This window comes from Phaethon aethereus (assembly GCF_964289735.1).
Source record: "Phaethon aethereus genome assembly, chromosome: 16".
Taxonomy (NCBI): domain Eukaryota; kingdom Metazoa; phylum Chordata; class Aves; order Phaethontiformes; family Phaethontidae; genus Phaethon; species Phaethon aethereus.
Window position 1 is genome coordinate 3,634,949 of NC_138592.1, and position 62,709 is coordinate 3,697,657.

A 62,709-nucleotide genomic window follows, 5' to 3' on the forward strand; every position below is an offset into this window, starting at 1 on the left:
TATGTGCAGCTGGTTTTACCCAGAGCTATTGCCCAAAGCTCACTGCACCACGTCCCCCAGTACTCCCAGTGCCAATGCTCAACTGGTCCAGGCTGGCAGCCCTTGTTCACCTGCCAGTCTCACCCACAGAATGTTGTGTCTCCTGTCTGGGTGGGGAGCATTGCCCTGGGGCTGAGCCCCCAGCACTCAGCTGCTCCCATGTGCTACCCCAGCTAACGGGGACTGTGGCACGCCACAGCCCACCTCGGCACCCCAGAGATGGGCACCCACCGGGCTTCCCTCAAGCAGGCACTGGAGATCCCCTGCTGAGCAGTAACAACAGGCACCCTGCTCATAACCCACTCCCAAAAGGCACTTTATTCGGTCCCATCTCGCTGAAGGATGCTTTACCCGCCGTCGTACCCTCCTCAGCAGCTGCCTCCTGCCCCGGCAGCAGCCCCAGCCGGCGTGCGCAGAGCAGCGAGCACCCAGTCACACTTACATCGTTTCAACACATTTACTTAATTAGTTTATCAAGAAATGTGTTTGGCCTGGTCTGATACTCGGGAAATGCTGCCTGTCATTTGCAGGCATCCTGTGGGGCCCCGGGGAGCTGACAGACACTGGCTCCTTCCTATCTCTCCTTAACTCCATTTGCTGGGCCTATTTCCCATTATTTTTTTTTTCCCCATGTAGCAGTCCCTCACCATTTTGGGATTAAACTAATAGATAAGGAAATTATGGCTAAAACAAGACCATCAGAGGTAGAGGAACAACGTGAGTAAGGACTGGGAAGAAAAAATGTTAAATCAATGAAAGTGTAGGAACTTGAAATATGCCCCTCCAGCTAAATTCTCTGCAGATTAGAGCCACTTCATAGAAGTGACAATGAATGAAAAATTACTAATTATGTGTAAAATATTCATTCTGCACTTCCTTATGCAGAGCAGAGGATGCTCTGTCAATGCTGCATGGCCCAAATGAGGGGTGGGCACTGCCCACATCCACCCCTGGCCGTAGCACATAGTCCAATGGCCACTCCCCAAAGCTTTCCTTTGCAATCATCTTCCTCCAACAAAGCCTGTTTCAACGAGGGTGGGCTGGATCCAGAGGGCACCTCTTTAAGAGCCAGCAGGAAGCCCCCCAGCGCCGGCTGGAGGGGCTGGGCTGTATAAGGGGGGTTATTTGGGTACTTGGGCATTGGTGGAGAGCGGTGGTGAAGGCACTGCTGGTCCCAGGTGGGCTCAGGTAAGCAGCAGCTCAGTGATGAGGCATCTACCCCCATGTGAGTACTTGCTACTCTCCTGGCATGCAGCAAACAAGGCTCAAAGTCCAAGCAAGCCCAGGACAAGTGAGAGCCACGGACCCGCTCCTGCCTGGGGCTCCTGCAGATGCCATCTGTGTTATATTCTATGTGGTCTCAGGGCTGTGGCTCCAGGGTCTGAAGTAATCTTGGCTTCTGCCAGAGGTGCTTTATTCATGAGTGGGGAAGCTTGAAATCTTCTCCCTTCCCTCATGGGCCTTGGGTCTGAGTCCTCTCTGTTCCTGTTCCCAAACTGCTGATGAGGACATGCCACTTACAGGACTTCTGTGCTCAAGTTTGGCAGGACATGGCTCTGGGGAGCCCACCTGTTCAGCTTCACCTGCAGCTATTTATCTGTATGTGGTATTACTGGGGTAATGCAGGCAGTCCTGGCTGCTTTGTGAGCTAAAAAAACAGCTAAGTGTTTTCAAGATATTATTATTATTCTAACACTTCCCATGGCTCCTGATGACAGTCTTGGCTATCTCATTGTTTTTCCTCTTGCTTCATAATCATCTTCCATTAAATTAAGTTCATGATGTGGGGGTTTTTTGATGGGTAAAACATAATTACAGGGCGCTCATTCTTTCTCTTCTCAAAGCCGTATTAGCTAGCAGACAGTGAGGAAGCCAGCACTTGTGGGTACTAGCCTACTGCGTCTGGTCTTCTGGTCTCTAACAGCCAGTTAATCACTGGTTGGCGAAGTCCCATGGTGTCCTAGCTGATGTTTCATGGGCTTCATGTCTCTTATTCAGCTCCATTCATGTCTCAGACCCAACGAGCTGGAGTCAGACTTGCGATGCTTACACAGCAGCCAGCTTGTTACTTGGCATTGGTACCATGAGAACAACTAACTGCTCTGGGCAAAGCTAAGGCAAAAGGGGTCTGAAGAGGGTGGCTCAACCAGTTTTCAATTTGGTGGGCTTGGTGCAGATACGTCTATTCTGAAATGAAAGCCTAAGGATGAGATTTAACTTATGCAAGCTGCAGGAAAACAAACAAAAAACCAAAACCACCGAACAGTACTATGGATTTTTCCTCCTGATAGTCAACCTTCTTAAGTTCAACAAAAATAGCTCAGGTGGGGAAAAATACTTACTCTGTTCAATGTCTGGGAGAGGAACACAGGAGGCATTTTCAGACTAGTCCTCTCTGCCTAAATATTTCTCTTAGAGGAGTCAAATCTTACCTGTGTAGGCATGCCGTGCCACAACAACAGAGACCCGTCAGCCATCACATAACCAGTAACGTTTTGGTCTCCATGCAGGCAGGCTGCTCCAGCAGCGCCAGCTCCAGGGAAGGGCAGGAGAGCTTGGCATAGACCTACGGCTTCGGCAGAAATCCCGTGAGTACTTCTGATGATCCCAAAAGGGTTTTCCTTATCTTTACACCATTACTTGGAGCTCAGATGTGTGGCTGAATCATGTCACCTAAATAAGCCACTGCAGCATCCGCTGAACAGCAGCAGAGGTCTGGGTGTGCTGTCAGCCCAATGCCAATGCTAAATGTCTGCCCATCGCTGGTGGGGTGGAGGTAAAAAACCATCTGTAACTGCTGCTGTTAAATTCTTGTTTGCACTGATGGGGCCACTGCGTGATAACTCAATGTATAATGGCAGCTCCGTTGTCTTCAGTGTGTCTAATCCCCCCGCTCGTGTTGAAACTTGTGCATCGCAGTTGTGCAACCCTGCTTAGACTGGTGAGCTAGAACTGTGGTTTATCCCCTCTGTACTAAATCAGGCAGGAGACACTGTAACTCATCCATCTGGAAAGTGATGTCTTTGTCTTCCCTTAAGATTGATGTAATTCCACTTTTCCTTGTTGGGATTAGGAGAAGCATGCTTGCAGGCTCCCATTATCGTAGTGGAGGCAATGTGGGATGGAGCGAGGGCAGGCGGTGTTGAGTGATCTTTGCCAGGTACCCAGCTGGCGCTGCCAAAGCACGCGGGGCTTTCCTCCGAACGCTTCCACCGCAGGAGAAACATGTCTTCTGCTGCCAAGGGTATGGGAATGTCACTTAGCGTGGGGAAAGCACGCCATTGCGGTATGACAGCCACTTCACCAGTCAGTCCAGCAACGCTCTATAAAAACAAAAGGTTGCGTGCTCCATGCCAGAAGGACTATCTTCACTTACAGTGAAATACATCAGATGTCTGGCAATTTCAGGAAGCCTTTCTCAATAAAAACATGAGGAAATGGGAGTCATGAGTTACACAGCAGTGTCCTTTTATAGTTCAAGGCATGTTGGCTAAATATATGTCACATTCCTATAGCTCTTCTTAGAATAAATGTTGTACAAGCTACATCCAAAGTCTGCTTTTCTTCCCCATCAAAAGCCCCTTCTAGATCCTAAGCTATCATCTGAGCCACTTACATACTGGATTTCTTTTGTTTTGGTTTTTTGAGCAAATGAATAAAGGTGGGTTCTTGTTTCTCAGATGTCACTTAAAATATAACACCATTCCTTTGACCTACTTGTATGTGCTTCTCTCCCTATCACAATATTCTTTAAAAACAGTGACATAAGACAAGGAAATCTTGTCTCCATTTTATCAGTAGAAAGTTTGTGCATTCCTTGTCGAATTAGCTCTCCGAGTAGCTGCATAGCTCTGAAAAGAGCCACTCTTTATGTAGAGGGACTTAGTTCTCACTAGAAAAAGTTCAATGCATATTGTCCGATCTAACTCTCACTGCAGTCTTTTCATTCTCGGTGAAACTTAGACTGGTCTAAGTACTATTTAAGCACTTGCTTAAATTCAGGATAATCTAACTCCATCCAGGGCTCTGCTGTGCTGTAAGCAATGTTTGAAGAGTAAATGCTGGTGCCCTTGAGAAGGTGACCAGAGTGCTCTGCTTGTGCACTCCCGAGTCCTGAAGACCTCTGCACACTCTGCCCATGTTGCTGATTTCCTACTGCCTGGCCATGGTCCCCTGTCCTAGAGGGATGACCTTTAGGTATCTAAACTCAATTCTGCTCTGGAGCGGCCAGTAACATCACCCTTGTTCCTCTCTTGTTCCAACGGGCTGGGAGAATGCAGGTTTCACAGATGCATCCTAAGCTATATTTGAAGGAGTCCCTTCCTTTACTGAAGGTCCATGCCTGCATCTCAGTAACAATGGTGTGGTGTCCACAAGGCCTGCCTAACGTCACACAAATACAGCATGAGTCACTTGCCAGCGCTAACACTCAATATAAATACTCGTTGCTAAAGAATAAATAGCCCCTCTCCTTAGAAAGGGTCCTAATATTTGTTAGGTGGCATGTGTTAAGAACACAAGAACCGGTCCCCAGGGCTCTGAATATGTGCTTAATTAAGTATGTAGCTAAGTGACAGTGCAGATATAACATATATGTGACTTAGAAACATAAAGTTTTTACTTATCTTTTCCTATATTCCCCCCAAATGACTTAGGGAGACCACCTAGATAGCGTTACTTGCTGCAGTACTAGGAAGCACATAAGCGTCTATCAACCTCATTTCCAACTCTGCTAAGCGAGTACATGAAGGACAGTTAATTAAAACACTTCAGAGAATCTAGTAATCCGGACTGGGATTAAGAAAGGAGCATCGGTCTGCCACCGCCGCTGGGCTGGAAGGGCTGTTTGTTGCTAACTATATTCCAGATTTCCCAAGGCTGTCATACCATCAAACACTGCCATGATCTGTGAGTCTTTATTCCTAGATAAAGATGTGAACTCCCGGCTCTTGTCACAGATAACAGCACAAAGCATTACAACGACAATACAAAGACTTAAAACTCTGCTTCAAATACTCTGCCATTTGTTACTGTCCTCAGTGCAGCTGCTGCAGGCTCTTCGCAACTGGGAGAATGGAGCTGTGAGAGCTCATATCTATGTCCGCTGCTTCCTTACGGGTTTTTTATCCTTCTGTGTTGCTGGGCCAGTGGCTCTGGACCTGCCATCAGCTGCTGTGGGGCTACTAAAGGCTTGTTATGAAGTGAGGATGTGTAGCCTTGAGGTTCTTCAGGCCACAAATGCCAAAATTTCTCAGCTGTGGCCCCATGGGCAGCAGGTACCTGACGGCTGCCATTCGACTCCAAGTGCTGGCACAGCAGGAGTGGGTGCACATCAGGGGCTTTGTGCTGCTGGGACCAGGATCTGGCCCGTGGCTTTCTCTCCAGTTGCACTGAAGGTTGAGAGTTGAGATCTCATTTTCCTGTTGCAAGTGTCTGACCTATCTCCACCGGAAACCTGTAACTCTGGTTCACTTGCTACACCATAGAAAAGTTCTCCAAAAAAGCCTGCTTTTGTCAGAAAACCTGTCCTGAAATGATAAGTTGTTCAATGAAGACACATCCAGAGTCTACCACTTACAGTGGCAATGAGCGTAGAGTAATTCAAAATTATCTTTAGAGTGGTACACAGCAAGAGCTTCATCTTCTGAAGGCGGTGTCATTCCTTCAGGTAGAGTTGCACCAATTCTGGGCTGATGTAACTGATTTTGAGGAACTATTTGAATTACTGATGATGCATTTCATTGTGTGTTTAGAGCTAGAAAAGCTCCTTGTACATCTGTCCCTAGTAGAAAACACTTAGAAGAATAATTGTCTACTGTGTTGCAAGTGACCTTTTCCATGGAGGTGGAGGCTGGTACTACGGTGGTCTCCAGTGTCTCCCTTTCGCTCAGCCCACCGCCGGTGCCTGTGACCAGGCAGGGACCAGCAGCGCCTGCCCGAAGCAGGGCTGGAGTTGGGATCCCCAGTGCGGGGCCGTGGCCGGGCTCCCATTGTTCCCGGCCTGCCAGACAAAGGGTTAAGTAAATGTTTGGAGAAGATAAGGTGCCCTGTTGACAAGCAGCAGGCTCCAGCGGTCTCAGCAGGATCTCTCCCAGCAGTGATAAATGGGGAGGTTTTCAAAGTGGGATCAGCAGACGCCATGGAGAGGGCGGTTGCTGATGCCGTGATTGGCAGCGGGGAAGGAATCTGAAGGTGTTTAATGATCCCACACTCTGCCGCAGCTTTTTTAAAGACTCTTGTCTAGCCAGAGGAAAATCCTCTATCAGCCGCAGAGGCTCGCACTCCTGGGTCTTTTTTGTTGTTGTTGCTTTTTTTTTTTCCCCACTAAAACATGGGAACATCCACTGAAACGGATCCTGATAAGGACCCTCTGGGATTCCTCATGCTCTCATATCGGTTATGTCCCTTTTAATTTTCTCTTTGAAGTGTCTTGTGTATAGTAGGTGGACTGTTTTGTTTGGCTTACTTTAGTCAGGAGCTGTGTTTTGGGGGAAATAGTGTGTATTAAACTAATAAGGTGGTTTTTTCTTGTCTGCATAGCTGTATTATTCCAATTACTGACCTGCCATTCCTTTCCTATAGTAAATATATAATCAAATGACATCAAGGGTAAAACCCTCGGAAGGATTTGAACCCCTGATGTGACGTTATTGGGTATGCAGACAATTAAAGGGTTTTCCTCCTCCTGTAAGTAGACCCCAAAAGCTGTTTGAAGGGCTCAACACCAACTACTTTTTTTTCCAGACAGGTGAAATATTTTCTGTCCTCATCTCTGGCCAAAAGCTGCCCTGGGCAGTAGGAAAAGCTGCGGCGGTGGTGTGGGAAATAGGGTAGAGCAGTTGGGTCTGGGAGCGTGAAGATTTGCCATGTGTGTTCATGGGCTGCATCCCAAATCAGGATTTTAGACAGTTATGTTCCCTGCAGAGTGAGAACTGGGTATAAAACGCTGCCTGGTCCAATATCCTCCTGATTTACACCAAAAGGAGTGAGCTGGCTGGGAAAGCTGCTGGGTAACGGGGATCCAGGCACAGGGAACGAGCTTATCCTTTGGGCCAACCTCATCCTGGAAGGACTGGGATGGGTGGATGAGCCTTGTTTTGGGGAGAAAGCAACCCGGCCGGTGCTGCTGCTGCTGAGCTGGGCGGGCTGGAGGGAGCGAGGGATGGGAGGCTGCTCCGCCGGGCAAAGATGAAAGGAGCCGGGTATAACCCAGCAAAGGGCCAAATGAGTCGGGACATGAAAAGCAGCGGAAAGTATCTGAAGAATGTAAACACCAAGGTGGAAGAGGAATTATTTAGCATGTTACGGGCTTGGAACTAGGTGCGAGGGGATGAAACAACACGGAAAACTCACCCTTGCTAATGGGGAAGCCTTGCTAGTGGCGAAGTCTGAAGGTGAAAAGGAAAGAAATGGTTTCAGCAGAGCAACTCTAGAATTCTCCTTGTCTGGAGGTGGGGGGTTGCTGGGGCAGGGGGCAATTGGAGCCGCTTGCTTGTGGCACGCATCCACGCTCTCTGCCGTGCCGCCTCCTCCGGCCACGCCGGGGCCGAGCCCGGGCTGCGAGCCAAGGGGGGATCACGCCGGCCACAAACAGGATTTAGTGATCGTAAGAGGGGAATGTGAAATGCCCGAAGGAATTTTGATTGAAATTTTATAACTTAAAGAAAAATCTTTTGCAGATAAATCAGGCGGTGGTTTAATAAACAGTTTGAGAGATTAGTATTGAAACAAATCCCAGTTAAGTCTCAGCAGAGGAGCGGGTAAGGGAAGACCACTGCAGCTAAAGGATGTCGGGGTATTACATGCACTAAACAGAAGGCTTTCCAAAAATATAAACAACCTGGGGAGGGGGCAGATTAGGCAACCTGTAAAAATAAGCAGAACCATATTAAAAGGCTAAACAGTGGAGCAAAACCAAATACTGAGCGTGGGGTTGTGCGGGAGCTTTCAGCTCACAGCACTGGCCAGACCTGTCCTGCCCGGGTGGGAGCCAAGGCCAGGTCCCCGGGGTTGCGCAGGGCTTGGGGGGCACAGCCCGTGCCACGGTGGGGTCCCGGCGAGGCACAGCAGCCTGCGGCGGCAGTGACCAGCGTCCTCCTCCAGAGATCAGACGTAGGATGGCAGGGGGAAATACCCCTTTAATAAGTGTCCTAAGTGCATTAGACACTAAGCAGATGTCTTCCACCCAAGATTTACTAATATCTGAAGCAATAAAAGGGCCCTGTAGCTAAAGGACCACATAGAAAAGCCCTGAAGATCTGCAGGATGCAGGGATCCAAGAATAGCCAAAAAATCTGGCAGAGGGTGTGTGCAGGAGATTTAGATGGAGTAAAAGTTGGGCCAGCAAAGTCTCACTGTAAGTAACAAGCTACAAGACCAGGAACGGGTCTGCAGCAATCTTACCCATCGGGGCGAAAATCAAACCCATTTCTACTGCAGGAATCTGTGTGTCAGTCAATAATGTTGGAAGAAAAGGGGAGGGGATGGAGGCAGGGATCTTTCATCTGGGAAATAATTTGAAGCCGGAATCTAAAATGAGCATGTAATACACCTCCAGCCCTGCATCCCACTTTGTCCAGAGCACGGGTGGAAGAGCATGCACACTGCTCCCCGTCCAGGCTCCGGGCCTCTCTCCTGCCTGCAATGAGGACACAGTGATTCCCAGGTCCTCCCCCAGGTAGACGCACCAGGAGCTTCAGCTCAGAGCCCTCCATCGGGCACGTTTGACTCCCCAGATACCCATTATGGGCATCTCTGTACCACGTCACTTGCGTCAGTGTGAGCAGCCGCCGTAATGACAGCTGCCATGCAAGAAGGTCCATAAGGAGCAGGAGCCCCTCAGGGCCAGGATGGACGAGGGAGCTGGGCACCGATGCTGAAGGCACAGGCAGGTTTCCATGGATGGGTGATGCAGAGGAGTGCGGTGTCCAGCTGGAGCTGGTGGCATCCTCAGGTATTGCTCTTACATCTGCCAGGACCCATCCAGATGACGCAGTGCTGGTCCCTCCAGCTCATCTTTTGAAAATCAACTTTGCAACCGTGCCACCTGGACTTGAGCAACCAGCTCTGGTCCAAAACACTCAGTTCTGAAGGAGGGTGACCCGTGGTCCTTTGAAGGCAAGATGTACTTTGGCCACCAGCAGAAATAAAAGGAGATCTCCTGCCCTTGGGTGGTGTGATCCCTGCTGAGGGGAAACTGAGGCACGGGCAGGAGGGGACTGCAGAGAGCGACAGAGTGACAGAGCTGAAACCAGGAGGAGGTGGTGCCTCCATCCTGGTCCTCTGGCCGACGCAACCCATCGGCGGCGCAGTGACAGACCCCGTGCTGTTCATTGAGGGCCTATTTTTAATCACCTTTCCACTGGCTTTTTGCAACGCCCCGTTCACACTTGCTCTGTGAAAAAGGATGTCAGAGCAGATTAACAGCTGGTTCCTGCCTGCTCCGACAGCTCTGACAATGCATCCCTTCTTCTCAAGGTGACAGGAACATGCAGCTGCCTAATGGGTACAGAAGTGTCTATTCTTTCCCAGTGACATTTATTGTGAAATATCTGAGTGGGACTGAGAGACATGCAAGGCTTTCCCTCCCTTATCAGGCGACCCTGGTCAGTGTCCTGCTGTCAAGGACTAAAGTAATTTATGTCAGAGCTGCAAGTGTTTACTTATCTGCCCCAGCACCCGACTCGGCCGCAAGCAGCCAGACTGGCTCCGGTGCGGCTCACCAGCCTTTTCCTGCCGGTGGGAAAAACTGGGTGCCGGCCCCGTCCCAGCGAGCCGGGGCAGCGCCGCGGGGAAAGAGGGCGGAGGGGCAAAGCGGGGCAGCCGAAAGCCTTCCCGCAGCTCCGGCGCAGGGGGACGGCGGCAGCACGGGTGCTAGAGGCAGGGCTGTGCCAACATCCCAGGGCAGAAGGGACTCGGGCAAAGCCCGAGCGGCAGCACGGGGCATCTGCGCAGGCGGCACGGGCTGTGGTGTGAATTTAGGGAGGGTTTTGCTGGGCAGAGGGGAGCAGCGTCCAGCCGGTGGAGGCTGCGGCGGGTGCTGCCACAGTTTCCCCAGGCATCGCACCTGGGAGCGCTGGGGAAGGGTGGGAGATCTGCTCGACAGCTTCGTACCCTCCGGAACGAAGGATCTTACGGACCTCTGGGGTTTGGCTGAGCGGGGCTTTGCAAGGGCAGAGAGGCTCCAGCAGAGCTGTTCAGGGCACAGGAGCAGCCCAATACTGGGCACCCACGGCTCTGGCAAGAGCATCCCAAACCCTATGAGCCTCGCGGGTGGCTTTAAAGGACTTGTCCAGTGCTTCTGTCTTGTGTCATGTCAAAACCCGGAGCTTTTAGTGCATCTGGCCCTGAGACTCTACAACTTTCCCTTAGATTCCGTTCCAAAACTCTCTGGTTTTATAAAGCGGCGTGATTATCCCAGCGGTCCTCCCCCCACATCGGCCACCATCCATCATCCCAAACAGGGGGACAACTTTCATCTCATCTGGAATCACACATCCTTCGTGGCACGGGAGAGATGAGCATGGGCCTGATAGCTCCGCTCCCGCGGGTGACTCCTTCCTGATGTATGTGCCCAGAGATAAATATTAAGCGATGGTAGTTTCCTCTCTGAAGCTCACGAGCTCTTGCCGTCAGGCGGGGAAATGTTTCACTAGTTGGGATGTCGTGAACAATAGATTAAAGGAGACGGACTATCTCTTGCTAAATGAGCTGTTATTCTAAATTAGCTGCTTTTTTTTTTTCCCCCCCCAATCCAGGATACTCCTTAGAAAAAAATACTCCGTTGACATTGTATTTCTCTTAACAAATATTTTTCTGCACTGTCTCCTCTCCCCAGCCAGCGGGGCATGATCAAAGGGTCAGTCCTGCGCCGGGGAGGAGCTGTGGGTGCTTGGGGTGGCCGCGGAGCCGCGGTGCCGTGCCTCCATCCCTGCCCGGTGGCACTGGCCCCAGCGCTAAGGGACCCCGCCTGTGCCCCCGTGCTCTGGTGCAACGCAAAAGTCCTCTGGAGGTGCTTTTTGGGGAGGGGGCTGTGTGGCCATCGCAGTGCCGTTGGTCCCCTACCCCGCTCCCACGCACAGACGCGAAGCGGCTTGGGAGAGACGGGTGCAGGAAGGGGGTCGTGCCCTTTGGTGGTCGCTTCCCGCTCATCACGCGGCTCCCCCGTCACCCGCGTCCCGAAGGCAGCTCCTCAGCCCCAGGCTGCCTGGTTTCGTGCCAGCGCGGGGAGCGGGCTGAGGGGCGTGCTGGCCCCGGGAGCCGTGCCGGAGGGACGGCAGAGCGAGCGAGGCTGCGAGCAGCTTCGCAAGGTGCCTTTCACCTGGGAGAAAAAAAGTGCATGTGCAGCAGGCAGGGCGGGAGCCTGACGTCTGCTCGGCTTTCCCCCCCCCAAATACCAGCAGATTTCTTAAGTGCAGCCTGATCCTACGAAGTGCAACACCTCCTATTCCTCGCTCGAAACCCGAAGCGCGGCAGACAGTAACACGCAGCCTCAACGCCCGTCCCTCCCCTCTCTGACAGAGGCTCGTATGCAAAAGTACAAAAGCCTTGCTTAAAAAAAATCAGGTATTTATTATGCCTTTGATGTTCCATAAGAACAGTTGTGGCTTCTGCTTAGTCTCCGACATCCGATTGACAATTGTTTATTAGTTTTAAAATAGCTGAAATTCATGTCAAACATTCCGCATGTTAGGAAAATGTTTATGAAGTGTTATCATAGTTTATTTAACTGTGAATGTTTAGGAAACCGGCATAAAATATAATGGACCACACAAGGCTCCGAGCAGCCTAACGATGGTAGGCACGTTTTATGGACCGCGGGGAAGAGAAATGCCACCTCCAGCCTTGTGGAGAGTCCAGTTGCGTAAAACGGTCTCTGGGTACGCTGTTACGGCATCAGGAGACCAACAGAACAGGGGTTTGGTTTATTTTAAGGACGTTCCTCCTAGAAAGTTTACTAGAGCGATGCTTGCAATTGCAATTTTTGCACAACGGGATTGAGCACAGGTTTTAAGCCAAGGGAGGGAAGGATCTCTTCTTGTGAGCCACGAAGGTTTGCTGATGGGCACTGAGTGCCCTGAGAGAGATTTCAGATGCAGGGTGTTAATATTCACGCATCATGAGTAGTTATGCTACACCAGCATAATATATTCTGCATTCATATTTATGGTGTCCAAGATACTACAGATGTGGCTTTATTTTTGGGAAAATGATGCCTTTCTAACAGGTCTGGATGAAATTTTAGTCCTCTTTTCTCCAGAGCTGTAATTTCCAGCCTGGGGGTGTGCTGGCAGCTGACCATGCAGCCGAACTCTCTTTACGTGGTCCTTGGCGTTCGGCTGGAACCGGGCAGGCAACATCCTCCAAATGTGGGATACCAAGCGCAACCTGCGCAAGCAATGGACATCCTTTTCAGATCCTGCTGCTCTGCAGCAAAATCTCTTCACCTTTAAGGGAGAGGTGCAGCTAAATATCTAGAGGACAAGTATTAATACGGCCAGTGATTGCAAACTGCCTCCGGAGCATCCCAGTGCTCTGATTCCGTTCAGGACCCCTGGATGTTAATGATGGTAAAACATGTAGTAGAACCATAGAACCATGGAATCATTAAGGCTGGACAAGACCTTTAAGATCATCAAGTCCAACGAACACCACCACACCCAATAAACCATGTCCCGAAGTGCCATGTCTACGTGTTTTTCGAACACTTCCAGGGATGGTGACTCCTCCACCTCCCTGGGCAGCCTGTTCCAGTGCTTGACCACTCTTTCAGTAAAGAAATTTTTTCTAATATCCAATCTAAACCTCCCCTGGCACAACTCGAGGCCATTTCCTCTCCCTACAAGCTGCTTGGCATTGATGGTTCCATACAGGAGACCAGATTTGAGAAATTCCCTATTTTTGTGAGTTTTCCCTTGAAACCTGCAGTTTTAGCAGCAGGACAGGGGAAGGAAATGCCAGGTTATTCTTCCCAGCAACTGACAGAGAAGTGAAACAATAGGAAGGGATATTTTAGTCATTGGGTTAAAATGCTTTTTTCCCCTGATAAAAATGAACTCGTGGGTCTCTCGATTATTCCTGAGCCCAGGTGGATGCAGGAAGACTGGCCACAGGCTGCGAGTTCTTTATTCTGTGGCTCTAAGTCATCAGCTCTGCAAAGATGCTCGGATGCTGTGAGCTCTTCGTAGGACATTTCTCCAAGCCCAGAATCAAAAAGGAACAATCCGCACCTGGATTAATTGCTTTTGCCTCTAACATTTGAGTTTGACAACAAAGCATTTTTTTTTTAATTGATTGTATTTTTGTCCATTGGCATGCAATTGGATCTGGTTTAAGTAGCTTTTCTTGCCTGTTGTTTTACAATAAGAAATTACTTTGTGCCTGTATCTGTGGCCTCTAGGGCCTGATTCTGTTCCCATCTGATAACAAATCCCACTGGTTTCTGTGGATGCAGAACGGGTAGAGGGAAGGGTTGACATGCCGGGTTGTTGGGGACCCCGGCTCAGCACGGCAGGGTCGCTGCCCTCGGTCACTGCCGGCACCACCAAAGGTACCAGCGCTTTACTTCTGCACTCTTGCCGTTCCCGTCACCTTTGTCTGAACATTTTTTTTCCCCTCCAATCATAAAATTTCCACTTTTAATATTTTAGACTCTTATTTCTCATAAAACCCCTAAGTATGAAAATTTCTTTTAAAGAAATATACCATTAATGTATCTTTATGATGTGCAGCTGATGCTCACAGCATGGGCTATGACTTTTTTATGTTCCCTACTTGTCCTTGAGACATTTTATTTTGACACCATATCCTTGCATTCTAAATTAAACCATATTTTTATTATCTGTTATATGCCAGTAGACAGAAGTGCCTTAAAGCTGTTGTACAGCTCCTCACGTCCATCTCAGGGCACCTTCCCCCTCTTCCTCCCCACTCCCCCCGTCCTTCCACCTCTCCAAAAAAACACGGATCGAGTTATCCCCACTGACAGCAATTTACAGTCCCCATTAATGGTCATATAAATTCCAGTGGATCAAGAAAGCTTGGAGTATATGATATTCAGGCACAGCTAATAGCTCTGGGCTAATTGCCGTCTCGTGTTTCTGCTCTCTGAGCCCCACTGTTTATAACTTCGGTACAAGCAAGCGGTAAAACAAGTTTCCAGGTTGCCCAAGTCACCCAAGGAGGGCCGGGAGCTGCTGGCTCCAGTAGCAGGAGCGGGGCTGGAGGTGGCAGTCATTTCCCATATTTAATGCGAGCGCTTCGGCGGGGCTCTCCTGCTCCCATCGGGAGACGGGGTCAGTCCGATGGTCCTTCCGCAAGAGTTGTACGGGAAAAAATAGAGTCGGCTTGGTGCTACTAGAGTTATCGTCATGGCTTGGGGGAATGGCAAGGGGCTGGGGGCTTTGGTTCACGCTGGGGAAGTGCTGCAACGGTCTATTAAATAACCTGTATGTGATCTATAATGGTTTTTTAATTGGCAGCTTGAAAGCTTGATTAATAAGGATATTTATTGTAGAATATTATCGTGGAATCCATCTTGGCTTGCAAAGCTGGATTAATAGGGATATTTAGCATGAAATCTTTGCTGATAAATTAACGCTCACGTGTTAACGGTCACAAGCGTTTGGAAACTGGGACATTGCTCATGCTGCAGTCGATCGGCGTGGTGGTAGCAGCAAGGACGCTGTCCCCCTTCGGCAGAGGGGTCGCTTGTGTAGGACCTAGAGTATATTTGCTCTGAGCACCGCAGAGCCAAAAGAAGCACGGCTGTGTGCATCCCATCACCGCGGCAGTGCTGGCGCCGGAGCCCCAGGTCCTGCCCAGGGAACCTGCATCAGCATCCGCGGGAGAAGAGTCCAAGTGGTGCTGGGTCAGGATCAGCATCGCCGCTCGGACTGCGTCAGCAATTTGCGAAGAGGTGGAGAGTGGTCACACGGGAGCGTCAGCGTTCGGTTTTGAATAGAGGGAAACATTCGGCGGGAGGATCCTGAACCTCTCCGAGGAAAACAGTCGCAGTTTGGGGGCAATTTCAGGTTATTTCTCATGTGCGTTTTTTCTCTTCCCAGTGTTGCCAACCAAAGGTTATTCGAGGGGTGCAAAACTCAGCACTTTTATGACTTAAATCCTGCTCATGTGTGCCATTTCAATGGGGTTGTTTTTTGAGGGGGGAGTCTGCTTTGTTAGAAAATAAATCCAGCACAGGGGAAAATCGAAGGGGTTCTGCATTTTCCTAGGCAAGACCAGCGCTGCTCTAACAGCCGACTTCCAACCATCGCCCCGCAGTGATGGTTTGCAACGGCTTTACGGGCGGTTTGTGTCTCTGCGCCAGTGTACGCGGTTCTGGGCAGCCAAGGGAAGCGCGTCGGGTGTAGTGACAGGTTTCCGTCGCCGATCCGTGTTGGAGGTGGTGGGGACAGCTCTTCTTGGGAGAAACGCAATCAGGCGAGCGGTTTTGTGATGTACAACAAATCCCCTCCATCCCACAAATTTTTAATAAATTATTTGTGAGCTCACGCCTTTCATGTCGGCGGGGTCCGTCAGCGCGGTTTGCTTGTGACTCAGCCCGCCCCGTGCTGGGGGGGCTGATTACGGCACAATTAAGCCTGACAGGGTTATCAGATGACCTCTGGAAAAACTGAAAAGCACTTTCCATCTTTTGCAAGATAGATAGCTAAATCTTGAGGGGCTGCTTTCGTGCAACAGCTGAATATTTTGGCTGGGGTGGGACTGCGGGAGGGGTGTCAAGGCATAAGGGAAGGGGCAGAAGTCCCGTCTGCATCTGGAGCGGGTCGTGCTCACGCCGCTGGAGCGTGCCGGGGAACAGCATCCCCTTCGCAGCCGTTCAGGCCGTCTCCTGCTTATCGTGCTCTTAGCAAGGACGGAAGCAACACTGTACTAAGCTTCAAAAAGCGCGACGCAAAGGCTGTTCGCACTGCGTGGCCCTGAAAGGCTGAGGGATGCAGCTGGCCACGGGATGGGGGTGTCACCGCGGGGGCAAAACGGGGCTCAAAAATCTAACCGATCGTCAGCAACGTTTTCCTAGAGCCGCTCCTGCACTGCGTGTCCAAACCTCCTCAGGCGCCTTCCAGCCCACCTGCTCCCAAGGAGGGGATGGACCCGGTGGTCCCTGTTTTTATTTTGGGGATGCCTGACCGCGGCCGGAGCCGCGGCTGCTCACACCGCCCTCCCCACGGCTCCCCCACCCGCGGCGCCGGCAAGCGGCTCTCTGCGGGGAGACGCCGAGGCTCGCTCCAGGAGCACCGCATTCATACACGGCCCCCCCAAACGCAGAGCCAGGGACCGTGCTGGGGGCTGCTGACCAGCCACCTTGACAGACACACCCCTACACCCCAAAATCTCGAACCTCACTCTCTTTTGGGTGACTAAAGTGGAAATGCGTGTGTGCTGGCTTCCAGGTCTCCTGCACCCAAAGAGAAACTCCCCCCCGCAAACGCCGGGGCGGCAGTGCCAGCCCCCAGCCCCGTTATCGTGGGGTGCAGGGACCCAGCTGGCGTGGCACCCCGGCACCCGGCCCGGCTGGCACCCCAGGCTTGGCAGCCCCTCATTCCCACGCACCTTGTTTTCATGTGTTTCTGACGGCATTTCAGCGTGGAGAGCCGGCCAGATCTATTAATACCGGGTAGGAGTTTCACCCTCCCACCCCAAACACGCTCTCCCGAGCTGCGCCTCTCCTTCCCGGAATTCGCTGTTATCCCCAGCTATTTGCTGACTCGCTCGGTTCGGCGACTTTCATCCTCCTCATTGCTCCCGAAAAGTTTGCTTTGACTATTTGTAGAGCTGACCTAACCCTCTTTCAATATTTTTCTTTTTTTTTTTTTTTTTAATTTTGGGGAGAAAAAAAAAAATCACTACAATTTTTCCAGAAATTATCAGTGGGGCTAAGATCCTCTTTATGTGAAATATTTACATACACTGAGGAATGGGACCCTGGGGGAGGAATGTGCCGGACTGTATAGGATTTGCAAAATGTTACCGTCGTGGCGACCTGGCCGTGGGTCTCTTCTGAGCCGCTGCTAAGGGATGGCAAGCCTGAAGCACTTTTGCCAAACTCTTTGCACCCTCTTTCCACTCGCTCGGTTAAAACACGTGTTGATTTTAGCCTTAAAGACTCCAGAAATGGAAATAGAGAATCGGCTATGCGGGATTCATCGGTGGGTTTGCCGTGATACCCAGCCACAGTGATCTGACTCCTCTGCGCCTGCTTCTCCGCTTTTTTACTGTTTTGACCATTGGAATCACCATTACAGACCTTATATTCTTTTGAACACGCAGATTTGCACTTTCCAGCAAATCAACCCGTTCCAGTACAACGAAGTTCACGTGAGGGTTTTCACACTCGGCCCCTCTTCTCGGCCGTGTCCCGCATCCCCATCCCGAACCGCGGCTCATGGTGGGGCCATAAACACAACCAAAAATCCCGGCAGAGGGAACGGGCCGTTTCCTCTTTTTTTCAGGATTTGTTTTTTCAGGTTGGGTTCTTGGTCTCCCTCTCAGAGAGGTGCGGCGAGAGGGACCGCGGGGAGGCTGCCGGCCGCGGAGGCCGCGTGGCTGCCGTTGGGAGAGGAGCCGTGGCGGGGACGAGGCAGGGAGCAGGGCTGCGCGGGACACGGCTATCCCGGGCGCGGGAAGGGAGCAGCAGCGAAGCCGCAGGTGCTGAATGAATTCAGGTTTTCACTTTTGTGATTTTGCAGTAAACCCAAGTTCAGTAAATTGATTTTTGTAGTAATAAAAGCTGAACACTCATAACCCCCAAAGCGATAAATATTTTACTGCTGTTTAGAATTTATATTTTATTTCTAGTCTTTTCCTTGGGTATGCCCTGAGGGGGAGCATTTTATGTGCAGCTCTAGAAATGAACTGAGTGCAAATATTTTTATTTTCTGCTAAGCATCAAAATTTTGATGCATTCTCAGGAGACCAAATGCAATTCTTAAAAGTACAGTGAGCCAGCAGAGCAATTTGGCTGGGTTTTTTTCTGAAGAAAGAGCATTATTGATAAAAAAAGCTGGGCACTAGGCACTGGGGAAAACAGGCTGGACACAATAAGTCCAATCTCTGATCTTGACCCTCTCATTTCTTGATGTTCATATAGAATTAATCTGGTTATTTTCTGTGTTTATGAGTCCCTGTAATTGCTACACTAAGAGTCAGAGGAGAAGATATTGAAGTGCCTCAGGAAGGGTCATTCCTGTCCCTTTGGTCTTGGATTAGCATTTTCTAGTCTGGAGCTTTGTAGGGACATGTCTTCTGCTGGTGTACGATAGCAAGGCTCGGTGGCTTGGACTGGTGCTGGGCTGATTCCCACCCATGGAGAAGCTGGTCCACCTTCTTAATTGCCATTATTAATTTCTACGTGGGCATGGAGAGAGGACATGCAATGCTCTCTTGGAGGCTTAGGAAGTCCCAGGATGTTGAAGCTTAACATGATGGATGAGGAAACTATTGCACGTGCATTTTAGACATTTCTGAAATGTTTGAGCTATAACTCTTCCCTCCTTCCAAGTCCCGGGTGGCCGGATTCACAACAAAAAAATACACCTGGCTTTTTATGCAAAGGGATAAAAGAAGCAATACATATAAATTATATTAATGCTCTCTAAAATATCCTGGAAATGTTCTTTCTGTAGAATATATATGACAAGTATAGATGACATCTCTTAAGGTGACCCAGCTGATTCAGCACTTGGCTGCACATGAGTAATGTGTCCATCCCTATCTCTGTAGCAGTAACCTCTTTATGCCATGTAATGCCATTCAGGAGAAGATGTACAGTGGTTTCTGCATATATAAATGAAGGCTGAGGGATCCGGACGCTGGATTTCGGCAAGCTCTCTTAACCATTGCAATGCCCCAGAAAACTTGACGTGGGCAGGAACCCTTGTTCATGCATTCGCTCTGGCCAGTCAATGGGCTGCCAGGGCCCCCAAACATGCTTCCGTTTGGGCTCTCTTTTAATTTGTATTTAAGATTAAGAGCCAATTCTGTCCTACAACGGCAAAACAAGGGCAGGATGGGACCTGGAAAATCTTCCTTCTGTTTGACACCAGCTCTGAAATAGCCTTCTCATCAATGAAGCCATACAATGAGCCATGCTTAAGGAATCAAAACATTAATTAACACTCATAAATGCAGATGCCCTGCCTGGATGGTAGCTGGCCCCCTCTGCTACTGTGAATTCCTCCCCCTCATCATCATCACATCTTCTGGCTCTCTCCTTCATTAGTTTTTATTTGATGATTTAATACCACCGTTAGCCAAAAAATGATCGGTGCTAGCGTGCATGCACAGCAGACTGCAAGTGAGCGTTGTAAAACATGAGGCAATTCAGGCTGCAAAGATGTCACACAAATAAATATCTCCCTCATTTCCACTGAGGACTGAATGGACACAGAGACCTGGGAACCTGGGCGGCACCGGTGGAGGGCAGTTGACTCTTGTAGGAAGAAAAGCATAACAGCCAGGTAAAGTGAAAGAAAAAATAGCTTCTTAGCAATAAATCTGGGTGTCCTGGCCAGAAGGAAGAGGAGCATCACCTCCTGGGACTGACATTTTGAAGAAGATTTTCTTCTCGCTGCACCTCATCCCAAATGCAATGAGTCCTGTACAAGCCATGTTACGTTTGAAGCACGAAAAGCCTAAATCTGGCTCCAGACAGCCTGTGACCAGCCCTGCCAGCTTCCCCCTTCGGCTCTGCCTCCGAGAGCAGCCTGTGTGCCTTGGCACACGGCAGGTATCGTGTTTTCCTTGTCAGCGTGGGTTTCAGGAAAGCCGTGTTCATTTCTTCTCTGGTCTAACGGTTTCCATCCATCCCACCACAGACCCCCCGGTTCAACGGTCTGAGTCAAACGCAGTGGGAAGAGAAGGGGTCAGAGCCCTGAGCACCAAACCGCACGGGGACCTTTGCCCGAGCTCTGCCCGCAGGGCTGCCAGCACCCCGAGGGGAGCGAAGCGCGGCCAGCTGGCGCGGGCAGGGGCCGTTTGCCGGCAGCTTGGCTGTTCGGCAGCGGGGCTGGGGCGGTGTTAGGAGGGGCTTTCCGGGAGCGGAGCCACATCCAGCCCTTCCAGATACCTTGAGTACATCTCAGGCATCTCTCTGCCCCACAGCTCGGCCAAAAGGGGTCATTAATTCCGAGTTAGTTAACCCTTCGTGGTAGTCCTTTGCATTCCTGATGTCGCATTGTAAGAGCAGCTGTTGATGCAGTCACTTAATCCGTGGGGGAACCCCCGTGTCCCCCAATCCCCCCGTGGGATCTCTGGCTAGCCAGAGCGTCCCGTGGGCACTGCCAGACTTGGGGCAAAGGCCAGTGTGCCTTAGAGATGCACCTAGCCCCTTCCCCCAAAGCTGCACCCAAAAGCAGGTCACCCACAGCCACAGATAGCCTTGTTGTACGTGCAAAAATGATAGTAGTGGTATTTTAACGTGTTTTCTTCTCATGAGTGGGGAGTCCCAGCAAGCATGATTGACTGCCCTGGTAGACACAGTTCACAGCCATGGGCTGAAGAGCTCTGGGCTGAAAATAAAACCCCGGGTTGACATGTACCCTCCAGGGAGCCTTCTCCTGCCCAACAGTATTTATTCAACACGCTCCTATCAGTTTTAATTTTGGGGACCCAGCATCAATCACCACGGGGAGAAGTGTTTGACACCGGAGCCTCTGGGTGGGCTCAGAGTAGTTGCTTTTCTTTGATAATTAGGAAAGATTACACAAATGATTAAGCCTTTATTTACCATTAGTGACCGGGGTTTACCAAGCTGGTGTGCTGACCTGTCAGCCCCACACGCTGTGGGGACTCATCCTGAGCACAGGAGCCAGAGGAGCCCTTGGGCAAATGAAGAATTTGGCTTCAAAAGGGACTTCTGGAGAAGGATGGGGGCTTACTACCCTGGCTCTCTAAAGCTCTCGAGCTGCTGGTGGTGCTGCTGCAGCCATTGCCTTTGCTGGGTTTGCCCTCGGATGCTGAGCAGAAGGGAATATGTTAAGCATCCCAAGCACCGACAGCTAAACCTACAGACAGCCTAGATAGCTTGCGCGCTAGATAAAGGAGAGAAAACATCTCTTTGAGAGAAAACACAGGATTTCTCCCTCTGCCATTCTTCAACTTTGTTGACTCCTGATTTCAATCTCGCAGCCCACCGGGCGGGCGGCTCCCGGCTGCCTTCCCCAGCCGCGGGGCTCGCAGAGCCACTTGCAGCAAGGTAGAGTCTCCTTCCCTGCAAACTGTGTCATCACTGCGGTTCCCTGTAGACTGGGCAGGTTTTACGGGGGAAAACTGGTTCCCTTTGGTCTTTTGCTGGAGTGGTTGTGTGCCAGTGGTGGCTCCAACAGGACAAGGTCCAGGCAACATGGCACACCCTGGACCACCGCTCGCTCCCCTTGGTGTAAGCATCTTTCTGTGCTGTGCAGTACAAAAAAATTGCAAATGCCTTTTCTTTGGCTTAGAGCGAGGGAAACATTTCTGGATCTAAACCAAATATTCAAACTCTTGCTTTCTGGCATCCAAAGAAATCCAGAGGGTTTTGTTTTGGGAGAAAGAAAGTGTTAGAGATTGAAAAGCTGTCTCCACAGGTTAAATGCAGAGAAAGGTGCATGTGGGGTTTAAAGAAGAAAGTACCTTAAGAATAATGTTAATTATTTAAGGTTTTCAGTGCACTGAAAAATACGCTGGGAATTTTTCGTTCGTCAGACGGGCGTTTGGATCAATTCGTGCTGCCTTTGCACCACCATTGATTTCCGCTCCTGGACCATCAGTGCTGCCAGGGGGACCTGCCCGTGGGTGGGGGCTGCACGCTCCGCCGGAAAACTTCTGGCCTCACCTCTGCTCTTCACGTAGGAAAAAACTCAGAGGCTGTGCAGCCCCTCAGAGACCAGTCCCTTTGCCCGGCTCGTACGTGTCACCTCTCACTGGTGATGGGCGTTGGGACCCCCGGGCAGATCCCCCATTCTGAGCTTCAGAAAAGCTGCTGAGTGTAAGTCAAGGATGGATTTGGTTACTAGGCATGAAATCTTCCACTAATGGCCAAATCCCGCTCCCATCCCAGACGGCTGGAGGGCTGCACATATGCCAGTATGGGCAGACTCGCTTCCTAAAATAGCTTTTTGGGGTTGGTACTCACAAGGTTTAACATCTCCAAAGGTGTCAGTGTGATGCTTTGTTATGATGTGCCACATCGGCCCGTTAAACAGCGTGCCGTCTCCCCTGATAAGCATCACAGGGACTAAACAAGCTGCAGGGAAATTAATTAGAAAACTGCATCCGTCTCCCCCCAGACTCACAACCCTGCATAAACACGTACCCACCTTAAGGTCACCAGCTGCCCAGAGTGACAGCAGAGCAGAGCTGATAGAAAAGCAGAGATTTCAGGGATTTTCTTCACTCCTGCTCCAGGCAGGGCGAAGTCTCACATGTGGACACGTGTTAGTGTGAGTCGTTTTCATTTGACCAGAGTGCTGTGAAGGATTTAAATTCGGGATTTTCCGCAGACTGCTTAAGTTCTGCCTTTTTTTATTTTCTCTATTTCTTTAATACCCACAGAAGACAAAACGGAAATGGGATATCTGTACCCCACAGCTCTGCAATCCTCAGATTCCACAAATCTCTCCTAGCATTTTTGTAATGATGAAATATGGCCACGGCAGCCCATCCTTTGGGACAGGGAGACATCATGGTCCCGATCCACCAATGGCAGAGAAAAAAGGGGTCAACCACTTCCAAACCAATGGGACCAGCATCACCGGTTAAGCGAGAATTGGCTTTAATTATTTCTCTGCAACCTTGCTTTCCAGTTAATCTTCAGGAGCGGGGCAAAGCTGTGGAGACGGGGTCTCTGCACCAAACTGGAGCCCACGCAGCCGCCGTGCTCCTGCTGGGATCTGCACCCGCACTCGGGTCCTGCCGAGGTGGCAAAGCAGCCGGCACAGAGAGATGGAGGGAAAAAGATTATTGAGAAAGGAAGGGGCTCTGCTGTATCCAGGTATAGGTTAATAAGTGAACCATTCATCTGATAGGGACACGGAGGAAGTTTGCAAGTATTCGGCCCCACTACAATTCAGTAATACCGCTTGGCTTTATCTCTTGCCCGAGTAACACAAACATTTATGGAATTACATTTTAAGGCTTTTAAAGGTGTATTTAGAACGTGTTTTCTTTGAAGTGTTATCTTTGCAAGCTCTCATACACCGATAAAACCCGTGTTTAGCTGCCTCACAAGTAGCGCTCGAAAACTGTTGGTTTGGAGATATTTCACTCTCTTTGGCCAGGGACGGGGCAGCCTCTGCGGGGGCCGCTCTTCGCCCCGTGCCGCCAGCGTTTGCCACGGCCCCTTCCCAGCAGGGCTGTGGTGTTTGCAAGCAAGCAGTGGTGGGATGTCTGCTGTTGTGGGACTGTGGTGGGTTGATCTTTGGAGGTGGGTAACATCCTCGGGGACTGAGCAGCTCTTCTAGGTCTGAGGATGAATGTGAAGCTTTAACACAATGAAACAAGAGCCTTGGGGTTTTGCAGGCATGTGCGAGCTCTGCTTCCCTCACTGGGAGCCTTCAGGAGGAGGGAAACAGCACGGCGAAACAAATGACTTCACTCCAGGCTGGTTCCAGTTAGCATCCCCGTCCCTCCTCCCAGCCCTGCCCAGAGATGAAGACATTGTTCAACAGCTCATCACTCACCGGCAGGCTCCGAGCAGGCAGCCAACGCGCATACCCCGAGCCTCATCCCGCAGGCAGAAGACTTGACCCAAAGCTCCCTGAGATCCGTGGAAAGGCTCCAGTGGATTTCTATGGGTCTTGGATCTCAGCAAATGTTGGCAAACTCCGCCAAAGCTAATGGGAACGTTGCTGGCAGCACAGGCTGACGGGTCAAGCAAAGGGAGAAAATTAATTCATCAACCAAGAGGATTTGTCTTCCCTTGAAGTTTCCAAGACGTTTCTTAATGGGGTACTCATTAACGTACCTTCGAGGGAGGAACAACGCCTTTCTACGTGCCATTTTAAATACCAACAGCTCCAGATTGGCAGCGGTGGTATTGCAAATAGCTGGAGGGGGTGCAAATCTCTCTCCCCATCCCCTTTGCCCCTTTTCTGGTCCTCCCCGGCTCTGCGCAGGCTGTCTCACTCCTGACCTCCACCCTCGCCTGGAGCCGAAATCTCGGTGCTGGAGCCCGGCCACGCTCGTTCCAGCCCTGCTCGGCCGCCCTTTTGGAGTTGCTTTCATTCATTTTCTTCCCCTCAAACATACCCCCCCACCTCCAAAATCACCAGGCACGACTTGTCTGAACACATGCCCAGCCTGATAAGCCTTTGGCAACCGCAAGAATAAATTGCTTTAATAAAAATGAAAACCATTTCAAGGGGGGGGCGGGGAGGGAAGGGAAGCAAAAGCAAATGCGAAAATAATGTGCAGGCGAGGGCCCATGTGATCACCTGGCAGGAAGAGGCATTCGCAAATCAAAGCATAAATCACGGGGCTGGGAGCAGCCGGGCCAGGCGTGGGGGCAGGCGGCGAAACCCTTCACCTTCAGGTTTTATTTGCACGTTTGTTTCTGCAAAGAGCACGGAACGGGTGTTGCCTTCACCGGGCGATGGAGGGCAACTTGCTAAAATACTTCCCCGAAGGAGCTGCACGAGGACTGGGCTCCCATGGGAGACCCAGCAGCGGGTTTGCTGGGGTGGGTGTGCGTGGGCCCCTCCAGGCGGATGTAGGAGAGAGGGAGGGTTTGCAGGAGCCATCCCCTTGCTCATCCGAGCACGCTTGCTCAACATCTTCCCATGCCAAGGCGAAGGGGCAAGTTGGGCAAGGGGACCCTGCAAAGCCCGTGGCTGCAAAGTCGTGATTCGGACGCAGCGTTTGGTGCGCATCGGGGCAGAAGTTGGCCCAAGTAAACCGCGTTCCCCAAAGGAGCTTTCACACTCGGAGAAGGGAATTTCGCAGAGATCCCTGCAAATACATCGGACGGTGTCGTCCTTTATTTGTGCTCCTGAGGAAAGGACATAAATCACGGGCTCGCACAGCTCAAGCTGCAGCGTTGCACAACTGCGTATGCCACTCCGCGAGTGTTACACCACACAAACGGCCGAGCAGCAATGAGGCCCTAGGGCAAGTCTTACATTTCCAAAGGTTTTGGCCCCAGAAGGAGAACTTATCATCAGCAGCACCAGCTTAGTGATTTGTCTGTGTAAGTGCAGTGCTCGTTTCAGTCCTTTCATTCACCTTTTGGGTTTGGAGGCTATGGGAAACATCTTCTAGGGGTTTGTGCAGCCTAACTCAGTGGAAAGCTACTTTTGCCCAACAAAGAGTTGACCAGCCACCACTGCAAACTGGGGAATTAGGTTTTCCATGTTTTTTCTAAAGAACATCATTAGGTAACAGGACACTGGTGAGAAACCAGAGACGGGCTAGTGGCACTGGATGTTCCACAGCTGATTTGATATTCACTCTTTACACTTCAGATGGAGTCAGGCAAATCGTCTCTTCCTGCCTTTTATTGTGGTGTGACCGCTTTGCTTCTGGTTTTCCATCATAAGGAAGAGAAGATAGACACAGAGTAAGAAAAAACCCAACTTTGGCACTTCCAGGGTTCGTACTCTGGGTATTCAGGTGCTGCCCCACTGAAGATAACACATCGAGGAGAGCAGACAAGAGGAGAGCAGTGAAGCATCTTTCTTTCCAAGGATCTGTGCCAGAAATGAAGTTCAAAATAAGTTTTCTTGTCTTTTAAGACTGAGATATTATTGATGAATTAATTACAGAGGGATAAATGACACAGTTGTGTGTTACAGGTAAACCATTTAAAGCCTACCAAAAAACAGAGAGCTGTCATCCTTTCCCAGCTCTCAAGAGCAGGAGCCTTTCCAACGAAAAGCTTTGCTAATAAAGCAGTTGTGAAAAATACTTACTGTCAGAGTTTCTTAGATTGACATTTGCATCTTCTGTAATTTGCCAAACTCTTTGTGCAGTTGGAGCCATTTTCATCAGGTTATAATTTACGGGAAGGGTTTTTCCTTCACTTCTTGTTGTCTGCTTAAAAAAACCCAAACGCATCTTTGGCTCGGAAATTCACACTTAATTTTTTATTTCTTTTTGGCCAGGGGAGGAGGGAGGGGCAAGGGAAAATGGATATTGTAGGAGACAGAGCTGAGATGGAGGAGTAGGAGATAGGAAGAACTGTTAAGTGCAGAGTTTCTCAAACTATGGGTCATGACCGCTTAAAAGGCAGCCAAGACGTGTCAGAGGACAGCGGGGTCCTCCCCAGTTCAGCTGAGCGGGAGCCAGCTGAAAACGGACCCAGCTTCTCTCTCCCTATGGAAAAAAAGATTAATTTTGGGCAGGATCAGCATCCTGGTCCAGCTCGGATGGGAGCGCAGGCTGGAAAAGGGGCTGCCCAGCCATACTCCATTGCCGGAGCACAGGAGCCAGCTGCAGTCACTGCCTGCACATTTTCATCTTAGTGAGGAAATGGTTAAAATTACCCTAATTGCATTAATCTCCTTGCAGAAGGAGGGAAAGGCAGAGGTGGTGGGGAGGTGAATCCCAGCACGTGCAGCCCATTCTTGTTTCCCCAGCCTGGACCGAGCTGCTGCCAGCTGAGGGGTCGCATGAAGGTGGATGAGCCAAAAAAAGGGCATTTTCGTAAAGTTAAAGAAATGCTCATTTCAACAGGCTGATTTGCTGGGAGAGAGGGGGTGACTTCTGGCACAGCCTGGTCCTTGGCATCGGGCACCAGTGCACCCCGCAAACCACCCCATCCACAGCAATAGGAGGAGAGGAAATGGCCTCAAGTTGTGCCAGGGAAGGTTTAGATTGGATATTAGGAAAAATTTATTTACTGAGAGAGTGGTCAGGAACAGGCTGCCCAGGGAGGTGGGAGTCACTATCTCTGGAAGTGTTCGAAAAACACGTAGATGTGGCACTTCGGGACATGGTTTAGTAGGCATGGTGGTGTTGGGTTGATGGTTGGACTTGATGATCTTAGGGGTCCTTTCCAACCTTAGTGATTCTATGATTCTGTATTTTTTAGGATATTAAATATTCATGCATTGAGCTATTGGGAAAATCTGAGCAACAGCAATAGGAACAGGTGAATTTAGGTGGGATCACGAAGACTTACAATGTGTTTCCTGACTAGACAAGTTGTGCCAAAGCCTGACATCGACAGCTATGTTTCCATCATCCTTTTGCGCTTCATTGAGAACAGCTGTCACCCAGTTTGCTGATGTCTTTGTACTCTCCTGCACATTTGCAGCACCTTGGAAGGCAAGAGCTGCTCGTCCGGAGTGTTTGCAACCCAGATGGTGCAGGTTCAAGAAGGTGAAGGAAAACTGAGCCAGAGTGGAAAGGACTCATCTGCTTCTCCTTCCAGTCAAGAGAAAAATTACAGCTAAAGGGCAAAGCAGCACCAGTGGGAGGAGGTCTGGGGCGTGGGTGCATCTCACCGGCGTATGGCCAGGGTCAGAGCTGGCAGCGCTAGTCAAAAGAGAAGGAAAAGAGGGTTTTTTTGCAGGAAATTTCCCCATTTTTTGCGTGAGTCTGGACAATATACTGCCACTTTGAAGAGGCAAAAGGGTAAAAACTGGCTGGCTGCTTGATTCCTGAGTGACTCAGAGTTGTTCTGCTGGTGTTGCATAGCATGTTTGCTCATGCTGGCATCACTGGAGCAATGCGAGTCATGGGCTGGATCCGTCCCCGCTGCACGAAGCACCTGCAGCACCACAGCCGCCCTCCCACCAGGCATCAGGTACCCTTTCCAGGGCCATGAGCAAGCTCCATTACTTTGAACAAACTGCTCTGATCTCTCAAACTGGCAGCTTCTGCACCTGCAAGGGGGTATGATGATATTTCCCCACTTCAGAGTAAAGAGCTGAGCAATCTGTCTGTGAGCGGGGCTGTGTGAGCACCACACGTTTATCTGCTATCACCACTTACCTGGAGTCTCCATCGCCACATCTCATGCAGGTAGGTCCTTTGATTCAGGAAAGACCTTCCCAAAAAGCGCTGATATCCTTACACCAAACATCCCTTCCAGAAATAGCCTTTCCCTGCCCACAGTGCTGCTGTGTCAGTCTGATGCTCTTAGATCTGGGAAGTGATACCTTTTGCTGTGCCTCTAAATCTTTAGAGGTTTCCCAAAGTTCACCCTCTGCCTTGATCTGCATTTTGCTCCAGTTTGTTAATTATGATAGGAGGTTTGCGAACAGGTAGCTCCTGGCTTTGAAATCAGTGAGATGACTCAGAGAAGGTGAGTTAGGCTCTCCAGGAGCAGACGGCAGGAGGAAAACCAGTGTAAAAATTGAACTTACTCTGTCCATGCCATCAGTACACTTGCAACGGCTGCCCTTCACCCAGCTGATCTGGTTTTATATCTTCTAGTAATGGAAATTTAAGGTAGGTAATGCCTTAAAACAAAGTTTTTCCAAGCAGATTTATGAGGAGATCTGTGGGTGTTCTCCAGGGTTAAAGCAGGTCCCTCTTGCCAGCATCCTGTGTCACCCAGTGCCACCCCATGCAAACCCAGGGTGAAACGGTGTGACCACAGCGCAAAAAGTGGGATGCCTTTCTCATTTAGTGTTATTTAAATGCTTGTAGCACCTGAAAACGACTGAATATAGCTTGTTCTCTCCTTATCTCACTTTTGCAGGGCCTTTCCACCTTTGCAAGGCAAGAAAAGCAACCAGCAAGCTCCTCGCCTTGACGAGGCGATGACGCGCCCATCGCTCTGGTCCAGCACCCGGCGCTGCCCGGTCTGCCGGGACACCCTGCAGGCCCGCGGGCACACGGATGCTGCCCCAGGCAAGCCCCGGAGCCGTGTCCCGTGCAGGCAGGACGTTTGCGAAGCCGGCGAGCAGCCTCTGGTGGATGCTGCCTGCTATACGTGCTGCTCTGCCTGCGGGCTGCCCGCCGAGGGGGCGCAGGGCTGTCGGCACGCCGTGGTTTTAGCCAGGGAAAATGTCGTTATCTCATCGCGACACCTGCCTTTGTAGAGCTCTGAAGTGCCTTCGGGCTTGTATCGAATGTCCGGTGCCGGCATCGGTCAGACAGGGCCAGAAACGGGGACACATCAGCCTCAGGCTCGTCCTTATCAACACAAACCCCGCTGACGCCCTGAGCAAAGGGGACGTTTCACGCCTCGCCTGCACGTTCGGCTTATCGGCAGGGACCCATGGGTGGGGGTCTGCTGTTGGACCAAGTTGAGAAGTCCTGCATAGCCCATGGGAAGGTTTTATTCCCCTGTTAGTATGGATTTGTATGTGGCACGGACAACTGTGTTCAACTCGCTTTGCTTCCCAGGAAACCCACACCGATGGAGCAGTCGCTTTCCAGCCGGGTTTCTGCGTGCAGAGCCCACATCATGTGCCTTCAAATGAGGGAGAGGATGCATTTCCAAAAATTTCCTGTTCATGTGACACACGCTGATGATTCCTTCAGAGAAACTGTGCTCGGCGTGGCTGCAAAAATGCAAGAGCCCTGCTGACAAGGCAACGAGGATTGCAAACCTGGAAAAACGTTTCTTAAATCTGCACTGAGATGGTGGCTAACAAGAGCGAAACAGAGGAGGTGGTAAGAAACCGTACATGGACATTTTTTATGCTGGATGTCCAACCTGAGATCACCAAAGACATCTGGGGCTCTGGTCCTTAATTGCAGTGCCTGCCTCGCTGAAGGTGCACTGTAGGTCCTGATTTCAGCCCAATCCCTATTTATTATTTACTTATGCTGTAACAGGGATGAGGACCGTGCTTCTTGCAAAAAGGCAGCCGTTGGCAAGGGGGGTGGAGGATAGAGACTGTGACCTTGCCTAGTACCTAAATAGAAGTAAGGATGAGCAGGAACGCTTTGTGCTGGATGACCATGCCATGGAGTGGGAAGGTCAGAGCCATGCAGCCAAGAACTGCAACGCCTGCTCCTGCTGCTCGTCCTGCCCTGGAGGTGGCAGACACTTCTGGCTCCTCAGCCTGGATTTCGATTTCCTTTTATTTGGCCTCAAAATACTCATCAGAATGGCAATGGGGTCCCATGAAGTTACATTAGCAAGCAGGGGGTGCACACTGCAGGACCACCAGCTCCCAGGCTGCTGCGGATGAAGTTGGCTCCAGTATCACTGACACATGCTGCAGTTGGCACTATGGATGTACTTGGGCATTGGGTTCTGCTCCCCATTCACCTGATTCCTTCTATCTATAAGTGATTGCTAATCATGTAGGGACGATCTTGTCAGGGACCTGAGGGCACTAACGGGCTTTAACAGCCCTAAGCATCCTCACCTGGGGTTTCCACCCACATCCATGGCCCAGGAGCCCATTTCAGCCCAATATGGGGCTGACAGTCCTTGTCCTGGCAATGCTGCAGGATGCTGGTCTTCAGCTCTGGCCATGTCACCATGCACTCACCTGGTGACCTGAGCTCTTGGATGAACATGCTTGTGATCTCCAGCTCTGCCCTGCTCCTTGCTCAGGTACTACAGCCCAGCCCATGGGGAGGACCCCCCCCTCCTTGTACTCACTGGATGTCTTTAGCCCCCTGTGGTGGCCCCTTCAGTGGGAATAAGTATGTGCTTTCATGGAGTTCTCCCATGAAATAGAAACTTTTCACATTCTTTTGAAATCTATGGAATGAAGGATAACCTACATCTATAATAAATGTTATTTGTGGCACCCATTTTTCCCTGAAAACCTAACTCACGTTTGTCCTCCGATTTTGGGTGGAGGTCAGTATGAATCAACTCAGGGAATGGGCTTTATCACTCTTAAAACAGTTTCCCTATTAAACATATTGAGCTAATGCTCTCGGACCAATCACCTTGTTTTTCTCTAACATGTTATCAAGCACTCTGGTTGTGGGAAAACTGAGAGCTGCTTGCTTTGGTAGCAGGAGAGGGGTTTTTTCCCCCCAATTTCGTTCCTATTTAGGTAGTCTTCAAAGCTATGGGCAAGCAACAACCAACGTTCAGTCTACTGCCTGGAGTCTGCTCTGGACACCCACCCTGGCAAATACCCTCCTCCAGGTTTCTTACAGGTTCATGGCACTTTCCCGGCAGCACGTGCCCGTGGTGACTACGGAGGGATTTCTTCCCTGACTCCAGCTAGTGATCATCCTCTTCAACAGCTGATACATTTTGGCAGCAGCCTCTGACAGCTCTGGCTCTGAACCAGATTGCTTTTTCCCAGATGCAATTATCTGATGGCCCCTTCTTCCATGCCGCCCGTCGCAGCCCTGGTGCTGCAGATCCTCCCCGCCTGCCCATGCAGCGACGCCCTCCTGTCTCACTGGTTTTCCAGTTGCAACCATCTGTCTCAGTCTTGATCAGATACCTCCAGGTTGTACTAGTGGTTTTGTGTTTCTTTGCTTAGAAGATTTTTTTTTCCTTCTAGAAAAAGGGCTTGAAATGTTTTATTTTATTTTTATTTAAATTCCCAGCTGTAAAGCAACTGATGTCCTGCCCAGATCTCCTGGCTTTTCAGCCAGGAAGCAGACCAAACTTTGGTGTAACTGTGGTTCCTGTGAGCAGTCCGCGCGATCTCCAATAGACACCTGCAAGACAAGGTGGAGATTATTTCGAAGTGCATCACTTCTCGCTCCCCCAAAACGTCCTTTCTGCCTCCTCCTGCACCAGCACAACCCTTCCAGGCAGCTACTGCTGCCTCCAGTCTCCTCACTCCCCACAAGCAGCCGCTACCACTAAGCCCTCCTTTTCGTGTTTCCCTTCCCAGTGCCCCTGTGGGAGATGCTGCAGATAGATAGAGCAGTCGTGAGATGGTGGCGGTACCCCCACGGCTCGTGCCACATGTCCCACCGCCGCTGCTCGGAGGTCTGGCCGCTGCAGGCTACCTCCCCAAGCTCCGCACCTCCCTGTTACCCCACTGCCGCTGCCATGGTATCACCAGGCTGGTCTGAGCGAGGATCTCTCTGCCATGTGGTTGCCATTAATTCCACCACCACAAATATCAGCCTGAGGTACTGGACCATATCGAGCAATCAATCTCTAATTGCCATATCCCTCAGTAAAACAAAAAGCCCAAAAGGAAAGAGAAAGGGAATAAAGAGGCCAAGAGCTCCCCTCTTCCCGTTGCAGATGGCTCGTGAGAAGCCTTGGTCGGAAAATAACCCCCCTTAGCCCCGCGCTATTTCCCTCTTGCAGAGGAACGAGCCAGGAATTTCATGCACGTAGAGCAACCACCAAACAGTCCCTACAGGTCTGCCGAGGACCACTGCTCGCCAAGCGGCTGCTTGTTTACCTGCCGCCCATTTCCATAGCGTGGGTGTGCGGCGGCATTCCTGGGAGCCCCGGCTGCTCCCCGCCTGCCCAACCTGTCCGTGTGCAGGGAGCAAAGCTCAAAGCCACCATTCGGCAGCAGAGCCGCAGTTGGGCGATGCGATTGCTGCGGGGAAAGGCTGCCAAGGATGCTCAGTGCCGCGCCGAGCCCACGTAGGGAGCCAGCTCAGCAGCTGGGGTGTAAATCAGCGTGGTGACATTGCTGCTGGTGGACTTGGCACCGGCCGAGGGTCTGAGCCGACGGCTGGGGACCGAGCTCTGGGGAGGCACGGCGCGGCAGAGCTGCCTTCCTCGCGCGGAGCGGCTGCCCCAGAGGGTGAGGAGGAGCTCCGCCTCGATGCTCTGAATGCCCTTCTGCAGAAGCTCTCCCTACCCTGGAAATACCACAGGGAAACCATCCTCCCCAGCTTACGCGTCCTGTTAGGCAACACGGACGCGTCCCTCCCGAGCGCAGAGCTGTGCTCAGAGGCTGCTGCGCCAGCACAGCAGGGCCCCGCGCTCGCTGGGCAGCTTTTGGGCGAGCAGGACATGATGCCTGGGTCTCGGATACATAGGCAACAGCTTTTTACTGGTTTTTATTGGTGCCATGCCGATGGTGAGCAAATGCATCTCTTGCTTTCGCAGCCCCTGCGTGCTGCCGCTGTCTGCAGCAGTGCAGGGGAAGGATGTCAGGCTTCCCCAGCCTGGGCAGGGGAATCGGTGCCAGCGTTTTCCCGGGGGATGCTGAAAGAGCTGCACTTCAAAGGCTCAGGACATGTCCGTGTTGCCTTCAGCTCCACCAGCCCACGGTTCGGGGTGGAAGCTGCATGTGTCAGCAGCTGGAGCCGGGAGGCAACCCGGGCTGAGCCAGGGCTGCTGGCCAGGATCGGCACCCAAGTCACCCAGCCTTTCCCTGCTGGTCCCCAAAGCACCCCAGCCGCTGCAGAGTGCCCCCAAGAGACAGTCCAGGACCACGAGCTCTTATCCTGTGCTTTCAAGTAGCCATTTGTGTCAATTTGGGCACATTCCTTCCCTTCTCCCAAGCTGCTTGGGCCGGGGGCTGTTGTGTGCCCTGGGCTGTGCCACTGCAGTTTAGTAGATGCTGCTGCTGTCACATTTGATTTTTCTTTTTTCTCTTCCTCTCAGAAAAAGACAAGTTATATAAAACAAAAATATTCCCATCTCAGTGGTGGATGACTTGTTTAAATGGGTCTGTTTGCTAACGTGATTGACTTCAACCAACAGCACAGGTTGAACTGTAATTATGGGAAAACAATCAAATCTCTATCTGGGTTCACACCATACTGGTCTTGCCACTTTTTTGTATTATAGTAGAACCTGTTGGGCAGCTTTAGTTAAGCTGAGCCTCCTTTCTGCTGCTGGGGCAAAGAAACGCAAACCAGTAGAGCCAGTCAGACTGCAAAGAAAAATTATGGCTTATTGTCTGTGCAAGTTCACCCACACTGCTCACTCCTGTCTCCGTGTCCCAGATGACCGTCTCCTGATCACAACTTAACCGAGCCAAAGGAGCCGAAGGAGAGACACAGAGACAGTCCCCCAAGGTGAGTATTGTGCCTGCACTGATTTTTATCTGTCGCCTGGCACCCTGGGCAGCATTACGTAGCTAGGGAGGGAGCTGGCGTGAGCTGTGCGTGGAGAATTGCCCAAAATCCGCACAGCAGTGCGCCGGGGAGAGCTGTCACTTGGTGCCGGCAGCCGGAGCCTGGTCCAGCTCCCATCTGATGGGCAGAGGCTGTTGTGTTGTGGGTTTGCTTGCTTTTCTGTCCCCTCTTGGAGTTCGAGGAGGAAATTCAGATTTTTCTAGCAGCCAGGGAGTCCACGGCTTGTTGCAGAGCGATGGCTCTGCCTCTGCGGGCGTGCGGGGTCGGCAGGGAGCGGAGCTGAGCCAGCCCGGGCTGCACGGCCGCTGCCCAGCCGGGACCCCGGGGCTCGCCTCTCCTCTAACAAAAGCTTTTCCTCTGGCATTTTCACTTGAGCATAAAAGGTAATGAGATATCACTGGAATCTGAAATGCAAGGAAATGGCATCCAGCTCTGGCTCGGACAAAGTGAAATAGTTGCGTGAGGATAAGAGCAGTTTGTGGGTGTCAGGGTTTATATCAGTACCGGGGAGTCTGGTCACCTTTGCATCTAGAGAGCAGAGACGGGAGGCAGCAAACACCAAAGTTTTCTCTGAGCAAACACCCGGGCTGCGCGACAGCCATGGTGTGAACGGGGCTGGCTCCGCGGCCGCGTCGGGATGCACCGCGGGAGCGCGTGGGCTGGCAGCGGTGCCCGTCCCGGGCAGGCAGCACCGCTCACCCAGGCATTAGTGCCCGGCACCGGGGGTGCATCACCCCCTTTCACCTGATCTGCCTCCCACGCAGCGTCTCGTGCAGTAAATAACTTTCACCCCCAGTTTCCCACCCTAAAATGACCACAGGGCTAAGAAGAAATTTTCTCCCTTTTCCCCCTCTGTGGCAGCTGGGCTGCGGTGACCCCTGCTAGCTGGGTGAGGTGGTCCTCTGTCCCCATTCTGTTCCCCATGGGACATCCTGGGGCATGCAGATACGCTCCTGCAGGCTTTGCAAATATTCAGCAACGCTGGAGCTTGCTGGGGCTCCCAGGCACGAGGTGTGATGCTACCGGGGGCTGTCGTCCCTCTTCCCTACTTTAAATCCCAGTCAAAGGAAGCGGTGGTGGGATTGCCGCAGGGGGGGAGATGCGTCCACGCACACTGCCTCCCTGCACAGGGATTTTGTTGCTGTGGGTTGAACTGTGCCCATCGCCTGCTCCTTGTCACGTCTGCTGGGACAGTCCCATGATGGGGAATGCCCTGAAAGCACTTGCAGGGGAGATGACCACAGATCCTCCCACAGCTTCAGTGGAGGATATGGGACACTGAGGAGTGGTATTGATTCAAAAACTCAGCCTGGGCAGCAACGTGTCCCCAACACCAATGTGTCACCAAGCATTTGAGACAAGCAGAGATGCCTCAGCCCATAAAAATGCCTGCTGTGGCTGTCCCACTTGGTGGACAGCACAGTGGGGGGCTGAGCTGGTAAGAGAGGACATGTCCATGATGTGGGGCTGAAGCTCAGATGGAGCAGAGCTGCTCTGGAGGGCATCAGGCACTTTCCCTCCCCAGAAGTGGGGAGGTAAGTGTGACCTCCCATCTGTTTCGACATGAGCTGCAGGAATTCTTGAAGGACAGAGATTCAGTGGAATTAGTCCTTGGCATCTTTCATCAAAGCTTCTCCGGGGCTTTTGGAGGCATCTCATTTGTTCCAGCTGCCCAAGACCACAAGCATGTTCCCATACCACCTCAGCGACGGGAACCTGGCTCCCAAACCTTGCCAGGACCAGATGCCGAGGCCGGGAAGAGAAAGCATCCCCTCTTCCTGCCACACTTGTACTTGACCTGGGGAGGCCCTAGCTGCATGATGCCTGAAACCTTGTCATTGCTTCAGTTGCCCAAAAGGAGCCTTGAAAGCAGGGAAGCAGCATCCAGAGATGTGCTCCATCACTGCCAAAGCAGAGCCACTTGGGATATACAGGGAAAGCCAAAGCAGGAGGTCTTGCCCAAGACCAGAGTTGTGAGCATGGCTCACGTGGAGCAGATCCCTGCAAATGAAAGGGCCTCTTACAGCCCCCAACCTCCCCTCGCCCCAAAGCAGGCACCACCGTGGTTGCAGCAGCTCACAGCCACCCATGGCCAAAGGGACCGTGTCCCACACAGGTGTCCTGTGGGTGGGTGGGGAGCTTGTTTGGCAGAATGACAGCAAACACAGCAATCTTGCCCCAGGTCTTCAAAGCATGCGGAACCTTTCCTGCAGCTCCTGCTATTTAAAAGAGAAATATTTACTGACAACCAAGATTTCAGCCTTACATCAGTGGATAAAAGCCTGACGTGGTCTCCCAGCCCCGTGGAAGCTGGAACATCACCATTCGCAGGAGGTCCCGGGGCATCCTCCGTTGGGGCATCCCCATCGACCGGGGTCTCAGCCACCCGGTTCAGCTTTTGAACTTGCACCACCAGAGTCTTCAAACTGCCCTGGCCTTGAGGGTAGGGCCAGATCCAGCACCCCGAGGTCCTGCGAGCTCCCAGGCAGGAGAAGTGCCGCAGGCCATCCCACCCCATCCGGCTGACCTGGTTCAACCAGCAGGGCCCAAGCACCCAGGATGGTTTTGCAGGACTGAATCTTCCTCGCACATTACCCCTCTTTTAAAGAGCACTGAAAAGAAAAGCTGATGCAGTTAAGGGCTTCATTACCTGCACCGTATCCAGGGCCGAGAGAGTTGTTCTTTTTATTTGCACAGCCATCGGATGGACTTGGGGTGCCTGCGCACACCCTAACACAGCAGGAGGTGCCAGTTTGTGAGCATGGTAACGATGGATCTTCATGCCCCATACCTTGTGCAAGACCTGCTTGCCCATGCAGGACCACAAATGGTGGATTCTCCATCCATCAGGAGCAGCGTGGGCTCTGAGGCATGCTGCTGGCGAGGTCTCCTGCCATGGAGGAGACAGTGAGACCCAGATGCTCTCCGGGTGCCGAGCACGGCGTAACGGGATCACAAGCAGAGCGTGGAGTGATACCACCGTCTCTCGGAGCCGAGGGGTCTGGGGACGGGGGAGGCAGCAGGAGCGTGTTGGCTGGGCTGGGAGGAGGTGGTGGCCACGCACCTCCGCTCCCAACGGGGCCTTGAGCTATTCCCTGAGCCTCGCCGCTTGTCAATTAAAACACCTGAAAAATGCGATAATGCTTCATTACCCACTTCCCAGAGCATTTCGAGGTGTTAATTAAGTAATGTTTATAGAAGCTGTGGTTACCCCGAGATGCACAGGCAGATAAGTGGCTACTTTTAATCATCTCCTGAATCCTTGTGTGGGCACCCAATCCTGCCTGCAGATCTGGCCAAAGCCCACCGCGCTCCAGGGAGCATCATGGCATGGTGGGTCCAGATGCCGTTCCTCCTCAAGTGGGGAGCAGGACAAATATTTACTGTTAAAGCTCAGCAAAGCAGCAGGGAGCTAGGGAGCAGGACGACAAAGCCTCCCTCCCAGCTGGGGATGGTGGAAGAAGAGACTCCTTAACAGCTCACCCCGCTATATAAAAGCCAAAGTCTGGTTCTTGGCTATATTCAGGTGTAGCAGAGGACCAACTTCTCCTGCTTTAGTGATCCTGCAAGCTCAGGGCAGCAAAGACTCTATGCCAGGAGGAGGGATGTCCCTGTGTCCCCTGGGACCCCTGGTCCCAGCTAGGGGTTATCAAGCAGAAATATGGTAATGGAAGAAAATCCCCATTGCTTTGGTGATTGCCACAGCGGTTGGAGAAGCAGAAGCTGCCTCCAAAGGGTCGGGGTGGTGGGGGAGATCTTGAGGTGCTGGTTTTGTGATAGCCGGGGCTGTGCTGTATTATGGCAACGCAGACTTTGTAGGGTTGAAGTGAAGAAGTTGTGCAGGTTGGGACTTGAGGCTTCTCTTGGAGGATTCGCTCTTGTTCTCCTCTCCCTGAAACGGGGCATGTCTGTGCACACGTGAGCAGGGCCAGCGTCGCCCTGCCGCTGCCCGTCCTGTTCAGCTTGTTCAAGGGGCTGCGACCCACGCCGGTCCCCAGCAACCCCAAAGGGCTGGCGAGGCGGATTATAGCCCCGCTGCGGCTCCGGCCGCCCGGGTGGGATCCCCATCCTAAGTCAGCGGAGGTGACCCTAGAGCAGGGTGTCCGCAGCAAGGGCTCACTGCAAACCGGCCCCCCAGCTGGCGGAGCAGCACAGAGCGGCTGCCCTGCTTCGGGGAGGATTTTCGGGTTGTGCGAGAAGGAGGAAGGCACCGAATCCTCCTCCCTGGCCGGGCGAGAGCCAAAGCTGCTCCTCCGGTCTCACCCGTCGGGGGGGAATTTTGCAATCTGCCAGCCCCTATCCAACAGCTGCACGCAAAACCAGCGCGGTGGAGAGCAAGCATTGGGCTCCATTTTAGAACAGCCTGTGCCACGTTAAGTCATACGAATAAATAAATGCCCAGCAAAAAAAAATGCCCAACACACACAAAAAAATCCTCTCCAATCTGCCAAGCACACAGTACATCAGGAAAGCAGATCAGCTTCATGCTGGCCCGTGAAATACTCCTGGCACTGCAGATTTTCCATGAGTGATCAGGCAGCTTTTCTGAGTATAAATTCAATTTATAATTCTAAAATTAGACCAAGAACATAGTAGGGTAGCCAAGAAAAGAAAGTTTGGCTGGTGAAAGCAGCCCTGTGCAGCAATCGCCTAGCAAAAGGTATATTACATAAATCCAGCCTGAAGCTGAACAACTCCAATGCTGCTGACGGGGAAATATCTGGTTGTAAATCCATTAAGCTTCACTGATCCGACAGTGTCAGAACTTCAGAGTCCTGCCATTTTTTAATTTTTTTTTTTTAATGACTTAAGCTCATTCAGCTAATGATCTGCTTTGCTATTCTGAAAGGAAACGGTGCTGAAGGTGGGGATGTGCCATGGCTCGATGCAAGCACGGCCGGCAGCACTGGGGATGGTAATGAGAGGCCAGAAACTCCCCAGGGACCAGGGAACGGGGGACGGCTGTGCTGGCAGAGCGGCCGTCCGAGTCCGTTCCCTCCCAAGCCCCCTGACATGGGCTCGGAAATAACCTCCCTGCTGCTTTTGCTTTCCCCGGCCACAGTCAGGAGCATCCCTTCCCGAAGAGCGATGCCATCGGTACCCAGGCGATGCTGGGGGCTGCCCCAGCCCCATGCGTGAGAGCCGACGTGCCGGGGACCCTGTGCCCCAACCCGGACCTCGTGTCCCACCCTGAGCTGAGCATCGGAGGATGCCGAGAGCAGGTGAGCAAAGCCACGGCCAGCAGCAGCTGCCCGCCTCAGGGGCTTGGGCTTTCCAAATTTGCCAGATTTAAGGGCTGGATGAGGAGTTTGCCTTTGGCCCCCGACACTGAGGCTCTGTTTGCAGAGGGCACCCATCACTTGGGAAGACGCCTGGCCCCACTGGCGGGCCAAAGGGCTGCTCCCGGCCCTGCCACGGGGCCGCATCCAGCACCGCTGGCCGTATGTTACAGCAACAGCTCTGGAAAGGGCTCAGGGCTGTAAATGAAATCCGTGTCTCGGGGAGCGAGCTCCACACCGAGGGGCTCTGTGGTCTGGTCTTCATCAACAAATCCCCCCAGTAAATCCTCCTGAGCAGGGCAGAGGAGCGGGGGGCTGTGGCTTCATGTCTTGGCCAGTCCACACCGGGCGGGAAGGGAGCAGAGCCGAAGCCCTCGGAGAGCCTGGGCTCCCCGCGGGGGTTGCTGTGCTGCCGCAGAGCAACGCTCCCAAATCCTGGGTACAGTTACGCGGGGGTCGGTGCTCGTGCAGCATCTCTGGAACTGTGTGTGCGCACGGATCAGAGACCCAAAGCGCTCGCCACGTTTGCCGCAGAGCGGCAGTCCCGTCTGCAGGCAGGGACGGACGCCGGCATCTCAAAAAGCGCTGAAAATGGCAACAGCTTTTCCCCGCCGGTCGAATCCCCAGCGGGTCGCAGACCCTCGCTGGCCTGGGGTCTCTGAGGAAAAGCAGCTCAGCCCTGGTGGCGCGGCAGCCGTGCACAGAAGGCGAAGCCGCTGCCCACACCCCAGCGCCAAATCCTGCTCTGCCGGGCTCTGCCCGCGGCGCTGAGTCACAGCAGCAGGGATCCGGATCGGCGCTCAGCACCCCGCGCCCTCCGCCGCGGCCCGGCCCGGCCCTGCCGCCCTGAACCGCGGGCTGGCGGGAGCCCCAGCCTGGACGTCACCTTCCCGGCACGTCCCAGCTGAGGCCCCGTGGCCCAAAACGCCGGGTGCTGCTCAGCCCTCCCAGACACCAGCCCTGGGGGAGGGCAGCGCTGGGGCGGGCGGGGGCTGATCCGGCACCAGCGGTGATCGTAGGTTAATCCCACGGCCGCCGGCGGCTCTGCTCCCGGTTGCGATCCCTTCCCAGTTTGCAGCACTGGGGAATGCGATGGGAATTGGTGCCTGAGCACTTCAAAGCCCTTCCCAGCCGGCACTTGGGGTTTCGGCCCCGTGACGGCAGCAGCGGTGGGTCTCACAACCTCCCTTCAGCCCCGGGGAGGTGCTTTGCCCAGGGCAGAGCTGAATTAGTGCTTCACATTACCATCTTTTCATCAGGGGTTTGGTTTGTTGTTTTTCTTTTTTAAATTTATTTCACGCCGCTCGTTACTCAGCTACAGCTCCTGGGGCTGAGCAGCAGAGGTCGGTTCCCAGTCCCCGTTTCACAGCAGCTGATCCCGAACTGCACGAGCCACGACAAGCCACGCCGTGCCTCGCGTGGCTTTTACTTGCTGGGAGAGATCACCCAGCCCAGGGAAGTGGGAGCAATGAATATTTTTTTTTTTTAATTGTTTCTCCAGACAGCGAGATCTCTGCGTGTTTGCTCAAAAGGCGGCGAAGCTGTTTCGCTGATCCAAGCATGGCAAGAGCACGCAAGACGAGCTCCCTGCTCCTGCTCGCTGGCGCGTGCCTCATTTCTTTTGAAAATCAAACGCTTTAGGGGAAAGTTTCTCCTTCCAGCTCTGCGTGCCCACATCTTGCATATGCAGGCGATCTGGCACACCTCTGCTCTGCATGCAGATAAAGGCACAGGCGGGGAGCCGGGCTGGGAGCGTGCTGGAGCCCAGCAGAAACCTCCCCGTGCTGCTGTGAGGCTGCAAAACCCAGGTCCCAGCCCAGCCTTTCACCTTCAAACAACGGAGGGGAGGTTTTCTCCCCAGTCATCCCTGCATGGTTGAAGGCTGAGTGCCCAGGTGCTTTGTCAGAAACGGGATCGCTGGCTGTGACTCGGTAATCCGGAATGACTTTTAGAGGAGAAGCTCTTGTGTGGCAATGCTGAATGCTCCCACGTGGAAGACTCTCTTCCTCCAGCGTGGTTTGGGTGGTCCCGGAGGACACCCTGGGGCAGGCAGGGCTTTGCTGACCTCCTTGGGGGAGCAGGAAGGTTGCACACCCCTCCTGCCCAAACCCCGGGCAAGATGCTCCATGGGGATGCTCGGACACACGCCCCTCCCCGGTATCACCATGGTCCGGGAGGGATCTGGTCCCACAGCTATTTTGGAGGATCCAAAACTCCCCGAGGCTTTGGCTGATGGAAAGGAAAGAGTTTACCCCAACAGCAGCATCCCAGGAAGGAATAAGGTAATCACTGATGTAATGAGCTTTCGTATCTCCAAAGTTTCCACTTTCCATCCCTGCTAACGATTTCAAAATGTGTGGGATTAGGATAAAATTCTTAAAATTAGGGCAAAAATTCTTAAAAATTCTTAAAATTAGGGAAACATTCTTAAAAAAAAAACACTTTAATTTTAGACTGTTTGTTTACCTCCTGTCTTTCCCACCTTACCGCACTGGGGGTGTCACGGGTTGCTCTCCACCTCTCCTGTTGTTTGGCGGTGTTTTCAACCAAAAAAGGAAAAAGCAAGTTTTTTTTTAGAAAGCAGAGCACTTTATCTGTTCTCAGGGGTTATCGAACGCTACTGCTGGCACTCAGCCTGGTGGAGCATTAATAACCCCATAATATCAATGGGGAAACTGAGGCAGGGGCAAGTGGAGCAGAGACCTGAGTCCGGGGCAGGACCTGGGACACTGCTCCCAGTACGGAGGGGCTGGGGGCCACCAGCGCACCCCGGGGTGCCCCAGGTCACATCCAACCCCACCAGCACTGCGCCCACACCGGCCCTCCACCCACCAGGCTTCCTGCGGGGTGCAGCTCTGCGCATCACCTCTCCAGGTTTCTCTGTAAAATGGGCTGAATAATGCTCAGTTTGGTCTCTCCCAAGGGTTCGAGGAGGCCGCAGCCAGCGAGGCCACACGGGGAGCCTGGCGATGACAGCGGGGCGGCCGAGCGGTACGTGTTGCCTCCGTAGAAGCTGTGCGTGGTGCCAGAGGGAGGAGGGACGCACGGGAGCGCCTCGGGACCCAGTGGGAGACGGCTCTGGTGGGTTCAGGCACCAAAGTTGCCATGAGTTTTCCCATCATCAGTCCCCAGCAATGTGGTCCCGACACAAGCCCTGCGGTCCCTTCCTCAAGAAGATGCCTTGCACGGTCTCATCCCAGAGAAAAGTGATTTGAACAGCTCAAAAAGTAGAGGAAAAGCCTGATTTTTCAGCTGAGCTTTCGGTGCTCTTCCACTTTGCCCATGTCCTTGGGGCTGGGGCAGGGTGGGCAGGTCTGAAAATGCGTCCCTGGATGAGCCTGCTCCTTTATGCGTGTGCGTGGTTTAGCAAACGGTTTCACTTTCTAGATTTGGGCTTTGCCCTGTTTCTGTGACTTTGCAAAACATCACATATACAAGATACTTCTCTTTTATCGGACTTTTTTTTCTAATTTAGACTGAAAGCTGAATCATTTGAAACAAAAGGACGTCCTCGCGCTGGAAGCAGCCCAGCGTGCGGCACAGCCCTGAACATGACCACGGAGAGTTTTGCTGAGTTCCTGAATAAGCTCAAGGAAATCCACGAGAAAGAGGTCCAAGGTAAGGAGACATGAGAAGTCTTATTAAAAACCGGCCAAGGTCCATTTCTTTGTAATGCCACCTTGATCTGTTTGGTTTCAAATAACCTGAAGGGAGGAGGAGTGAGTGTGGATTAGGGAGCTTTGGGAATTAGGGCTCAGCAAGCATTACCCATGGGGACGGATGGGGACGCAGGGTCACAGCCCGGCCCTCAGGGGAGCACACCCTCCGACGGCACCTTGGTGTCTCTCACTGGTGCAGAATGAGGGTTACTGAGAAAATCAGTACCTGTTTGGACGAGGAGGAGGAGGAGGAGAAGAGAAGGGGCATTCCTGCATCCGATGTTCCTGGAGAGCGAGGCACGGAGGTGCTCGGTCCCTGCAGGAATCCCACTTGCTCCAAGCATTAATCACAGGGGATTTGGCTCCTCTCCTGCTCCTGCTGCCATGGTCTGTGATCGAGGTGAATTGGGGGGTTCGCAGAAGCGACGAGCACGCTTGCTGGGCGTCTCCTCTGAGCGACCTGGGTTGGAGTATATTTGCATGCTGAGGGCTGAAAAGGAAAGCGGAAAGATGCAATAATCTGTAAGACAGAAGCAGCAGGAGTATGAAGCTCTGTTAAAGAAAACTGTAGAGTCGGGTTGGATAGTTTATTCCTCTAGGGAAAAAATTATTCCTCAGGTCATACATTATTAAAATAAGAACCATTAGGTTAAGCAACCGAATGCCAAATCCAATTGTTTTCCTATTAGAATAATTCCCAGTATCAATATTATGAACAAAACAACAGCACTTTTGGAGGATTCTGGCTTATGAATTCATTCTTCTCTTGTGTAATTTCAAGCCATGTGAGAATTAGAGGAAACTGTTGAGCAATTTAAACCACATGTTTACATCTACTTTGCATAAAATGGATTTGACAAGATGTAACGTCTGCAGATCCATCAACGAAAGCTGTTCTTGTTCAGCTGTAAATATCCTGCAAGACGCTTTGCAGCCCCGAGAGCTATAAAATACTGCCCACCTGGGAAATGCATGCTGTGACAAGAAATAAGTAGAAACAAAACTGAAGCAGACTTCTTGGGGGTGGGAGGGAAATGCAGACTCATTAAATAGTGGAAATACAAAATGTGCTTACATTTTGTACAACTTTTTCAGCTATATTAAACTGTGATATTGTTTGACACAGGCAATGTGTTATTCCTTCTTGGAAATAAGGTTTGTAAATTGATGAGGTTTCTGCAAAGCCAGGCACCCTCCCGAAGTTCCATCATCGCGTTTTGTTTCTGAGTGCCGGGGAATTGGCAATAAATACCGACCTCTCCATCTCTGTGAATTATTCCAGGTCTGCAAAGCAAGCTGATGGAGCTGACGACGGAGAAGTGCCGGTGAGCAGCGCCGCGTCTGCTCTGCCCACGCCGTGGCGGGACGGGGGGCGGAGGGGAGGTTACGCCGCTTCATTTTCAGACCTTCCGTGCACTCCGCCGAGGCTGCCTGGTGCAGAGGGCAGTTTGCCTTTCTGGCTCTGCCAAATTCAGACCTTTTGGTGATTTTTGCCGTGCAAGTCCCCCAACACAGGCAGGGTTTGGGGTGATCCCAGCCCACCTCCCGTTTGCCTTCACCACCGGCAAGTGATGCTCGCGCCCATGGGCGCTTACTCCCTTGGGAAGCAATAAACGGGGATGAAGCAAGCTGCTAACTCCCTGGGCGCGCGTTGCAGCGCAGCAGCTGGGCTCTAACACATTTGTTGCCCCTCCTGCCACACAAGCAAAAGCAAGTCAGCCACGCCGGTGTGAGCAGCACGGCGGGCGCAGAGCAGAAATCCTTCCCCTTGACAGAGCGCTGCAGATAAAGACACAGATTTGGGGGAGAAACCTAATAACCCTCTTTTCTTTGTTCTGTTTCTTCAATTAGTGATGCTCAGAGAATCGAAGAGTTGTTTGCCAAAAACCACCAATTAAGGGAACAACAGAAGGTCCTTAAAGAAAACGTAAAGGTGTTAGAAAACAGGTAAGCTTCATTTTTCTACAGGGTGCTGTTCGGTGCAACAGAGTGCACCCTCCCAGGGGGAGAGTTTGGGGGTTGCTGTCTTCCCAGGAGTGGGCTGTAGCACGTGAACCTCTTTTTTGTTCCTCCTTGGCTGCTGGAAGAGCGGGGGGAGCCTGGGCACATGCAGAGGAGCTTTCCTAAGCTGATGGTGGTGGAGCTGGATCTGGGGGGGTGGAAGGGCCAGCGCTGGGCTGCATGGGTGGGAACTCCTCTCCCCAATTCTGGGTGACGGGCTGGGTGCGCATGCTTCTCCATGGGGAGCACAGGAGCTTGTTTCCCCCATGGGAACTGTATGTTCACAACCTGCCGGCCGTGGATTTTCCCCCAGGCTGCGAGCGGGTCTCTGCGACAGATGCATGGTCACCCAGGAGCTGGCGAAAAAGAAGCAGAATGAGTATGAGACCTCCCATTTCCAGAGCCTGCAGCACATCTTCGTCCTCAGTACGTATCGTCGCCTGCCGTAAGCCCGGCTTTGGCCGGCTGGGTCTTTGCTCAGTTAATGCCTCTCCCAGATATTTGCACGTGAGGCCTCCCGGTAGCCGGGCACACAGGAGGGGTTTGGGGATGGGGAGAAGGGAGGGAGCCAATGTGAGTGTGGAGGCCTTGAAAAATCAGATCTGACCAGGCCTGCGGATGGCAGCTCACGTGCCCCCCGGGCAGAGGTAACCGCTCACACAAAGCGGCAGAGCTGGGGGGTTGCAGCCCTCCACACCTCCAGAAAAACGAGAGATGCTCACGCCGAGAACAGCCCCAAGCTGGCCAGGCCGTGTCAGCTGCCTGGAAAAAAGATGTATTTGGCACCGCAGAAGCAACACTCTGGCAAAGACAGGAAAGTCACAGCAGCAGCTCAGCACGGTAAATGGAAATCAAGCAACACGTGTGATGGATCTTCTCCCGAGCCTCTGGCAGAGCTCCCAGCGCCGCTCAGGCTCGGGGTGTTTTTCCCTGGGGATCTGGCTGGCCCAGGGAGGGTCATGGGGGTAGAGGAGAGAAGGCATTTAGGAGGGGCGGAGGGGTGCCAGCAGCCCTCGGTTTATCTCCCCTGTTATGCCGTCGCTCCCCGAGCGCTGCTTTCGAGCGGGAGCAAGCCGAGGCGGCAGCCCCCCGGCCCGGGACCCTGCCCGCTCTCGCTCGCGGCCTCCTCGCTGCGGCACCCGGCTGCTGGGTGGCCTCCGTCCGACCCCCCACGGCCCCCAGCCTCCCCCCCAGCGCTGCGCCCGCTCGTCGCAGGCGGCCGCGGTGCTCGCGGGCTGGATGCCGGCTGCGTCCATCCCACCGTGCTCAGCCACCGCCCCGACTGTGTCCCGCCGTCCCGCCGTGAGACCCCAATCCGGACCACACCCCAGTCGGAAAGCTGCTCCCTTTGTCGCTTAGCCCCCAGTGTGCTTTCAGAGAAGGAAGGGAGTTTGGCATCCCTCCGAAACCTGGTGCCATTCCCTCCTCCTCCCCCGTGACCCCAGCGAGCTGCAAGGAGCAGCAGCTCCCTCCTTGTGACGCCCGAATCCACGGCACAACTTGTGTCCCTGCAGCTGCCGAGACGAACCGCCTGAGGGAAGAGAACAAAACTCTCAAGGAAGAGCTGAGGAGGCTGCGGAGCCTGGAGTAAGTGCTCTCCTGGGTTTCGTTCATGACGAGGGGTGTTGGTTAGCACAGAGGCATCCCGGCAGCTGAGCAGGGCTACGTCCAGACCGCAGCGTCCTCGAGGGTAGTTTTAGCATCTAATTCCTAGGGATTCCTGTAGCAGTTAGACACTGAAACACCCGTAACGGTCTCTAAGTCCTTGCTGACCTTTGCTCACTCCCCTGTTCACCTGCATTCAAGGATTCAGTTTTTGGGGAACAAGGGTATTCAACATCCCCCCATGGGGGACTGCTCATGGGAAGCAAAGCCCTGGGCTGCTTGCCTTGGCCACGGACCTCAGCCTGGGCTTCCATGGCTTTTCCATGGCACCAGCTCCCCTCCTGCAGTAGCCAGGGAGGGTCTGCAGGAAGCAGGTTGTGTTTTGAGGAAGGAGAGTGACACGCATGGGACTGAGACGGGGTTAAGAGGGAGAAGTGATCTGCACCGACATGTTCATATCCCAACAGGGTGCTGTGCTGAAAGCCAAGTAACCTGCCAGGCCAGCCAATATATACAAATCAGCTCATTTCTCAAGGGTTTACAGTCCAGAGGAATTAGCACCGAGGGATTAGTTTAGAAATGTGTTTTCTTTGGAGCACAGAAGCACCATCCACTTAAAGAGAAACTCTTGCTTTTACTCCCCGATGCTTCCCAAGGCCTGAGGAGTTTCAGAGCTGGGTCGGGCTGGGTCTGCTGAGCACTGAGTGCTCCTGCCCTGCTCTGCTCTTCCCTGGGCTGCTGGATAGGAAGATTTCCAGCCAAACACCCGTGTCTCAGCATCAGGGTCCAGCCAGGACTTTGTCCGTGACATAAGCCTGGGTCTCCGAGACTCAGTGACTCCCTCGTAGTGACCGAGAGCCCCACCAGCTCAATATGGTGAAGGGGGACAGCTGCCACATCCCCATGCTGAATCCACCTCTACACCAGGCTGAAAGCCCAGTCAGGGACTTACAGGTTCTCACAGAGCTTTTGCAATAGCTGCAGTTGGGTTTTGGCTTACCCAATGTCGTGGCTTCCTGACATTACCCACGGCCAAGTGGGGAAATCAAACCCTGAGCTGTCACGCTGGCTCTGTCCCATGCTCCAGACTGCAGCTGAGGTAGTCATAAGCTTCAATGAAAGGAGGTGAGTCTGAGGATCCGGTATATCCACATACACACACACACACACACATATATATATAAAAAAATGTATATTTATATATTGGGCTCTGTAACTCAGAGCTCCCAGTCCAGTGGCTCTCAAACCTTCCTTCTCCTGCCTCTTCTCATTCATTTATGTCCTTCTCCTTTCAACAGGGACAGGACAAAGCACCCAGGAGTCACCTCCAGAGAAAGCAGTTCCACCCCCAGCTCCCCCTTGGCTTTACTGTCCCCAGTGAGCAGGAATGCCAGCACCGAGAAAGCGGCTCACAAGGGAGTAGAAGATGCCCACCATGACGTGCCAGGCCTCGAGCTGGGAGAAGGTGGGTGCTCCTGGCTCCTGCCACCCTTGAGGGACCTGGGGATGGGAAGAGTGACTGAGCTGTGGTGCAAAGCTGCTCTGGGAAAGGGTCTGGAGAGCAAAGACCAAGTTGTTGGCAGCTCAGATGGACATTGCCATGGGCAGAATAGCTGCTGGGGGGAAAAATGCATGTCAAGGGAGAAACACGCTGCTCTGCGTTAGAGCAAAAGAGTGCTTGGGTGCCCTCACTGTAAGACAAGTGCTGTGCAGGTGTGGACTTGCCACCCATTTCATGCAGAGACCATGTTGTTGCCTTGCTGCCATCCACACGTACAATGGAGGGTACATTCAATTAGGTGCTGGCTTGAGCCAGAGGGAAATTTTGGCTTGAAATCTTCAGTAGGAGGTGGTTGGTGCCAGGCAGTGGCATCCTTGGGAGGCTGTGGGACTCCAGCATGCTGCAGGGCAGGGCAGCCTGCAGCAGCTCTGCGGGGCTGTCATGGTGGCTGGTCGTGTCTTTTTTGCAGAAAAGCCTGCAGGACCGAGAAGCTCTCCAAGCAGTAGAACTTCCCCAGGCACTGTCCTCCAAGAAGTCAGCCTCGCAGAAATGGTGAGTTGCCAGAGGTAGCCTGATGTCCTCAGGCCTTCTCCCCGCCACTGTGGTCATCTGAACCGGATCAAGAGAGGTAGATTGGGATACGGAAAGGGTAGGAGGCACTTAGGGGGTGAAACAATCAGCCAGACTTGGGCAGTTTGCTGCTACCAGAGCCAAGGACGGCACCTACCAAATGCCAGACGCATCCTCTCTGCAGAAATTGCCACTCACTGCAAGCAAAGCATTCGGAGTTTGGCACAGGCTCCTGTCCCTGCTGCGAGCATGCACATCTTTGCTCCTGTGTTTATCTTCCATGACAACACGTCTAGCGTCCCCACGTCCTCTGCCCATCACTCTGGTTCCTCTCTCAGATGTCTTGCTGGGGAAAGCTCTGGGGAGTGAAGGACCTGGGGACATTGTGCTGAGCTCCATTTCAGTGTAGCTTATCCTGAGTTATAGAGTCAGCTCTCCATTATCTGGGCGAGCAAGAAGCTGGAGCATTGTGAGTGTTGGAAAAGCCTGGAGAACATGTAAACTGTGGGAGTTGTGGGTACTGAGAACAAATACACCGCAGCAGCCCTGCCCAAGAGCATCGCAGATGTGTCTCCATCTGCAGCGTAATGAATATTGGTATTTTCAGAGGGCCTGGCATTCAGTGGTTGCCATTTTGTGCATTAATGCAAGCCTACCATGCCTTTAAAACACAAAGAGTATGTGTCATCTGAGGGATGCTGAGTGATATGGTGATATTGGGCACTGGGAGATGAGACTGCAGGACCTGAAGCTTGGGAACTCAAGCCCACATACACACCCACATAGATGCTTCTGTTTTGGCACAGGCTTCGCTTACCTGAACACCACAGAAAACTTGAAAGAGCAGGTGAAAAGGGGTTTTGGTAAGGCTGCAGGCAGGCTGTGAGGATAATTAATAGGGATAGCAGGAAGGGTTGGTGACATCTCCAGGTGGGCAGAGGAAAGTCAAGTCAGAACATGTGGTGAGATTTTCATGACAGCAGATGGAGATGATGATGTCCTTGGCCTCACAGCCAGGTACTGCACTGGCAATCCACCCATCAAATCAGTGTGTGCCAGGAGCTTGCACGAATAAAAGTCTAGTGGCCTGACTAGGGGTCAGGGAGTTTGTAGGGTCTTATTGTGGTTAAGCCACTAAATCATGGCTTGGCTTGAGAGGAGGCACAAGACCTCCTGGGCTACAAATCAGTGCAGCCAGAAAATAGAGAGTACTGTAGATCCCACTAGAAAATATGAAGGGGAAATTTCCTGGGAAAACCAATAAAAATATGGTTGAGCTGTTGACCAGAATTGTATCAAACAGATCACTTAGGAGCTCTCTGTCTTGTTCACACTGGCGAAGAGCTGCATCTCCGTGCAGCGAGGCTCCCCTTGGCCCCACGCTGCCCAGGGTGCACGGCAGAACAGCTCATGTGGTCTTTCTCCCCTCTGCCGCAGGCATCCCAGAGGATCGCCAACCAGCTGCACGGAACCATTGCCCTGGTGAGACCCGGCTCCAGACCCTGCCTCCTGGAAAAAAGTCCTTCGGGGACAGCAGTGTCCCCACCGGCAAGGAAGACTCCTCTCCTGCTGGAGCGCGAGCACAGCCCCAGCCTTGAGGCGTGAGTTACCTGCTCGGGGTTGTGGTGTGGGCCTGATCCATGGCCCGCTGCAGCTGCCCCTCTGGGCAGACTGCGATGAGATCGACGCTATTCACTGTACCTGGCCACCTTCTTCTCCCACAGGCTTGGGGGGGGGGGGGTCTCCCAGTTTACACCAGCAAAAAATGACTGGAATCCAGCCCAACGAGATCAGCTTCTCCTTACTCCATCAGTCGGACCCATAAAGCGAAGCATAAAGCAAACCGGGTGCCCCCACCCGCAGCCGGGAGAAGGACCGGCCTCACGGAGGCAGCAATCCCTGCTCCTCCTGATCTATTCCACTGGGCGTTTCTGCAGGGCTCAGCACTTCCCCGGGCTCGTCCTCTCCATTGATTTCAGAAGCGCAGGGGGCTGAGCAAAGCCAGTGAGTTCACCTGCAGAGACAGCGAGTTTCCCAGAGTGGGAGTAGATCTGCCGAGCGTTCCCGGGAAAAGCTCGCACGCACGGAAGCTGCTAAATCACCAGCGATAGCAGCGACTCGGTTTGCAGGGCCGGTTCATGCACCGTTCCGACCATCTTAGTTAGCATGGCTGTAAAAACCTCCTGTTGAGTGAGATTAGGGGAGGGAGGGCTGCTCCTCTGTCCTGTCTTCAGGCCCACCAGGGCACTAAGAAAGCCCAGTGGGGGTGATTAGGATGCTTCTGGCTGTAAGGCACGGTTTGGCAAGGGACTTCCCGGCAGCAGTGCCGAGGTGAGCGGTCGCTGCACCCCCCATTCACTCAGCCCCTGCCTGGGGCTGCAGGAGGGACAGGAGCGCGCTGTTGGGTGCGGGGATAGTGACGGCTTCCTGCGGTGTGCGCAGCGCCGAGACCCACTGCCGGCTGCCTGACCCCTGGGACCCTCCTCCCCAGCGCTGCACCCAAAGGCAAGCGTGATGCCGGGGCCAAGAGCTGCAACAGGGCACAGAAAGAGCAGGAGAGACCGCGCACATCACCCGCAGGAGCTGGGAAATCACAAGGAAATTCTCTAGTTAATGTGATTCTTTTGTCCTGCTTCTTTCAGGTATTTAGCAGCAAGCAAAACGGACTCCCACAAGGTTGCTCCATCCTATGAAAACCTCAAACTGACTGCCCGGAGAGAGCAGCTCTGCCTCCTCCACAAGCACCTCTCCCTGCACCAGCTGGGGCTGGCAAGCAGCTGTGCCGCGGCCGACCGGGACGGCGGCAGCTTCTCCAGCCATCTGCTCAGAGGCAAAGACGCCGACGGCAGGACACGGTCGCGTGATGGCTGGGAAGACCACGCAGCCTTGCTGAAGCTCCCTGCCGCCATGGTGTATGTGAGGGATCAGCACCTGGAGGAGAAGCTGCACCTCCTCAAGCACAGGGAGCGGCTGCAGCATTTCCTCGTGCAGCAGTGCCAGCCAGGTCAGCGGGCAGATGGAGACCCAAAGCTCGCGCCCGAGGAGCGGCCCCTCTCCCCATGGCCGAGCATCACGCCGGGGTGCAAGGAGGAAAGGTCCTTCCCGGAGGATGCTGCAGACGGGAAAGAAGAGAAGGAGCTTTGGCCAAGCCGGGACAGCTCTGAGCTCCAAGAAAAGATGAAGGCAGCAAGAGACGATGGTGCAGACGTGCCGCTGGATCTGTCAGACTCCGGCCGTGTCCGGGAAACAGGCTGGCACAACCGCCGGGAGCTGCGGGAGGCCAGCAGCCCAAGGCCAAGCCCCGGGGAGATTCCCACTGTGCTGGCAGCCCATGGCCCCTGTGGGAGACATGGGGCAGAGCAGGACAGCTTGCGCTTCCCCTGCCACTGGCCCAATGCCACCCGGGCACCGCCTGGTGCTGTCGAGGAGGAGGAGGAAGAGGAGGAGGAGAATGCAGCTGTGGTGAGTACAGCTCACGTTGGCATCGGCCATGGCCCCTTCCCCTCCCCAGGGTGTCCGGCACTGGTGCTGGCACCATTATGACCACGTTAATGTCCAGTGGGAGGACGGCTTTGCTGCACATGAAGCCAAAGGGGACATATTTACAGGTGGCAAAGCCACAGCCGCTCAGCCCTGGCTCTCCTTCCCCACCGCCCCTCCGGTGCCCACGGGGTTTCCACCCAGATCCAAGGACAGGCGGGTCTGGACTCCCCTGCAACACACCACCGGCGTCCAGAAACGCCTCTGCGACGCTCGTCCCCACGCGTGTCACGGGCATCGTGCAGGGGCTGGGGATGGCCCTTTCCTCCTGCCTGGCAAAGGCAGCATCTCTGCTCCCTGTCTCCTACAGCTCACGCTCTCACGGAGACATCTGACAAAGAGCTCCACGCCGAGAGACCCGGAGGCCCTTCCGGAGACCGGGGTGAGACTGGCTGGCAGTGCACAGAAGGGAACAGCAGGTAAAAAGCCCCAGGCAGGCGTGACATTTGCAAAGTCAAATGCAAAAGGTGCCTTTCGGTGAAGGTATCTTACAGTCGGGAGCTCTCTGTGCTGGGCTCTGCACGCACCTGCCAGCCCGGCCAAGCGAAGCAGCAGCTAACCAGTACAGGACTGGCTCACAGCTCTTTTGGGCCATCGGGGGAACTTCTGATTTCATATTTCCATCGTTGAGGGCTCAATTTTCAACCCTAGGGATGCCCAAAATTCAAACTCAGTATCTATAGGGAGAAAATAACTCCACTGTTCTGGAGAAGAGCCCAGCACAGAGCAGCAGCCACCCGTGGGGTGCCTTTGCGCACCCTGCAGAGCACTCTGCACCCTGCACTCAGTGCCGGGTGGCACGGAGCTCTCCCGGAGCTAAAGAGATCAGTTTAGCACCGACCCATCGGCAAAACTCGCTCCACAGCGAGCTGCGACAAGACGATGTGGCAGCTCCAGCATTACCCACCCTTCTCAGGGAAGCAGAAGCTCAGAAGTCGCCCCAGCAGAGATGAGGAAAATGCAAGAGGTTTGCAGGACTAGCACTGGAAAAACCACCTCCTTGCTCCAAAGCATGCCCTGTGCTGGCACAGCACGTGGGGTTGAGCATGGAGCGAGGGATGCTGGTACCTGCAACAGGTAGGACAGGATGGTCTCCTCCTTTTCCCTGCTCCATCCTCCATAAGAGCCCTTTCCGATCCCAAAACCAGCAGTGCCCTTAGTCTGGGGACACGCGGTGCTTTCTCCCTGCCTGACCGCCGCGGGACGCGGGTGCCGGCTTTGCCTGGGCGGGAGGAGGCAGCAGCCATGGGGAGCAGAGCGGGAAGCACGTCTGCTGAGAGCTGCCCGGTACCAGCCTTACTGGCTCAGCCAGAAAGTTGAGCTCGCCTGGATTAGTTGGTCTGGGCGTGTCAGAGCGGTTTGGGAACACTCTCCAGAGCAGGATTTTGCACAGTGGAAAAAAAAAAAAAAGGGAGTCCTCTGTGATTTACATGCTAAGGAGATATCATCATAGCAGAAGAATTTCAGCTGATTGCATTCCGGGTGTGGGAATACAGGACTTTCTTCAGTTCTCACCTTAAGGTTGACAGAAAGCCCAAGAAACAATACACAAATATTTCTGCACTTTCTAGTGAACCTTATCCTGGGGAACGATAAAGTGAAGACGGGATCGGGCTTCAGGGGCTCTAGGAGTGCCTGAAAGCAGCACCCACTGCCTGCTCTCCCACCTGGGCAGGGGCAGCGAGGGAGGCTGTCCCGCCGACAGTCCCACCCCGGCTAGACCTGGGTGTCAGGAGCAGAGTCACGGCGAGAAGGTCCCGGGATGCCCCTCGGCAGAGGGCACAGCTCCATCCGGCACTTTCTGCCCCGCCGCGGCCAGCACGGCTGTGCCGCTGTGGGTGCAGGCGGGGTGGTGCCACCGCCAGCGGGGCTCGGTCCCCGGCCCGGGCAGCGTCGCTCTGTGCAAAGGTCGGGTGCGTGTCTGGTGCGTGCAGGTACGTGTCTGGGGTTGTGTAGCCCCGGGGCCTGTGTGCAGAAACATCCTTTTGCTGGGCAGGGAAGCAGCTCCCCGACCTTTCCTTCCTCTGCTCCTCGGCATGCGTTCCCTGCCGAGAGCCACTGACCTCCAGTAAAATTCAGATTCGTCCGTTTTGGCCTCTTTACCCAGACACATTTCTCCCCATGTGGGTCTCAAATGTGAAGGCACAGTCTGGGTTTTAAATACCCCTCAGCTTCCCAACCTGCATGTGCCCATGCACTTCAGGGCAGCGCTTGTAACTTTGGGGTATCAAAGTCCTACGGATACGGTTTTATTGGGAGCTGGTTCCCCAACGGAGTCTGGTCGGATCTCCCGTAAACAGTCATTTCAAGCCACACAGCTCAGAATGCCTCTGCTTTGCAACACAGTTTACTGCTGAATCCATTTTCTGCCTCCATGGCTCTCGGAGCCTGAGCCAGTGGCTCTGGACCTGCTCGTGCGCTTGTTGGGGCCCCCCCCAGCCAAAACAACCCTTCCTTTTGTGTTTCCTTAGATGATGATGATGCCGATTCCGGGAAGCAGGAATCTGATGAGCCAGACACGACGGACAGTGAGGTGTGTTTGCTCTCCTCAGCCATTAGCTTAGGCTGCCGGGTCCAAGAGGCATAAGACGGGTTGTCCCCACCCGAGCTCACTCTGGGAGGTGATGGCTTTTCCTACACAAGGTGCCAAACCCCATCCCCACACTGTTACCCAACTTGGTGCTGAGGGATAGAGAGATCACCCTTTCCAGATAATCAAGAAGGTTTCTGAACAAGATCATTTGTCACCACTCCATTGCAATGGTCACAAAGGTCCCCAGCAACGCCACCGGGCCATCAGCTCCGTGGGAAAGCAGGGTGATTTGTACACTGACTGCTCTTCTTGTTTTGGTGTAGGTGGCTTCCCAATATGAAGATGATATCCTACAAGAAGCCCAGGCTGATGGGAAGTATTTTTGCACCAAAGACAAAGCTCATGCCCTGCAGAAGAAGAGAAAAAGAGGACAGGATCCCTGGATAAAAGGTAGGGAGGAGGAGTTCCTTGTGGCATCAGCTCAGGGCGGCAGCTTCTGCTGCTTCCCGAGGGGCTCCCGTGGGAAATACCCGAGGGCACCGGCCGCCTGCCCTGCAGCGGCGAGGAGGGTGCTCCTCCGCCGGGTGCATGCCACGCTGCAAGCAAATGTTTGCCCAAGGTGATACAGTGGAGTCTCTCGTTTCCCTGCGATAAGACGCGCTGCGCCGTGTTTTGGCAACGGTTGTATCTCCAGCCAGCAGAGCCCCTGCTAATGGTTAGCCAGGGGAGCCTGGGCAGGGTGGCCAGGAGAGCACGCCCCAGCACCTAAGCTAACGGGGCTAAGTCCCTCCTGTTTGCTTAGCCAGTCGGCGAGGTGGTGACTGGAGACGGCCAAATTCCCAGGGGTAAGTTATTGACGTTCAGAGAAAGGTTTCTGCCAACTCTGTTGATCTTCCAGCGCGGCTGTGGAGGTTTCCCTGCTGACAGAGGAATGTGTTGCACCCGTGTTTTCTACAGGTGAATAAGCAGAAAATTGCTCCTGATAAGTGCAAGGATAAGACAGTGTGCCTGTCAAGCCTTAAAAAATGCTGTCAAAAATAGCCCACCACTGACCCCCTTTGTACTGTTGGTAAAGCCAGGGCAGCGTTGTCCCCGTTATATATGTAGGCAAGGCTGCTGCTTAAGCATGGAGGGAGCTTGTTTAACAGGCAAGCGCTGCCCCGTGCTCTGTGCCGGCCCTTCGGAAGCGCCTGCTCGCTCGGCAGCCACCGCCGCAGCTGCGTCAGAAGAGGATTTGCTCTGCAAAACCAGCTGCTTGGAGCAGTGGGGAGGACACTGCCCTGCGCTCCCCAGGGCACACACCGTCCGTCCAACCCTCTGGGACTGGATGGGGATGTCCCAAGTGAGGGCTGGATGCAGTTGTGGCAGGAATGGAGTGATGGAGAGGCGTGACCCCTCTCTCAGCATGCGGTGCGTGCCATGTACCACACTGGAAGGGGGAGAAATCCAAGAAATGCATCCCGCTGGCCTGGGTACCCTCTCAGGTACACTCCTGCACCAGGTCAGTTCTCTGCCTAGTTCTGCTTCACGTGTTGCTTCTGTTTCCAGGGTCACAACAGCCTCCCCGAGGTACCCGGGCATCTCACGTGTGAGAGGGGTTTCTCTTCATCTTTCCTTGCTGAGCTTTGCTTCCTCCTGCACTGTCCCTGCTTTGGGACGAAGCCACGCTGACCTCGTACATGTAAATCCATTGCTCTGTGGTTAACTCCTGCGGCCATCTTGCTGTTTACAGGAGCTAAGAAGTCAATGAGAGGAAGAAAGAAAGTCAAAGTGGAGCAGTGCTCAGCGGGGATCACGAAGGAACCGGAGAACTGCGCTGCTTCCCACAAAGATACCTCCGAGGACAGCTAACAGCACAGCAGCGTGAGAAGCGACACAGATGCTGCAGACCAAAGGAGAGAGACCTCAGCATCCCACCCACGCTGGGAGAGCGACTCCTCCAGCCATGCTGGGCCAGGCAGGGGGGCATTCACAAGGACTCATTAACGAGTAGAGCACCCTGAAAATCCTCACTCGGTGCCCCAGGGATGCCAGGCAAGGAAGAGCCGTGCAGGTGATCCCTGCAGCAGGCAGGTCACTGCTGGTGGAGCAGCTCATTCAGTGACCCCCAGCCCTGCGCCGGAGCAGACCCTCACGCTGGTGCTGGGAAGAGGAGACGCTCTCTTTGCAGCACTCACCCTGGATCAGGACCGTGTTCTTCCCTGGGATTTCATGCAAGGAGAACGGACTACCCAGACCCTGTTCCCCATGTACGATGTCCCGGTGGCTGGCCAAAGGGTGGCTGAGCACCGCAGGGCCCCACACCCAAACCTGCATTGATTAAATCCCTACCCAGGTTTCACACATGTGTGGATACTGTTTGACCTGGAGGAAGCCCATGGGTTTCTTTTCTAGCTAAGTGAGGAGCAAGCACGTGGGCAGGCAGGAGGGACGTGTCCCTGGAGAGGGGACCTCTCCCCACGGTGTCCTGCACGCCTGGAAAAGGCAGATGTGTGAGACCCAGCTGTGGCTCACAGCAGAGCACCAGCTCAGCAGTTCACACTGACCTGGGCAGGATTGCTGCGAGCTTGTTTTCCACGTGGATAAACTGTTCTTAACCAATTTTCTCTGATGTGTTAAGCATGGGCACGTTTTCCTTCGGCATCAGGTGACAGGGCTGTCCAGCTGGGGATGGGATGAGAAGGGCTGCAGTGGGCATCCCTGCAGCCACGGCACTGCACCAGGAGCCAGGCTGGGCTGCTGTGAGTGCACGTGTGGAGAACAGGGCCGAAACGGAGGGAGACCAGAGGAGAAGTGCCAGAGACGGTACCTGCCCTGTCTGATGCACCACCATTTCCTTTACCCGCAGTTATTTCTATTTAAACGTGGTTTTGTTTGCCCATTCAAAAGAACGAAGGGCAAAGCGCAGCAAGCCAAGTGACGTCCTGTCAAGAGCATCCTTTCTGCACAACGCACAGTGCGTTCCCACCTCCCCAAAGCAAGTAGGCAGCAAAAAAAACCCACCCCAAAAAGCCCCAGCTGCAGGGGAGCAGGGATGGGGAGCCAGGCTCAGCCTTGCCCGGGGCAGCTGCAGGACTCAGGGGGAGCGGCTGCGGGCAGTGGGTCCAGCCAGTGCCGGACTGCCTCCCTTTGGCAGACATCCTGTCTCTTGCTGGTGGGTTTTTCCTCCTCACATTCAATCACATCTCTCAGCATCTTCTGCTTAACACCGGGCTAGACCCTGAAAAACAGAGCTGACAGGTTGGAGTTGCAGCAGGAATTTGTATCTCACTTGCACTGCTGTGGCAACCGCTTGCCCCCCAAAACCCAAGCAGTAGAGGCTGTGTTCGGCAGGAGAAGCTCCTTTGGGCTCAACCCTTTAGCTCTGCTCTGCGCCGAGGAGTGAAGTCCCAGCTTGTGAGTTATCCAGCGGCAGTGGATATTCTGGGAATCAATGTCTTGGAGGTCTGTGCTCAGAAATGCTTGAGATGTCCAGGTTATAAAGTGGTAACGGGTCCAAGGGAGAAAGCGGCACCTCCACCCCCAGCACCGGCTGCGCCGGCGATGCCCCGTGCCTGGGTGAAGCAGAGGGAGGTGGGTGGGCAGCGCAGGAGGGACCACCCGATAGGCACACCCCAACTCATCCAGCACCTTCTCCTGGGGACCAGCTCAGCCCGGGTAGCGTCCATCTCTGTTCGCATCTCAGCGCTGTGGGGTGGGCACAAGGCGGGGACGGGCAGCTGGGGTGCGGGGGCACGGGGCTGGTTCATCCCAGCTCAAAGCGTTCATCGGATCACGGCCGTGGAAGGTGGATCGGGCCACGACCGGTGCCTTCCCTTTCGGTCCCGGGCAGCCAGCGCTGCGTCTGTCCCTTGCTCGGGCTGACTTGCAGAGGGCAGCAATACCCAGGGCAGCACTGAACACCGTGGTGAGCCGGATAAATCTGTCTTTTAAAAATACCCCACCCAGAAAAGAAAAAAAGTCGTCGAAATGTAATCCCATAAAGGGGCCCCTCAGGCTGCAGGGAGGCAGCCTGGGACCGGGAGAACTGAAGGAGAGAGGGAACTTTTATGCAACTAAATAAAATAATCCCCTCCCTGTGACGATCCCTTGATAAGCAAAATGTGCGGAAGTCCTGCCAAAAATAATGAACTCCTTAATTATTGGTTTTTTCCACCGAGATTTTTTTTTTCCTCCCATTGCACAAGACCACCACAGAATTCACCTTCATTTATTGGACTTTTAGTTTCTTTTCTTCTGCTCCTTGCCTTTTTCCAGCAGGCTGATGCCCCATATCTCCATGCAGGATGTGTTTGAGAGGCTGGCAGGGACACCTGTTTCATAGTTAGGGCAATCCCGTAACTATAAAAACAAAAAATATTTTTGTCAGCTCTGAGCAAAGTGCTGAAGTAAAAGAAACTTTATACGCTGCACTTCGTCCAGCCCTGGAAACTCTGCTCCCACCCAGCCCCTGGCTTGCTGTTACCCCCCCACCATGTTGCAGAAACATGGATAATTGCTGAAGTCCATTAATTCTCATAATTATGCTTGTCAGTCTTTTGTTCAAGCCATTCTTGGCAGATAAATGTATGTATTGATTCGGTGATTCGCAGGCAGCCTCAGACTTGAACTATTCTGCTGCGAGGAAGAAATCTGAGACCTGCAAGGAAGCCCGGAGCTTCCCAGAGGTTCTGTTCTGCTGGAGGCAACGTGTTTGCAGGAGCACACCGGGCAGCGTCCGGCCCGACGGGCCGATCCTGCCTTCCCTGGGAGCGCTGCAGCCTTTGAATAACTTCGCTGGAGTTTGGCTACTGACTCCAAGGGGCATCTGTGTACCAGACCCAGCAATCTATGCTTTCTGCAGAGTTAAGCCATTTTTGTTGCCACATTTCCGTTCGGCACAAGACAGACGTTTTACACAACAGTCTCCAAAAAGCGACTGAACTCACCCTTCGAGTGCATGAGTTACGACCCAGAGAGCAATAAAGCGGAAGAGGAGTTGTCCCATGAATAGATCGGTCCTTCTGGGAAACTGGCAGCTCAAGTTTGTTTTGTTCAGACAAATTATAGCTCTGACGTCATCGGTGATGCAACGCAGGTAGGACGCCTGGGCCAGTGAACTGGTTTCCCAGAGGAACGGGTTCAGAGCACAGCTTGGGTCTGCTCCGGTCGGGGGCTGGCTTTGGAATTGTACACAAATCTGAAAGAGCAACGGTGTAAGCAGTTCTGTTCCGTTTTATTCCATCCGAAGTAGCCACGACTGGCTCCCTTGTTGCTTGTCATGCAAAACAATTCCGATAACAGACTGTCGCAACTCTTTTGCTTCCTGATCCTTAAGTATCTGTACATGCTGAATCATTCTCACAGCACAGATCGCTGCTTTCAGCTTGCAGACCCCCCCGGTCCTCCCTGTGCATCAGCCTCCCACTAAACTCAGCAGTAAACTAACATTTTTAGCTGCTCTCTAGAACTGATTTGTAAAATTTCAGAAGAAATAAGTTTGTGCAAGTCTAGCCATGAGTATAAACCTCCATCTCGGGGAAAAAAAAAAGAAATTGCCACCACACAAAGGTTCCTCTGTTGCTCGTGTAATGGAAATGGTGCTGTGCAGGAAAGTAGGAAGGCAAACAAGCTTGAAGCAAAAGGGAACTGTGCTGGGGATGCAGCTGGCTGCAATGCAGGAACCAAGAGCACCAAAAATAGAGAAATGCACATAAGATTCTTCCCCCTTACAATCTTTTGCAGTGGCATTGCCTCAACAGCAATAGGTATTTTGAAGGTGGCTCAATTCGTGCCCTTTCCGTGAGACTGAGCACTACCTTCTCTGCAGTGAAATGCTTTTAACCAAGATCTGATCAGTAAGTAATGCCCATTTACAGTGCTGGCTTTGGAAACACAGCTTCGCTCTTCAGTTCACTGTAGGAAAACTCATTCCAGGCATTAATAAAGTCTTGCTTAAGTCCCGTTTCGGAGATTTAGGTGGGCTGGGCATTTTGCGTAGGTCCTTCCCAAGGTCCGATGCACCCTGCACGTGTGAAAAAGGCAGCAGGCAGCCAGGCAGCCTGGCATGCAGCAATGCGGCACGCAGCCGGGCGCTCGGAGGGCACAGGGACTGCTCCACTGCTCAGAAGAGAGCACAAGGGCAAGGCTTTACCCTTTGAAAGGAGCCTGTGAAGTCCTGGATAGGTTTAGCAAGTCCAGCATGCAGTGGTGGTTCTTGGAAGGGAGAGATTTGAGGAGGTTCTTTCCTCCTTTATCTTGAGCAAAATTTGCTGTAGGAATTTTTGAGCCAAAATGCATGCTCTTCCCACATCCCTCGGGCATCACGGCTTTCCGCTCAGCCTTGAACACTGTCATCAACCCTTCGAGAGCTCCCCAGCACTGGCAGGGCTGTGCTGCATGCCCTACTCTTCCCAAACTCGCTGATAGATGTGCTATCTCCAGTGGGACCTCTCCAGAAAACACATTCTGCAAGGTCCTCCCAAGAAAATTATTGATCTATTAATAATGGCATGTAGTGCAGGGCCACGTGGTTCAGGGGACAGGGCTTGATTCATCCATTCACAAATCCTCACATAAACAGCACATACATTTTTCATGACACGAGCACCCGGCCCTCCTGAGGGCAGAGCTATACGATTAAATCTATCAGCTCCGCGTTTTTTAAGTACTTTGTGTCACACAGGAGAGCCTGAGTCATTTTCCAAGGCACACAGTTATCAGCACAGAGGTCTGTTGGCAGCGTTCGCCTTCTGGGGCTCAGCGCGTTGTTTTGCTGCAACTGGAAATCTGTGGTGAGGGAAGAGGATTGCATCGCCCACCGTGGGTGAGCCCCTGGGAATCCGGGGGACACGGCCACTCCGCTCCAGCGGAGCCAAGAGAAACCAGGACTCCCGACTGGAACCGACTGGAAGCAGATTAAAACCGTCGCAGGTCACGGGGCCGACAGCTTGAGTCAAAGCCGGCTCACAGCCTTGGGATGCAGGAGGAGAGCCGAGGGAGGTGGATGGATGTGCAGTGGAGTGGTCCGACACGAGCGTGCAGGTAGGAAGGGCTTCATAATTTCTTACACACGTAACACACGCAGGGCATGGTACCTCCGGGCGTTTTCTGAGCCATACTAAGTAGGATAGGGAGGAGGTGCTGTGGAGAATGCAGAGTCCCAAAAACGTGGTGGCTGGCCTTTAAATGGATGTGGTGAGTGTGAAGCTTAGCTCCAAGGACCGCTGGTCCCTCTGGGTGTGCTGATTTAGGAAGAGGATTTAACAGGGGTGAACTGTGAGAGGATCCTTGGGACAAGGACCTTGGATTAGAGCCTGTTCAGGAGAGAGGGGACAGTAAACTCCAGATGCATGTTGTACTTACTCATCACCCTCCCAGGCTCCCAGAAGCCACCCTGGTCTCCTGCGAGGCCTCTTGGATCCCCATCCACACCCCGCTTAGGTTGGAAAAATGTGTACAGAAATTTCCGGTGCCTTAGCTTAATACCAGCAGTTCCTCCAACTGGGAGGCCGTTCATCTGGTTCCCAGCCTAAATATATTCATACCCTGTTTCTCTTTGCTTCATTTTGGGCCATGATTTTGCAAAAAATATAACACCTAGCCCACATATATACTTTAAAATGCTGTCTTGTATCAGATGCTTAGACCAAATCCTGCAGTTCTTGCGTGTAGAAAAATCCTGGTGACTTTGGTAACTCTACCCCCCACATAAGATTGGAATAAGGACTTGCAGGCTTGGTCCTCTCCACACTAGCTCCTTATTCCAGCAACCCTTGACTGCTCAGACAGGTATGCACACAGCCCAGGGCTCCCTTTAAGATAGAGCAGGAGCAAAATGAGTGCGAGTTGAGTATCGGAGATTGAGAATAACACTTTACCTTTGTGCAATAACGCTGTTATAAACGCAAAACTACCCGCCTTCCCGCTTGTCCAGGGGTTTTGCAGCGGTGAAGATCGGAGCATGCTTCAGCCCAGAACTTGAAGCTGCTGTGCAGCAGCACCATGACGAGTCCAGCCTTTCTCCAAAACAGCATCCCTGTGTATGAATCAGGAGCATCTCCAGTCAAAACGGAGCTCGGGCAATTCCCTCGTTGCAGGAAACAGGGAGAAAAGGTTGCTCGG

General features: G+C 53.0%; 1 protein-coding gene across 1 annotated transcript; it reads left to right on the forward strand.

Moving 5' to 3' along the window:
* Nucleotides 1-42,748: 42,748 nt before the first annotated feature.
* Nucleotides 42,749-56,457, forward strand: RBBP8NL (RBBP8 N-terminal like; the record flags this gene model as incomplete). Its single annotated transcript, XM_082007148.1, has 13 exons — nucleotides 42,749-42,815; nucleotides 44,139-44,181; nucleotides 44,708-44,803; nucleotides 45,171-45,283; nucleotides 46,372-46,444; nucleotides 47,761-47,927; nucleotides 48,433-48,515; nucleotides 49,971-50,134; nucleotides 51,176-51,995; nucleotides 52,384-52,492; nucleotides 54,545-54,606; nucleotides 54,936-55,056; nucleotides 56,339-56,457. The coding sequence occupies 13 exons, from the start codon at nucleotides 42,749-42,751 to the stop codon at nucleotides 56,455-56,457; spliced, it is 2,037 nt and encodes a 678-aa protein (XP_081863274.1).
* Nucleotides 56,458-62,709: the final 6,252 nt, after the last annotated feature.